The sequence below is a fragment of the Schistocerca gregaria genome, chromosome 8 (genome assembly GCF_023897955.1).
Source record: "Schistocerca gregaria isolate iqSchGreg1 chromosome 8, iqSchGreg1.2, whole genome shotgun sequence".
Classification (NCBI taxonomy): Eukaryota; Metazoa; Arthropoda; class Insecta; order Orthoptera; family Acrididae; genus Schistocerca; species Schistocerca gregaria.
Genome location: NC_064927.1, coordinates 499,789,015 through 499,861,103, shown reverse-complemented (window position 1 = coordinate 499,861,103; position 72,089 = coordinate 499,789,015). Strand labels below are relative to the sequence as shown.

At 39.3% G+C, this 72,089-nt stretch overlaps 1 protein-coding gene across 2 annotated transcripts; it reads left to right on the top strand.

Moving 5' to 3' along the window:
- Positions 1 to 19,863: 19,863 nt before the first annotated feature.
- LOC126284111 (TLC domain-containing protein 3A) lies at positions 19,864 to 44,806 on the top strand. Of its 2 annotated transcripts, none has more exons than XM_049982772.1 (6): positions 19,864 to 20,527; positions 20,625 to 20,887; positions 21,323 to 21,629; positions 36,099 to 36,200; positions 36,288 to 36,416; positions 36,532 to 44,806. In XM_049982772.1, exons 1-6 carry the CDS (start codon positions 20,492 to 20,494, stop codon positions 36,649 to 36,651), a joined length of 957 nt encoding a protein of 318 aa, XP_049838729.1. In that variant the 5' UTR covers positions 19,864 to 20,491; the 3' UTR covers positions 36,652 to 44,806. The 2 variants fall into 2 exon arrangements, with proteins under 2 accessions (XP_049838729.1, XP_049838728.1); XM_049982771.1 differs by having other exon boundaries at positions 19,945 to 20,527; positions 20,622 to 20,887.
- Positions 44,807 to 72,089: the final 27,283 nt, after the last annotated feature.

Below are 72,089 nucleotides of genomic sequence, written 5' to 3'. Positions count from 1 at the left end.
TGTGTTGCTTAAATTCGGACGTAAAACACCGATATTCCCAGAGATTGAAAGGTGTAGCAACAGTTAAATACGTAAACATCATGTACTTGAGAGATGTAGTAACGCCGAACACGTGAAATTGTGTGAAACATACCCTTTCACAGTTAGAATTGAATGGTTCTTCTGCATCGTGAAGTGCAGGAGACGTGAGCAGATAACTTAGATTTCATGGAAAAATGAGCAAGCTGTTGTATTACCAGCATCAGTATTCGTCAGAAATGCGTGTGTAACTCCCAGTTTCCTAGTTGTCGTTACTCTATTCACTGTTTCGATGCAAAATTCTGTGTTATCGGTGTAATATTCGTTTTAAAAACTCGAGACTACACCAGGATGTGGGCTTTCACTTCTTGTGTGAAACAGTATTGACGCTGTAATGTACACGAATCGCTGTTCAACAGCCATTCCCATTTTTCATTAACTGACAATAAATTTCATATGTTTTCTGACTTCTGTCGGGACTGTATCGCTTTACTCGTGATGTTTCGACGTTCGACTTAGAAATCCAATGGAGTAGTCTGACGCCATTATACATATCAAATTGTGGAGTAACGATGCTTTAGCGAGGCGGTTACATGAGACATACATACATACATATACTAATCCCTGTTCCATAGACACAAAGACTTATGATCATGGACTGGTGTAATTCTGTCATGGAAAATGAGTCATTAGGTGTTGCTTTAGATTATTTCTTAGACACCATTACCGCTATCTTTAATGAATATTGCCCCCTCATCATTAAACACAATAAACTAAGTGCAAGGACAAAAACAGAAAAGAAACTGACTGGTCTACACCTTACTTAAATAACTTAAGGATTCTGATAAGAATTTGCCATGATAAATCTTGCTTGAATAATGACACTCATATGCCAATTTAAAAAGGCTGTACAGAAAAGAAATCATTTCTGCAAAGAAAAAAGTTAGTGATAACTATATTTATCAGTCCAACAACAAATATAAAGCAGCATGGAAAATAGTTAAAGCAGAAACAGGGCTAATTGCAGAAAATCTACCTGTTCCACGAAGTGCAGTTGAACTAAATAATAGTTTCATAAATTCTGGAGAATTAGCTATGACAGACGAAAGTTATTTAGATGATAGTGAGGACAGACTTCCCAAATTGCAGGATACAGAGTTGACAGGAGACTCGCCAAAATTTGAATGGGGAACCATTTATCCTAAGGATATACTGGATGTAGTCAGATCACTAAGCAACTCCAGAACTCAGGACATCCATGGTTTTTCTAATTTTACCGTAAAGAAAATAATAGACACTATATACATTCCACTGCCATACTTAATCAATAGGAAGTTTACAGAGGAACATTTGTAGACTGCCATAAACTGACAATTGTATTGCCCATATACAAAAAGGGAGACTGAAATTTACCCCAAAATTACAGACCTATAGCAATAGTACCAATATTATCTAAAATTATTGAAAAATTAATGAAAGACCAATTAAACGATTTTTTTGAGTGTCACAAACTTCTCAATAAGGCTCAGTATGGATTCCGAACTGGGCTATCAACAATAAAAGCAGTTCAGGAAGTTGTCTTATCAATATTACAAGGTTTTGAAAATAGGTAACATACCTATACAACTTTAGTTGATTTAACCAAGGCATTTGACACTGTTTCACATAGCATTTTAATTCAGAAACTAGAAAAATATGTAATAACAGAAACAGAACTATTACTGCTGAAATTATATTTGACAAACAGAAACCAAATGGTCTATATAAATTCAAACAACAAATCTGACCTTCTCAAGGCAAAATATAGAGTCCCACAAGGATCTGTACTGGGACCTTTCTTATTCATTGGGTATGTGAATGACCTGCCCAACACATTACCATATAAATCTGTAATGTATGCTGATGATACAACTTTTATCACGTCACATAATGATGTGAATTTTGTCAAACAAATGAACAAATCCATGATGGAAATGGCAGCTCACTGGTTCCATGAAAATAGGCTGTCATTAAATAAAAATAAAACTGAACACATCCTCTTTTCCCTTAGAGATATTAATGATGGACCTAATGAACTCAGACATTCAGTAAAATTGCTAGGCATTTATCTTGATACCAAATTGTGCTTGAATACCCACACAGGAAACTGAAGAATTGTATCAGTAAGGAGTGTATACATACTCATGTGCATTATGGAATACTTCTTTGGGGAAACTCTACTGGGGCAAAAGATGTTTTCCTCTGGTAGAAGAAAGCCATTTGATGCGAGCAATTTAACTTCTTGCAGACAGTACTTCATTGAGCACAAAATTCTTATAGTTCCCAGCGTATACATACTTAAAGCACTTATGTATGCCAAAGAGAATGCCCACATGTATGAAAGCAGGTGAGATGTGCACTCATATGAAACCAGAAATAGGAACTTATTAGACATTCCTTGGACACATTTGAGTAAAATCCAAAATAATTTTTTACATGCTGGCAAAACATTTTACAACAATATATCACATGGAACGAGGGAATTGCATGAGAATAGATTTAAAATATTGGTAGAGACATGATTGAAAGAGAAAGCATTCTATAGCATACGTGAATTCCTACACAATGAAAAAATATAATTCTCTATTATTATAAATGCGATTGTGATAAAAAACTGTGATTTATGTCACACAACCATACTGACCTTTTGTATAATCATATACCATATGTTAACTTCTGTGTAATCATTTGTACCACAATCTGTATAACTATGTAACTCCTGACCTTATGTATAATCATTTGTATAACCATCTGACGATGCCTATACAACACAACAGTTGTCTACAGACAAATAAATAAAAATAAATAAATGAATACGATATTTCTAAATAATGTGGAACATGTCACTTTAATGTAAGTTTTCTGTACACAAAATATTGAGTAGAAGGTGTTGTCATTCAGATATTGTTTTAATTTGTTTTTAAATGTTGGTTGGCTGTTTTCCAGTCTTTGAATGCTATTTGGCAAATGGCCAAAGATTTTTGTGGTAGCATAATTCATCCCTTTCTGTGTCGAAGTCAGGTTTAACCCAGAATTGTGAAGATCATCCTTTCTTCTAGTAATGTAGCTATGTATTTGTGAACTGGGATGGGTTATTAATAACACATGTCATAAGTGAATATACGCATTGCGAAGGTATTGTGAGTATCGCGAGTTCCTTAAATAAATCTCTGCAAGTTGATCTTGGGTGCAGGCTCCTGTTATTATTCTGATTACACACTTTTGTGCAATGACTGCTTTTTCTCTTAATGATGAATTACCCCCAAATTCACTGCCATATGAAAGCAGTGAATGAAAATAGTCATAGCAGGAAAATTTACTGATATGTTTATCACCAAAATTTGCAATAACCCAAATAGCATAAGTAGCTGAACCTAACCATTTCAGCAGATCGTCGATGTGTTTCTTCCAAATCAATTTCTCATCAGTGCACACGCCCAGAAATTTTGAATAGCAACAGACTTCTGTTCATAGTCTATTTTTATCAATGGTGTTATGCAATTTACTGTACAGAATTGTATATACTGTGTTTTCTCAAAATTTATTGAGAGTCCATTTCCAGAGAACCACTTAATAATTTTCTGAGGCAAGTCAGTATTATATATCAAAAACAGTAAGGGACCCATGACTGAATCCTGTCGGACACCATTCTTCATACCTCCCCACATAGAGGACTCTGTTGATTTTTGTAGACTATCTGTACTGTTCATTGCAATCTTCCATTCTTCCAGTTAAATATGAATTAAACCATTTGTGCACTGTCCCACTCATGCCACAATACTGAAACTTATCTAAAAGAATTTCATGATTCACGCAATCAGAAGCCTTTGAGAGATCACAAAATATCCCAATTGGTGATGATCGCTTATTCAATGCATTTAATATTTGATCAGTGGAAGCATATATAGCATTTTCTGTTGAAAAGCTTTTCTGAAAACCGAATTGACATTTTGTTAGTACTTCACTTTTACAAACATGTGATGCTGCTCTTGAAGACATTATTTTTGTCAATAATTTTGGATAAAGCTGTTAGAAGTGAGATTGGGTGGTAGTTGTTAGCATCAGACATATCCCATTTTTTAACAGAATTGTTTAGCAATAGAATGTTTCAGTCTGTCTCGAAAAATGGCCTGTTTTATCAAGCTACTACATACGTGGCTGAGAATCCTACTTATCTGTTGGGAACAAGCTTTTAGTGAATTTATTTGATTCATAATTTCAGTAGGAGAAGTGACTTGAATTTCAGTTTCATCAAATTGCATAGGTATTGCTTCTTCCATATACTGCCTTCCATTTTCTAATGTGTAGCTGGATCTTATATTCTCTACAACATCTACAAAATGATTATTACAAGTGTTATTTACTTCTAACCGCTTGCTAACAAATTTTCATTAGTTTTGACAGAAATACTGTCTTCCTGTGTTCTTGGTTGCCCTATTTCTCTTTTAACAATACTCCAAATTTTTAAAATGTTACTGTCAGATGTGCTAATCTTAGATATAATGCACATACTTCTGGACTTTTTAATAACTTTTCTTAATACAGTGCAGTAGTTATTATAATGTTTCACTTTTTCTGGATCATTACTCCTACTAGCTCTAAGATACATATCCTTTTTCTGTTTACAAAATATTTCTATCCCTTTAGTAAGCTATAACTTTTTAGATGGTTTCTTACAATTATGTTTCACTGTTTTCTTAGTGAAACTTTTTGCAAATATACTCACATAAGGTATAATGAAACAGGGTAATTTTACATTAGCATCAGGTTTCATGTACATCTCATCCCAGTCTAACTGTTATAAGCTTCCCCTAAAAATTTCAATTGTTAAATCGTTAGTTGAATGCACTATTTTGGAGGGCTGTTTTGCATTACTGTATGGAACAATGTCATATACTGTAATTAACTGTGCATCATAATCAGACAGACCATTCTTAACAGGAAACCTTTTTATTTGAGTAAATTTATCTTGGTGTATAAAAACATTATCTATCAGTGTGTTGCTTTCCTGCACCACCCACATAGGAAAATCAATAACTCATGTCAAATTGAAAACCAAGTAATACTTCAAGATCCAGTTTTTATCGGACTCTTTCAGAAAATCTACATTGAAGCCCCAACAAACAATAATTCGCTTCCCCCTGACTGACACATTGCACAACAAAGAATCCAAATTTTCTTAAAAATAGCTGAAAATTTCCCAGTGAGGACATATACATGGCTAAAATCATAAAAATACGATTATTTAGTTTAATCTCACATGCACATGCTTCCATATGTTGCTCTACCCAAAAAAAATTATTTTCCAAATTTTTCACATTTTAACATATATGGCAACCCCTTCATCTCTATAGCGTCCCTATTTACATACGCCTAGAGCTTATATCCACCTACATTTACCGTTTCCATACCTGTGACTACATGATGTTGAGACAGCCAGCTTCAATTTCTAAATCTTCTAAACAAACAAGAAACTCATCTCCTGTGTTTTTTAATCCCCTGATATTCTGATGCAATATATTAACATTATTTTTCACTGTGCTTTTATGGAAATCTCGTGACATACTAACATTATTTTTCACTATACTGTTATGAGGTATTTTAATGGTTGGTTGATTTGTGGGCGTTGAAGGGACCAGACTACAAAGGCCATCGGTCCCAATATTTTAACATCTCTAGTATCTGCCCATCTGCGTTTCTCATTAAGTTTAATTTCAATCAATGCAGGATGGTTTTACACTGATCTTAGCCTAAAAAGAAGTATTCACATGAGTTTCAGTGCCCTCCCCTCTCCTTAAAGATTTTACTATCATCCCAGCCCATTTACCCTTTCCTGATGAGATGCAGGTCTGACGAATTAGCCACCTGAAGCAGTTGATCTAGCTCCATATTGTCCCTCCTGACAGAACTGAGATGTACATCGTTCTGCTCGTTTTGCTACCTGTCTCAACTGTGGATTCTGTAAAAATTTGTCATTAATGTTTCACGAAATAAAAGTCCCCAAGCTTCTCAATTGCCTTGTAATTGGTGGAATGGAAGTGCTAAATTCTTGCATGGTCATGTCTAAAAAAAGATGAAATTAGGATCTTGCATGCTTTTCAAACCACCCTGAGAATTTCATGTATGTGTCTGCCACATAACATGTGCAATAACGTGCCCTGGCATCAAAAAGAAGTCGCACCTCTCGTCAAACGATTATGATCACAGAAATATTTCGATTTTACAGTGGCTTGGTTTCGTAAAATACAGCTCTTATTGTAAAATAATATGCATGAAGTGTGGATACTATGTTTTGCCTGACAAATTTGAAATGTGTCGACACCAGCAGCAACATTGTGGAACACTGAATCAACGCTGTAATCTATACCGATATGCAAAATTCAATCGGCTGTGTTCAGCTATGAGACAGAACACATAGTTCAGTTAGGGGCTGTCGATACAATACTCACTGTAGCAAGCCTTAGAACAGATCTACAGAGTGAGTTACACTTATTTAGGTGAAAATTACATTGCTTTTGGCACTATATCCGCTATCTGAAACGCAAAATACAGAAATTTTGGTACAACAATCGTTTCAAAAGCGTCTGGGGCGAGTTTACACTTATTTAGGTGCAAATTTTCATTGATTCCGGTACTACATCCAGTGCTATCAGATCATTTTGATGTCTTCCCATCTTATTAGAAGAAAAGGACTGTCGTATGCTGTAAAAGAACCAGCACACAAGGTGCTAGCACAGCCTGCATCTGCAGCTGGTGAGGGTGGGAACAAAGGTGGGGGGGGGGGGGTGAGGTGAGAGCTGTGAGCGGCAAGCGGAACTTTACCCAGTTAAATGTGACATTGTTTTTCAGTATCCAATCTGTGCTTTGCAACATCTTCTCATACAGATTACTGACTACCAAGTATACCTGCTCAAAATCTGCACTGGCAGCATTAAATGCGGCTAAAGCTTCTTTGTTTACAACTTTACTAAACTTACCTGTAATGCCTTTAATCCTAACTGCCGTTATAGGAAATGCAATGTACTCAGAACTCTGCTTAACTCTATCCCTGAAGCTTTCAGAAATAACAGAAATTGCACTACCTGTGTCAATCAAACAATGAGTATGCCTATCACCAACTGTGATTTTGATGTATGGACTACCAAGTAAATCCTACTGTTTGTTAACATTAGTTTCTCTAAGCAAATCATCCTCTCTATATTAAAAAAAATAAATCTTTCTGCAAATTGTTCTCATTATCATTAGGTAGCTGTATCGGGCGAAATGGCGTCTGTGTGCTTGTGTCATGAACAACTTCTAGTACTCGATTGGACTTAGAAAATCTGGCTGATAATGACCAATAAACTGCCCGAACTGAAATATAACTCATGCTTATCAAAATCTCTGAAATGTTGAATGATCATTTATTTACCTCACAATGCTGTGTTCTAATGTCCTGGCATTCACAAAAAATGTCATTAACGTCGACTGCAACAAGTTGACTCTCCTGAGCCTGACCACTGACCCATTCATGATCAATTACTTTAACATATACCATGCCGCCCATCTCTCCTAAAATAAGTGTATCAGCTTGAACCACTAAATCATTAGTGCTGACACCACTCACCCGTGTCACACACTTCCACCATAAGGATAACTAACGGTCCCCCTCCTCATCACAATTAGCCACAAAAGTCTTCTGCTTTAGGGTACATTAAAATACCAATACCAGGATAGTCTCTATCAATGTCTGCATCTTACACTGAACATCCAGTGTTAAACAATTTTACTAAAACTGGTTCACAAGCTTCAAATAATAAGGAGCCACAGCACATTTCTTGACACTGTACATCTGTTTAGTTATAACATTCCAAAAGTAACTTTCAAAATTAGCTGCTTTAACAGGATAATCACATACATTCTCATCATCACACTCTTCTTGATGTGAATTTGTTATTGCCTGGTCATGAAAATGATTTACCTCCTCCACTTGACAGGCAGCAAGTGAAGGTATTGACGGTTTTCCTGCTTCTGGTTACTATGGTTCCATTTTGATTATTGCTTTTACCATTCCTTCATTGTAATTGTTGTTTCTGATGTAATGCGAATTATTAACCCTGATCTCTTCCTCAAAAGCCTTGTCAAGTTTATCAACATGTTTTAAAAAAATTTAATTATCAGGACAACAAACAAGGCCCTAATGAGGTCTCATTGCTAGACGTCTTTTGAAGGGGTCGATGAGATGATCACCAAACCAGGTGAGCAAGGCTACAAAAAAAAATCCTCATATCGAGAGATTATCTGGACTGTACCTACTACTGTTTAAAAACACTGCTTCTATGCACGTTTGTTTACTTTTGGACCAAAATTTATTCAAGAACATCAGTTTGGATCAATTAAATGTTATGTTTGGCTTTATGGTTTGATTAGCCCATGACAACACTTCACCATCAAGTACACATTTGGCAAGTTTAATTTTCGCAAAATCAGGCAAGTTCAATTGGAGATCTGTCTTTACATTGCCTTAGGAGGTCCACTGGTTGTATTTTAAAATCCCCAGGGAAGTATTTAAGAGATAAATTGTTACAAAATGTACAAAATTTTGGCCAGTTTGAGGATATTACATATTTGTTGCAACATCAATTAATCGGATGTTAACCTGTTACAAAATTTCAAAGACTCATTATCATTGTTAACACTTGTAGTATGGTTACGAATTTGATCATTATTTAGTTTTAGTTTCTGTTTGATGAAGTCACTTTATCATTCTGTATATTCTGGCATAATTTTGAATTTAGAATTTCTTCTACCTAACTCAGCATGAATAACTTCTTCAACATTCTCCACACGCAAACATATGTGACAATCTTATCGTTTACTGTTTGAATTTCAAGGGCAGTCGACTCATGTAATTTACTAAGGTTTGAAAGGGAGTTTGCTGCTGAGACTACCTTTCCAAAAAATATGAGATCTGCTCACTTGGAGAAAAATCCTAAGAAATCCTCGAATGACTGTTGCATGTTCAGTGTCGTTGATTGAGAACATTGAGTATATGAAATCCCTCCAGTTGTATCAACATTTTCCGTATTAGCTACATTTGAAGATATTATTGAACACAAAACTTGAAAATAAACCTATCTAACGAGATTATCATCACACACTAATTCTCAATTATAAAAACTCACAAGACAAAAGAAAAAAATGATAGTATGAGGAAAAGTAGTTTTAAAATTTTAAAAACTGTACTCATCTTAAATGTTGTCCAAGAATGATTTGCCACACCATACTTCCTGTTTCATCCCAACTGTTGTCCAATAATCGTTTGCTACACATCAATATTAAACCCTGAAATGTATTGCAAAAATCAGTACACAGATGTACACATGTCCCAGCTCAGCGACACCATATTCAAATGTCACCCTAGAGTGTGTGAGTGGAGTGAAGCATTTTAATCACCGCTCATGCAGAGCGAGAATAAAATATTCAGTTTTTCTAGTCCTTTTTACAGTTGGACAGTGGTGGTAGGAATACTCAATCATACCATCGGAGCAACTTAATAATTTGAGCCTCCACCAATTACAGGTAAGGAGGCAAAAGAAAAGAAGAAAATTTCAATCACGGGTAATAAAAGTAACTTAACTGCTCCATATGATGAGGTACTCAACCTTGATATCCTTGAGGGTTGTCGCTTCAGAAAGTCACAGTGTTCTACGCTGCTGATGTACTAATTTTTAAATAAAATACGGAGTATATCACTTTTCTTGTCTTTATGTGATTGATTTGGATGTACATTGATGATCTATACATTTCTCATCTGACAGGTACTGAAAGGATCTCACACAAACAGCTCTCGAAAGACAATAATGCAGACTCAACTGACTACTGACTTACATGGCTCATGCACCATTCCTTTGATATAAAACTAAACAATTCAATACACTGTTAAATGTAAGATTTACAAAATAGCAATTAAAAGTCATTAGATGATTTCTGTTAGACCAAAAATGGGCCACATATTGCCCTACATGTTCTGATATTGAGTTTAGAAAAGTCTACATAATTTCATATATAATTTCAATGAGTTTTACAGTGCAACAATTTAAATTAAATTTTAATTAATTACAATCAAATCATTTTGAATAAAATATTGGGTAGCTCTCACATAGAGCTATCATGTTGAGTAATCATGGTAAATACACATCACAGTTTTTTCAGAAATAGGGGAGAAGTAAACTTTCAAGAACATTGGTGCAACATGACTGCACAGTTTATATCACGAAATTTCAAAGTTGTATTATTAACAAACAGCTTCCTTCCCTTAGTTGCTAAAATAAATTGGGTAACATGTTAATGTGAAATTTAATCTGAGATAGTAAATTGTTATGTAATAATTTTTTAAAAGGCAGTTTACTGCTGGAACTGGCTGTAGACATAACAATATAAAGCTCAGAAAGTTAAAAACTCGAGCTAAATAGCTTTATCCATCATTAGTTATTTTGCTGCCTAGGTAGCAGAATTCCTTAACTTTGCCTATGTCAAGATCAACAATTCTAATGTTAAGTTTTTCACTGTTCTCATTCCTGATAGTTATCATTACTTTCATCTTCTTCAACTTACTTTCAATCCATATTCTACACTAATTAAATTGTTAATCCTATTCAACACATCCTATAACTCTTCCTTACCTTCACTGACCTCATCATTGTCATCAGGGAGTCTTATCACTGATATCCTTTCATCTTGAATTTTAATCCCACTCTTCGACCTTTCTTTTGTTCCCTCTTGGTTCTTGTATATTACCTATCTTGGATTCGTGGTTTCATGTCAGAGACAGTCCATAGTAACAGATGGAAAGTCATCGAGTAAAACAGAAGTGATTTCTGGCTTTCCATGAAGTAATGTTATAGAACCTCTGCTATTCTTATCCATGTAAACAGTTTAGGAGACAATCTGAGCAGATATCTTAGGTTCTTTGCATATCATGCTGTCGTTTATGGTCTAGTAAACTCATCAGAAGATCGAAACAAATTGCAAAATGATTTAGAAAAGATATCTGAATGGTGCATAAATTGACAATTGGCCCTAAATAATAAAAAGTGTGAGGCCATCCACAAGAGTGCTAAAAGGAATCAGTTAAACTTTGGTTACACGATAGATTAGTCAAATCTAAAGACTGTAAATTCAACTCAGAGCCTAGGAATTAAAATTACAAACTTTTTAAATTGGTTGTCTGTCCTCTTCTGGAGTACGGCTGTGCGGTCTGGGATCCTAACAAATAGGATTAACATAGTACACCGATAAGGAAAGAAGAGCGTCACGTTTCGTACTATCCCGAAATAGGGGAGAGAGTGTCACTGACGTGATACATGATTTAGAGTGGACACCAATAAAACGAAAGTCTATTTCGTAGTGGTGGAACCTTCTCACGAAATTTCAATCACCAACTTTCTCCTCCAAATGTGAAAATATGGAGAAACGGTCATCACGATAAAATAAGGGAAAACAGAGCTCACGTAGAAAGATAAAGGTATTCGTTTTGTCTACGTGCTGTTTGGTATTGCATTTATTGTGAAAGTGCTTGGATAAACCCTCTGCCAGGCGCTTAAGTGTGATTTGCAGAGTATCCATGTAGATGTAGATGTAGCTGTAATTGTTTCTTGGTTGTATGAATTGAACAGTAGGGCTCAAAGACTACATTCCTATCTTACACCCTTTTTAATCCGAGCATTTCGCTCTTGATCTTCAAGTCTTATTGTTCCCTCTTGGTTCTTGTATATTATCCATGTTTCCCTATAGCTTGACCTTATTTTTCTCGTAATTCCGAACATCTTGCAATTTTTGATACTGCCAAATATTGTCGACAAATCTGATGAAAGTTTCTTGACTTTTCTTTAGTCTATATTCCATTATCAAATACGACATCATAACTGTCTCTCTTGTGGCTTTATCTTTCCCATGCCAAAACTGATCGTCATCCAACAGATCCTCATTTTTTTATTCTTCTGCATATTATTCTTGTCAGAAACTTGGATGTGTAATCGGTTAAACTGATTGTGTGATAATTCTCACAGTCATCGTCTCTTTCGATTTTCAGAATTGTGTTGATATTGTTTTTCTGAAAGTCTGATGGTATATCGCCAGTTTCGTAGGTTCTACATACCATCGTGAATAGTCGTTTTGTTGCAGTGGAATGTTATCCATCCCTTCTGCTTATTTGATCTCATGTCTTCCAAAGGTGTTTTAAATTCTGATCCTAAATTTAGATTCCCTCTCTCTTCTATACCGATTAACGTTTCTTCTTCTATGATGTCATCATTCCTTATAGGGGCCTCTTTTCACCTGTCTGTTCTCTCATCTGCATTTAATAATGGAATTCCCATTGCACTCTTAATGTTTGAACCCCTGCTTTTAATTTCACAAAAGGTTGTTTTGACTTTTCTGTATGCTGAATCTCTCCTCCTGGTAATCATATCTTTTTGATTTCTTCACGTTTTTCATGCAGCCATTCCGCCGTAGCTTTAGTGCACTTGCTTTCTGTTTCATTAGGAAGTGACTTGTATTTTTGTGTTCCTGGTACATATTTGTACTTCCATCTTCCGCCGAACAGCTGAAGTATTTCTTCCATTATCCACAGTTTTTTCATAGTTAACTCCCTTGTACCTATGTTTTTATTTTCAACTTCCATGCCTGCCTTTTTTAGAAATGTCTATTCCCTTCAGCTGGACTGCCTGATGAGCTCTTCCTTATCACAGTATCTATAGCTTCAGAAAACTTCAAGTGCCTTTCTCCATTCCTTAGCATTCCCACATCCCATTACTGTGTGCATTGGTTCTTCTTCATTAGTCTCTTAAACTTGAGTCTACTCTTCATCATTACTAAATTTTGTGATCTGAGTCTATATCTTCTCCTAGAAGCATCTTACAATCCAACAATCCAATATCCGATTTCGGAACTTCTCCACAACTATGATGTAATCTAACTGAAATCTTCGCATATCTCCAAGCCTTTCTCAAGTATACCTTCTCCTTTTGTGATTCTCGAACAGATTATTCAGGATTACTACCTGAAAATTATTGCAGAACACAATTAGTCTTTCTCATCTTTCATTCTTACTGCCTAGACCGTATTCCCCTGTAACCCTTTCTTCTGCCCTTTTCCATGTAATCATCTTCCACTCCCCTATGACTATTGGATTTTCATCTTCTTTTACACACTTGAATTACTCATTCAGTTTCTTCATATACCTTATTCCTATCTTCTGCTTACATTGTGGTATGTATACCTGAACTATCATTGTCAGTGTTGGTTTGTTGTCGATTCTGATGAGAACAACCCTGTCATTGATCTGTTCACAGTAATTCACTCTTTGCCCTATCTCCCTATCCATAACGAACCCTACTCATGTTACACCATTTTCTGCTGCTGTTGATACTACCCTATACTCATATGACCAGAAATCCTTTTCCCCTTTTCGGATTTTCTAGCTTCTCTGCCACATTCAGACATCTGACATTCCACGCCCTGACTCGTAGAACGTTATCCTTCTGTTAGTTATTCAGTATCTTCTCATGGTCTCCAAGTCTTTGGCAATCCCTTCCCAGAGATCCAACTTGGAGCTAGTCTGGAATATTTTGGCGATGGGGAGATCATCATGACACTTTTTCTATTGCAGTCCACAAGTCCTGTGGATAAATATTATGTATCTGTAAGACAGTGGTTTCCACTTCCTCCTGAATTCTCATGCCATTGATCACTGCTGATTCTTCCGCCTTTTCAGGGAAGTATCGCCCCAAAGTGTAAGAGGGTGCCCTGAATCTCTGCTGCTCCTTCACCTACTCTGACAAGGTTTTTGGCAGAGTGAAGGTGACTTCTTACACTGGAAGGCTTTGGCTGCCGCCGTTGCTGATGATTTTTATTCAATGTTTAATCAGTGGCAGGGTTTAAAACCAGTTCTGAGGACGTTTCCATTACTAGTCAAAGACGCTACAACAAGACCACAGATGCAGACTACCACAGAATAATTATTTTTTTTGCTGATTGTAACAGCAAAATATCACTTGACAACTGAAAAACACAGACCTTGATGAAGAACATGTCCACAAAGAATAAACGAGTAAACACTAGTCAGTCGATTAGCCAAAGAATAGTTAACTCTCTTCACTCATTGACCGAAACTGATGCTTCCCGCACAGCCCCTGAATGGTAGAGAACAGCTCCCAGAATATGTGGAAACTTGTGCTGTACTCATACACCTGCCCTAACGTAAGTCTCTAGCCTTTCTTGCTTCTTTTGTGCCCTCGTTTATCATGCTAAAGGCGGCGGTGCTCCTCTTTGTTCAATCTACCTGTCAGGAGGAGTTGAATTCGCCAATGTAGCAGTCACATTTTTTTGCTGTTGAATAGGTATCTCTGTAGTGAGCACATATGCTGCTTTCACCCACTTCCATGACACTGTTAGAGACCGGTCGTTGTACGCTATTTGGGCAAATATGCACGCTACATTTTGATATGTGGAAAGGACTTGAGTATAGTGGTTGTAACAGCATGTGTGCAGTGTCTGTCCGCAGCAGCATGTGGGAGCTTGTTTCAATGTCTTTATGTATAAACACTTTCTGAACCCTGTGTTATGATGCTGGCCATGGGTACAGCCTGGCTATCTGGAGCTTCGCCTGTGCTGTATATACAGCAGTTACAGTTCCGTCGAAAATAACTCTGATGCCAGACGCAATTTTTCACTGTAAGACATCTTGGCAAATGCCCTAGTGTCCGGGTTAACTGCTGCACGAAGTCCTAAAGAGACTAATCGTATAGCAGCTGTCGAGCAACTATCATGGCACATAAGTCTAGCATTTAGTGTTTTATGCCATTACTCCACCATTCCATAGCTTGGGTGTGGTGATATTGAAACCACACAATTTAGGTAGCTGATGAAAAAATGTTGACTCAATTGTCTTCCTTGGTCGATGGTAACATGAGTGGTACATCCTAAGTGCAAAATTCCTGTGTTGAGGAATGCCATTGCCATTGTCTCGGCTGATATATCCCCAACAGGAGTTGCTTCTGCACTGCTGGTATATCTGTTCACTGCCACAAACAAACAGCAATATCCCTCCTGTGGTGAGAGTGGGCCTATGACGTCTATAAACACATGGGAGAATCAACGTCTTGTCCTAGGAAAGTCTTCCAGTGGCTGCCAACTATGCACGAATGACAGGCCAAATACACCGTCGCTCACATGCAGCAGCCTTCCTTAATACATGGCTATACAAATTTCCCAATAATCAGCTTGGCAGTGTTGTTCGTGCCAGGATGCGTGAGGTTGTGGATGCTGTGAGAAACTGACTTTTGCTGTAATTGAGTTGCAAATGATATACACTGGGCCTTGGACGCATCACACCAAACTAGGTCTTTCCTGCTTAATAGTCGCAATTGTTCAATCTTAAGAGATGTTGAGCTGTTCGGCAGTAACTTCAGTAGCTGTTCATCTGTGGCTTGTTCTGCTCTCGTAATTTATCGTGGTAGATATTGCGCCAATTCCTGACAAAAATATGCCTCATATCGGTTTTAAATTGCCCGACTCCAGTTGATGGAACTGCCAAGAACACCCTTCTTTCATTCTATGACAAGTTCACACGATCAGCTTATGATCAGTGTAGATCGTAAACGGCCGAACTTCTTCATATGTCCAGAATTGTTGTATGGCTTTATGAATGGCCAGTAATTCCCAATCATATCCACTCCACGTTGACTGTGCTTGTGCTAGTTTTTAGGAGAAAAATCCTAGGACCTTCCAGCTGCCCTTTAAGTTTTGATGGATTGCTGCACCAAGAGCCAATTGGCTGGCATCTACAACAATCATCAATGGTGCTTTACAAACTGGGTTAGATACAGTACTGCTCTTCATAAATTAATTCTTACCTTTTCGAAAGCTTGCTGCAAGATTGGTACCCACAGTATGAGCTGCTTGCTCGTTATATTGGTACTTGCTAGTGCCTCCATCAGTGGTGCCTACATCTCTGCTGCCCCGGTAGATGGCGTCTATAAAAGTTGACGATACCAAGAGATCTTTGTAACTGCTGATAACTGGTCAGACGAGGAATGTTCCGTAAACCTTGCACTTCTCCTTGAGTGGATGGATACAAGCTGCTGAAATCACATGAACAGTAAACGCCACTTGGCTCTGGTGGAGAACATTGCTTCATTCACCATGGGCCTAAAATTCTTCATTCTATCAAATACTGATTCAAGGTGTCCATCATGTGACTCAGCTGTCCGTCAAAATATTAAAATATCATTCAGATGTATGAAGCTGAAATCCAGGTCGCACAACACTCCATCTGCAAATCTTTGCCAGGTCTGGGCAGCTTTATTCAATCAAATGGCATACAGAGATGTTCAAGTAATCTGAAAGATGCTATCACAGCCACCTTGCGAATGTGTTCTTTAGCTGCCACAATCTGGTTGTATGCTTCTTTACAATCTATCACACTGAAGATCATAGCCTCAGCTAAATCATTTGTAGAATCTTACAATTTTGATATGGTATATCAGTCAGGTACTGTTGTGAATTCAGAATGCTGTAATCCCAAAAGGGCCTCCATGTGCCAACTTTCTCCCTAAAAATTGCATTGGCGCTACCCATGGTCTATCCCATCTTCTTACAATACCTGCATGCAACATCTTGCCTCTGTGAACCAGTTGGGCGCTAGTGTTCTCAGTCGTCAGAAGACTGGTTGGCCTCTGGTAGTCGTGATGTGGTGCACCACGGTATGCAATATCTAGTGCCCTGTTTCAGGTAAAGAAACAGTGTTCCTATTGTGCCTTGCCTGTTACTATCTCATTCCTTCACCTAACTTGTACAGCGCTCAGCTGTAACCCTGGCTCATGGTGGTGGATGAAATCTGCACCGAGAATCGGCTCATGCACATCAGCCAGTACAAACCTCTATTTAAAATACTTGCCGAAACCTATGTCCATGCCGGCCGGAGTGGCCGAGCGGTTCTAGGCGCTACAGTCTGGAGATGCGCGACCGCTACAGTCGCAGGTTCGAATCCTGCCTCGGGCATGGATGTGTGTGATGTCCTTAGGTTACTTAGGTTTAAGTAGTTCTAAGTTCTAGGGGACTTATGACCACAGAAGTTAAGTCCCATAGTGCTCAGAGCCATTTGAACCTATGTCCATTGTCGCATCCTGTTCTCTGTAGGTTCTGATGGGCGAGTTGTTAGTGGTAGGAAGGCATAGTGCTGCGCGCACTGCCTCTTTTTAGAGTGCTGCAAGCACTCCCTCTTTCCGTTTCTGATTCAATGACAGTATGCTAACACCCGAGCGCTAGTCGACCAGGTAATTCGATTAGCCTTTCTGTCCGTTCCATACAAGCAGCATGACAACATGAATGGGCATGCTGGTTTAGATGTCTGCATATGCATTGAAGGAGTGTCTCAAATAACCAGGCTGTCTGTGGACATAATGCCCAACTGCTTTGAATCCACTCTAGCACTCTTGTGAAGTTACGTGTCCTGCAGCATCTACTGCGGGGTGCTGGGGACATTTGGGAATGCACAGGGAACTGTGCGCCTTGTGACCTGCACTCCAAAAATTTTGTAGTACCGAGACACGCTACCATCATGTCCCTCCAGCCTTTGCTTCTGTTTGCTGGGTGAATGTTCACACATTGACTCGTTTCTTGAACTCCATCGTTGATTTTTTTTCATTGCATTCAACAGTAGCTTCAGACTGCAGAGCTGCTCGTCGACTGACTTCCTTGGCTCCTGTTGTACAGCAGTGGCTTCTGTTGTGCTGTAGTTGTTGTCTACCTGTGTTATTCCTGAGGCGCTCGCTTGCCCCACTGCCACATGTGGTCTGTCAGCGACAGACAAAACAGAACTAATGTTGTCCTTTCATAAGGGACTTACATCTATTTTCACTAACAGTGGCAGCTGCATGCGCCACATATTCCGACGTGTCTCGTCCGACATTGCTGCTTCCTCCACAGCACTCTGGAGAAGCATCCAGAATCTGGATGGCATGCTGTCGCCAGTAAGTTCTAACTGTAGGTCCTGCTGCATCCAGTGGTTTAAAGATCACCATATCTCTCAAATGTTCAAAGGTTTCAGAATGAGATCCGACAGATTCTCCACTGTTCTAGCGTCTAGACTATTAAGTGCCAGCGCAAATTTTGTATAATCGTTCGTGATGTTTTCGTGTGTAAACGCTGCCTCTAACGTCACAAACCAAAGCAGGGGTTCTCCAGTACGAACTTTGGCACTTGCGTTTTCATCGTCGGCCTGACGGACGTGTTAAATCCGCAGTTCCTTCGTCTGCTATATATACTGCTTGTAGACGCAAGTCTCTCTATCAAAGAGATGCATCTTGCATCTGCAGGTCCTTAACATGTCTCTGTAGCTCCGCTTGCAAGCACGGAAGTTGTTCTTTCGCCCAGTGTTGACCATCGTCGAAACGCGAAGTCATTGCCTCGCTCTGCGCCTTGCTTGAACGGGTCGTTTCTTCGTGTGCTTTTGGGGCCACTATTTTATACACATTACTCATAGTATAATCTGCAAAAGACACACTCACAGAATACCGCACAGTAGCGTTTTATTTAACTGGTTACAACAGCAAATTATCAGTTGACAAAAGATAAACAGAGAACAGACTCGTAGAGAATAAATGAGTAAACAATAATCACTGACTCTCGAAGCGTTCTGAAATCCATTAGTTACAGGAATTGGGACAAAATAACTAGTAAATACACCCTCGACATACTGGATCAATACCACAAAGCTACGAAGACTGGCCAAATTATAGAATTTGTATGGATCAAATCACATTCCAGCATTCTATACAATGACAAAGCAAACCAACTAGCGAGAGATGCGATTAACAGTGGAAGACCTATGGACATTAAAGTCCCATACACAGAATAGCTCCTAAAAATAAAACAACAAACAACAAGCGATTCTCTCATGCCAGGAAGAATGGAATGAAAGCCAAGAAACAAGAGGTAAAAGCTATGCACATATACAGACATGCATACCAAGACAGACATGGTTTGCAAACTTCAAGCATTCAAGGAAAATTATAACGTCCATTTTGAGAATTGCATCTCAGTCCATGATTTTCCTCTGTCCAGTTACATATGGTTCAAATGGCTCTGAGCACTACGGGACTTAACTTCTGAGGTAATCAGTCCCCTTGAACTTAGAACTACTTAAACTTAACTACCCTGAGGACATCACACACATCCATGCCCGAGGCAGGGTTCGAACCTGCGATCGTAGCGGTCGCGCGGTTCCAGACTGAAGCGCCTAGAGCCGCTCGGCCACCCATGCCGGCCTATTTATATAGAATCGGCATATCGTACACACCCTACTGTCAATGTGAAGAGGAAACAATTGGTCACGTAAATCACATCTTATTTCAGTGTAGACGCTATGAGAAAGGCAGAGTCGACTTTTTGAAGGAGCTCTTCAGACTTGCTCACTGCCAGCCGCTTTGCACGATCCCAATTCTCGGAGATACAACCAGGAGTACATACGATGACATATCCCGGTTTCTAGCGAAAGAGGACGTAAAAATCTAAAATGAATTGAACTTAACTAAAGAAATTAATTAAAAAATAAATTTTTAGCAGTCAACTGTGTTTTGTAATCTGATTACAGTAATTTGGATCTAAAAACACATGAATGTGTGCCCTAAACAGTATGTCTGACGAAGGAAAAAATATGTTACCTTTTTATGTGTGTCAGTACATTTATTTGCGATGGCCCAAAACTTGGTATGCTAGAAGACAATAAAAAATGAATAAATTCTGGTTGGTCAAAGAATAATTAAGTCTCTTCACTGCTGTCTGTAATGGTGCTTCCCACTATTAATTATTCCGAATGGTAATAATTTATGATTCATTGCCCTGTGGTCTTGATCAACACGAAATTAAAGAGAGCGACAGAACGTAAGGATTCATTTTTATCTCAAAACACTTCCCTACTATGCTACGTTTTGCATTTTGCATTAAAACTCCTTTTTAGCTCTGGGGGGTGAAGTTATCAGCAGTCGAACGTCACTTTCGATAACTCGATTTACAAGCAGACGAAAATTATCCGTTTATTTGTTCAAAGACTGTAATGGCACAGTCTTTTCTATTTTTATTCCTTAATGAAGTCTCGTGATGTTATTTTCGGAAAAAAGTTTATTGATGGCAAGTAAAGTAGCAGACGGCTAGCATCTCTATCTTGTTTTGACACGGAGTGATGTGTTAAGATTATGTCCTTCATATATAGTTGAAGGGCACAAGAACTCTTTCGTTTCCAATTAACGCTTGCTGGAAATACATGTTTTGTTACGTAAAGAAATGATTGCTTTGCTGAGTTTGCAGTCGAAACTCCTCCACAGAATGGTGATAGTCCGCTCGTGTAGTGTATGCTTTGAAACAAGGCCACAAGTTTGCTGAAGCGGCAAAAATGCAGCGAATTTCGTACGCCGGGAGATACCCGGAGGTAAGATTGATAATAGGACTTGTAAGATGGAAGAAGTATGTGTGCTATGTAAATTTGTTAATCTCAGTATGTAATAATTGTTCATTTGTTTCAGCAGCAGAGTTTGAAGACTCCGCCGGCTTCCTTACTTCTGGTGTCAGTGTTAGGGTCGTTTGTTCTAGCAGCAGGCTCAGTAATTCTTCTGGCACCAGAAGACCGCATTTCTGTTGCCCGTGGGGCCTGGCTTTCAGGGCTTGGGCTTATCTTCTTCGTTTCGCTGTTTGATCTCCTTAATCATGTGGCATTGCAGACGAATGTGGGACATGTGTTCCGAAAAAAATACGAACTGACATTGTATGAAGTCCTCGATATTTCCAACAAGTAAGTGTGATAAGTTGGACGTGTATATGTATAATTTAATGTAGCCATGTAGCAAAATTATACTGGTCTGCATCACGTTTGAAGCAGAAACACGATTTTAGCATCCTCAACCTTCCCTTATGTTATGAAGACTTGGCAGATTAATAAAACGTTGAATCAGATTATTAAAACGCAGAGCATTTGAAACAACGGAATCTCATTTCGTTAATAAGCGGCCTTGTTTTCTAAGATTAGCGAAAAGTGTTTCTGTGAAGCATTCTTGGTTTACTTGGTGCTGTTACACATTTAAGTTGCATATACTAGTATGTGATTAGAACAGTTTACTTGCTAGGCCTTCTTAGGTCTCTGAAAATGTCAGTGTGTTTCAGGGTAGATCCAATACTTTTAACTGATGTAGGAATATATTTATTTACATATTGTGCCTGTGTGTTGCAGAACTGTGTCAGCAGTTCAGGCAGTATTATCGTGTATCACGGGATCCATTGTATGTATGTGGTCATGCACACGTGACTTCCTGCGATCTTCACATTTCATGTCAGAAGCATATGCATGGTTTGGTGCTTCGTACTTCTTCTATGATATATGGTCAATGTACAAAGTCCATACATCTGGCAAAAGTGATGTGGAGCGACAACAGCACAGTGGTCACTGCCTTGCGCAATGGAGCGATTACATTTGCAAACAGCCAATGATAGTACTTCATCATTTGTTTATTGGCTCATTTGGATTCCTCGTCATTGTTGTAAGTTTTGTAAATTATGTGTAAAATTGTTTGTCTTTAAATCTCAAGAGTAGACTATTTAGCAGCATATAACACTATACAGTTGAATTTGCATTAGCACATACTTTTGAGCAAGAAAATGTTAGTCTAAATACTGTAAACTTGTTAGTTTGCATCATAGTGAGGTTTATTTTTCTTTTCTGGTTTATTGCATGTTGCAGTGCAGGTATTAGCAGATAAAGGCATATGAAAATTTCCTCTGCTTCCCGTGATCAGATTTTAGTCATGTCTCAACTCACTGATTCGCACACCATGTTTTATTTTGTAAGTTCAGTCGCAGAGCTGGCAATTATTGTCATTAAGTGTCATGAGGTAAATGAAATATAATGAAATGATTGTATGGCACTATTGGGATTCACCACATGGAGTTGTTCAGTCACCTAGTGTACATAGTTTTTTTTTTTTTCCCCCTCCCTTACCAAATTGATGATACCTTGATGCCTCGGGATGTCGTGTCAACCAACCTCTTCTTTCAGTCATGTTAATCCAATTAGATTCACTATCTCATTAGCCATTCGAGCTACTAATCTATTACTCAGCATTCTCCTGCAAGACCATTTTCAAGAAGCTTCTGTTCTCTTCTTGTCTAAACGCTTATCATACACATTTCACTTCTGTACAAGGCTACATCCAGACAAATACCTTTAGGAAATACTTCCCAACACTCAAATTTATATTCAATATTAACAAATTCTTCTTTTTAGAAGTGCCTTCCTTGCTATAACTAGTTTTCATTTTATGTTCTCTCTGCATCATTCATCATCAGTTATTTTTGCTGCCCAAATAACAAATATCATCAGCTTTTACTGTCTCATTTCCCAATCTTTAGCATCATCTGATTTGATTCATCTACACTGTTACACTTGTTTTACTTTTGTTCTACATCGAAAGCCATATGCTGCAAACTACCTTGAGGTGTGTGGCAGAGGGTACTTCTAATACCACTATCTAATCTCCCTTACTGTTCCATTTGTTAATGGTGAGGGCAATAGAAGAGTTGTTGGTAAACCTCCATATTAGTTGTAATTTCTCCGATTTTCATTTTGTTATACACATCTGGGAGTAAATTATATACTACCTAATTCCTGCAACATACTTCCTGAATTTCAATAGTAAAACACTTGGTGGTCGTGTGTACGTAAGATGTGCTTTCTTGTGTACATGAATGGTGTGTTTCTCTTTTACTGATGAAGGCCGTGGCCAAAAGCTTCATGTAAGTATCTTTTGTGTGTCTTCTTTGCGGTAAGTAGCAATCTCTCTCTCTACCATTGTTAATGGTAAAACTCACCATAATGCAAAACACAATATTGTTGTGTTTGCTATAAGAGTTTGTTGATCATCTTTGTAATGCATTCTTGTGCACCATATGATCCTGTGACAAAATGTGGTGCTCTTCATTCAATCGTGTCTACCTCTTCTTTGGCTCCAACTTGCTAAGGATCATAGACTGGTTAACAGAACTCAAGAAGTTAGTGAACAAAGGTTTGTAAGCTGGATGCTTACTCGTAGGTATTTTATGGTGGTTACTGTTTCCAACGATTTGTCTCTAGTAAAGCAAATAATCGTCGTAATAATGTTTCCAAGACACTATCCTTTCTGTTCGTCTGCTCAAAGTCCTTTCCCATCTGTGACTGAACTACTGCGTCATTGGCAAGCTTTGCAGTTTTTATTCCTTTTTCTTGAACTTCAGTTCCCTCTCCAGGTTTCTCCATGAATTCCTTTACTCATAGCTAAATAACATTGAGGCTATGCTACAGTCTTGTCTCACTGCTTTTTAAACTATGGCTTCCCGTTTGTCTCCTACAACTCTTAAGACTGCAGTCTTGTTTTTGTACAGGTTGTAAATAACCTTTGCTACGTGTATTTTATCCCTGCTACTTACACAATTTTGAAGAATGTAGTTCAATAAACATTGTAGAAACTTTTCTCTGGTTATACAAATGCCATAAATTAGGTCAAATTTGAAATTCAGGCAGACTGTAACAAAGGAAAATAAATTGTCAAAGCCTCCCAGTTCATCTTATAAACTTGCTTTGTGAGACTGTTGTGGAATATAAAAATAAAGTCAAAGAAGTTATTTGTTGATAAAATCTGTTATTGGAAAGAATTTGATGTCATATGTTGGAACATGAGATGGAAAATCTTAATGTAAGTTGTTATAAATGAGATGCAAATTCATATAGGTCCAAAATGGGTAAAAGAGGAACATTCACAAAAAAATATAAATAAAAGATGTAAATTCTGTGTAGATCAGGATGTAGAAGCATGTGCTTGTGAGATAAGAGGGGTCAATGGAAGCATCAGATTCCACCCATCTGCTGTGACCCGATGACGTAAGTGTGTTGTGTGTGATGTCATTATGGTGCGGCATTTGAGTTGATTGTGTTTGTAGATGTCGTCTTGTTGTTTGATATCTCTCTCTCTCTCTCTCTCTCTCTCTCTCTCTCTCTTGGTTTTTGTGGGTCTATTTTTCTCAAGCTGAAATGTTTTGTGTATTGAATGTGTTTTAATTTATGTAGGGATGTTTGACTTTCTGAGATGTTGTCATTTTGGTTTCCATAGTTGTAAGGGTTGGATTTTTTGCATCTATAGTTATGGTTGACCTATATAGCTCAAGGGAAATGACCGATTCCAACTCGTAGTTTTATATGTAGGTATTGGTATTTTGGTATTGTCAGCTGTGCTCAATGGCAATGTCTGATTCTAAACTACATGTACAGTTCAGAAAGAAAACAGTGAGGCTGATTAACAGCAAAACTACCGAAGTTTTTAAAAAATGTTGTCTGGTAATAATATGATAGGCTCTCACTCACAAACAGGTATGGTTGTCTTCTTCGAAACTCAGTTCTGTGGGATCTTAAGTGACAGGTGCCAATACTGGACTTGTTAATTTTTTCCACCTTGTTGACACAGGTTTGCTCTGGTGGGGACTGGCTGTGTAGTGTTACTTATCTTCAGGAGTCCCCATTGTTTCCGAGCATTATGCTTGTCAGTTTCTGTTTTCCATCTCAGTTGGTCAAAGTGCTGAATTCCTTCCCAAACATTGTGACTCCATACTGGACAATTAAGTGCAGCACTTTTCCAGTGACCAGTTTCTATTTGAGATGTTTTCATGTTGCCCTTTAATAAATCTTTGTATTGTTTCTGTGGTCTTTCTAGTTTTCTTTGACAATCCTGACTATGTGGCCTGTCCAACGGAGTTGATAGTTAATGGTCATGGCTTCAATGATAGTGGAATTTGTGTCTTCCAGAACACTGATGTTAGTGCACTGATTCGCCATTTACCCATAGCATCCGTCTCAGGTAGTGCCAATGATAGTTTTTCAGACATCTGTGCCTTCTGCAAGTAGTCTGTGCCTCACACTCGTATGAGAGATGGTATAACTGTAGCTTGGCGTATGTAGAACTTGGTCTAAATGTTGATATTATGGTTATCAAAGCCCCTTAACCCAAAGGTGAACCATCGGCCATAATACCTTACCTGAAGACGACCAGAAGCCTTATTGGCAAGTCTGAGGCAGTGTTGTATTTAAGTATTAGTATTTCCATTTGCTGAAGGATGGCTGCCAAAGTATGGGAAATGCTCTATGTTCTGCAGCAATTTGCCTTGGGCTGTGATTCTTGGGGCGTATGGTGATAAGAGTTGGGTGCAGGTTGATGTAGGTTCTGCGTACTCTGGATGTTAAAGCTTACTCGAGTGCAAATGTTGAGAAAAATATAAGAGCACTCAAAAAATCTTGCTTGACGCCCATTGTGATTTCCAGGCCTATTGTTGACAAGAACCATGCCAGTCATGATATCATGCAGCAGTCTAACAATGTTAATGTACTTCACAGGGCAGCCTATTTTAGCTAAGGTCTTCACACAAGGCACCTCTCTTGACTGAGTCAAAGGCTTTTACAAGATCTGTGAATGCCATGTACAGAAGTGTTGTAGTTTCTTTTGGATTTCTCCTGCATTTGTTTGGCACAGAAAATCATATCTGTGGTAGTGTGATTAGGTTGAAATCCACATTGTTTTTCAGCAAGAGATCTTAGGCACACATTTTTTCAATGACAGATAGAACGGATATTCTCAGTAGTTACCACAGTCGGTTCTGTTGCCTATTTTGAAAACAGAAACTATCAGTGCACCTCTGAAATCAGGAGGAATTGTTCCAGTGCGCCATACTTTGATAATGAGAATTAGTATATGTTCAGCGAGGATAGATCCATCTTCCTTGAAAAATTCAACATGGATTCCTTCTGATCTGGTGGATTTGTTGTTTTCGAGTTCCTTAATAGCTCTGTCAGCTTCTTGTAGAGAAGGGACTTGACCAAGCTGAGGTTTTGTGGATTCTTTCGGAATTGTGGAAGGCATTGTTTCATTGGATCTCTTGGACTTTTTGATAGTTTGTGGAAATGATCCATCATTTGTTAATGGAATTGCTGTCCTTCAGGAGGACAAAGCCATCCTTAGGTTTAAATGGATTTAAATTTTGAGTTACTGGACAGTATATAATTTTCGTAATGCTGAAGAGAGCTTGAGTGCTGTTAGTTTCTGCTAGAGGTTGCAATTATCGAGGTATCATTGTCCCCCATTTGTTTCAGAGAAAGAGTTTTTATCTGCATTTCCACCCTCCCGTTCTGATCTTCTCTTTTCTTGGTGAATGACTTAGGATTGCTCTGCCAGGCCTGGTGTCTCTTCTCTTTTTGTTTAGTATTGCCTGAATTTCTTAGTCATTTTCATCAAACCAGTGTTAGTGTTCAATCTTGCAGTATCTAACTAATTCTTCAGCAGCTGATATATTGGAGCCTTCCGTGTTGACCAGTATTCTTCAGTGCTTTCAGAATATTCATACGGTAGCCTATCATCTGAGAGTTCTGGAATTTTCCTTTATTGTAACTATCCTTAAGATGGTCTATGTTCATTTTAGATCTTTCAAGTTCTTGTTTCTTAAATTAGAAGTGAACATGAACCATCATCACAGTCGGTGGTCTCACCAGCACTTGTCAATTCTTTCATGATCATGATGTCTCTTTGGTCTCAGGTATGCACAATTAAATAATCAATCATGTGCCAGTGTTTTAATCCTGGATGTTGCCATGAGGTTTTAATATTATCCTCCTGCCTGAGGATAGTATTAGTGATAACTAAGGAACTGCTCTTCCCTACCCACTCTGTTCCAATCACTTTGGGTCATAGTGTTGAGTCTCTCTTGACTCAAGCATTGAAGTCTACCAAGAGAATGATTTTTGCCAAAGTGGAGTATTCTTGGTAGAAGTATTTAAACATTTCAGGTTGGGAGTAGAAGGTTTTCTTTTCATTGTCTTCACAAGTGAGGGTCAGGGTATATGCACATATAACTGTAACTTGTTTGTTAGTAGTAAGTTTGAGGTGTAGGTGCAAGAGTCTTTGGGTTTTGCCAGAAGGTAGTTCATTAAGGTGAGGAGCAACTTTCTTTGTGATAGCAGAGCCAACACCATGAATGCAGAGTTCATGGATTTCTTTTCCTTTCTAAAAGAAAGTGTAGCCACCTCCAAGTTCTTTGATTTGTTCTTCGCCTGGTCCTCTAATTGTACCTACTGCTGCAGTACTGATTTAGAATCTTTAAAGTTCATGAGAAACGATAGTTGTTCGGCTTTCTGTTCAATTTACCATAACCTTATCCATTAGAGTTTTGGTGTTCTCAGTAGCAGAGTTCATCTTTACTTTCTGTTGACTACATATGGTGTATCCTAATGTAAAAAATAAATAAATAAAAAGGAACCAAGAGGTTCATCCTTATGAAATCCCCAAACCACCTTTCCTACCCTCTGGCTCCTACCCTTGTAACCACCCCTAGTGCAAAACCTGTCCTATGCACCCTCCCACCACCACCACCTACTCCAGTGCTGTAACCCAGAAGGTGGAAACGATTAAAGGCAGAGCCACGTGTGAAAGTACCCATGTGATTTACCAACTGACCTGCCTACACTGTGAAGCCTTCTATGTGGGAATGCCTAGCAACAAACTGTCCATTCGCATGAACGGACACAGGCAGACAGTGTTTGTTGGTAATGAGGATCAGCCTGTGGCTAAACATGCCTTGGTGCACGGCCAGCACATCTTGGCACAGTGTTACACCGTCCAGGTTATCTGGATACTTCCCACTGACACCAACCTATCAGAACTCCGGAGATGGTAACTTGCCCTTCAGTATATCCTCTCTTCCCATTACCCACCAGGTCTCAATCTCCGCTAATTTCAAGTACATCTCTTGTCACTCAACAACACCTTTGCCTCTGTACTTCCGCCTCGACTGACATCTCTGCCCAACCTCTTTGCCTTTACATATGTCTGCCGGTGTCTGTGTGTGTGTGTGTGTGTGTGTGTGTGTGTGTGTGTGTGTGTGTGAGCGCGCGCGCGTGCGTATACCTGTCCTTTTTTCCTCCTAAGGTAAGTCTTTCCGCTTCTGGGATTGGAATGACTGCTTACCCTCTCCCTTATAACCCACATCCTTCCCTCTTTCCCTCTCCTTCCCTCTTTCCCTCTCCTTCCCTCTTTCCCTCTCCTTCCCTCTTTCCCTCTCCTTCCCTCTTTCCCTCTCCTTCCCTCTTTCCCTCTCCTTCCCTCTTTCCCTCTCCTTCCCTCTTTCCCTCTCCTTCCCTCTTTCCCTCTCCTTCCCTCTTTCCCTCTCCTTCCCTCTTTCCCTCTCCTTCCCCCTTTCCCTCTCCTTCCCCCTTTCCCTCTCCTTCCCCCTTTCCCTCTCCTTCCCCCTTTCCCTCTCCTTCCCCCTTTCCCTCTCCTTCCCCCTTTCCCTCTCCTTCCCCCTTTCCCTCTCCTTCCCCCTTTCCCTCTCCTTCCCCCTTTCCCTCTCCTTCCCCCTTTCCCTCTCCTTCCCCCTCCTTCCCTCTCCTTCCCTCTCCTTCCCTCTCCTTCCCTCTCCTTCCCTCTCCTTCCCTCTCCTTCCCTCTCCTTCCCTCTCCTTCCCTCTCCTTCCCTCTCCTTCCCTCTCCTTCCCTCTCCTTCCCTCTCCTTCCCTCTCCTTCCCTCTCCTTCCCTCTCCTTCCCCCTCCTTCCCCCTCCTTCCCCCTCCTTCCCCCTCCTTCCCCCTCCTTCCCCCTCCTTCCCCCTCCTTCCCCCTCCTTTCCCTCTCCCTCCTTCCCCTCTCCCTCCTTCCCCTCTCCCTCCTTCCCCTCTCCCTCCTTCCCCTCTCCCTCCTTCCCCTCTCCCTCCTTCCCCTCTCCCTCCTTCCCCTCTCCCTCCTTCCCCTCTCCCTCCTTCCCCTCTCCCTCCTTCCCCTCTCCCTCCTTCCCCTCTCCCTCCTTCCCCTCTCCCTCCTTCCCCTCTCCCTCCTTCCCCTCTCCCTCCTTCCCCTCTCCCTCCTTCCCCTCTCCCTCCTTCCCCTCTCCCTCCTTCCCCTCTCCCTCCTTCCCCTCTCCCTCCTTCCCCTCTCCCTCCTTCCCCTCTCCCTCCTTCCCCTCTCCCTCCTTCCCCTCTCCCTCCTTCCCCTCTCCCTCCTTCCCCTCTCCCTCCTTCCCCTCTCCCTCCTTCCCCTCTCCCTCCTTCCCCTCTCCCTCCTTCCCCTCTCCCTCCTTCCCCTCTCCCTCCTTCCCCTCTCCCTCCTTCCCCTCTCCCTCCTTCCCCTCTCCCTCCTTCCCCCCTCCCTCCTTCCCCCCTCCCTCCTTCCCCCCTCTCTCCTTCCCCCCTCTCCCCTTCCCCCCTCTCTCCTTCCCCCCTCTCTCCTTCCCCCCTCTCTCCTTCCCCCCTCTCTCCTTCCCCCCTCTCTCCTTCCCCCCTCTCTCCTTCCCCCCTCTCTCCTTCCCCCCTCTCTCCTTCCCCCCTCTCTCTCCTTCCCCCCTCTCTCCTTCCCCCCTCTCTCTCCTTCCCCCCTCTCTCCTTCCCCCCTCTCTCCCCTTCCCCCCTCTCTCCCCTTCCCCCCTCTCTCCCCTTCCCCCCTCTCTCCCCTTCCCCCCTCTCTCCCCTTCCCCCCTCTCTCCCCTTCCCCCCTCTCTCCCCTTCCCCCCTCTCTCCCCTTCCCCCCTCTCTCCCCTTCCCCCCTCTCTCCCCTTCCCCCCTCTCTCCCCTTCCCCCCTCTCTCCCCTTCCCCCCTCTCTCCCCTTCCCCCCTCTCTCCCCTTCCCCCCTCTCTCCCCTTCCCCCCTCTCTCTCCTTCCCCCCTCTCTCTCCTTCCCCCCTCTCTCTCCTTCCCCCCTCTCTCTCCTTCCCCCCTCTCTCTCCTTCCCCCCTCTCTCTCCTTCCCCCCTCTCTCTCCTTCCCCCCTCTCTCTCCTTCCCCCCTCTCTCTCCTTCCCCCCTCTCTCCCCTTCCCCCCTCTCTCCCCTTCCCCCCTCTCTCTTTCCTGATGAAGCAACCGTGGGTTGTGAAAGCTTGGTGCGTGCGTGTGTTTTATTGTGTCTATCTACCAGTGCTTTCCCGTTTGGTAAGTCACAGCACCTGTTGGCTTCCCTCTTCAAGAAATTGTACACCGTTTTCTTCTTCTCTTCCGAGAGTTTTCAACTGAAAACAATTAATAGCATCTTTTTGCAACTAGTTTTAATAAAGTAAATGGAAAACACATTATTTTAATGTTACACTCTGTGTTCTAGTGCAGTTTTTTCTTAAAGTTGGTGTGTAGTCCAGATTAACAACTTCAGTGACACCTGGCTGATCTAAATTGGAAGATTTCAGCGATATTGCATCTGTTGTAGTTCCAGAATGATTTCTGGGAGCAAACACAATGTTGGCAGGTGAAGTGAATAATTTAGTTTCTTGTCAAGAAAAAAGGAAAGTTGTTGTTTTTTCATTCTCATCTGGCCATATAGCTCTTTGGAGCATTTTAGAACATGTTGAGACATTTCAGTGTTTGCAATCTTCTTAGCTGTGAACTTCCTTGTTATGTGTACTCACACTTGCTTTCTTTATTTTTATCCCATGATTGTCATCAGATTCTCATGGCTCATATCTCCAGAATAAGATTTTTGAAAGTTTTTCACATTATCTTCACCAACATATGTGAAGCTGGTTTGCTGTGTAGTGCCAGTATTGTGCAGTTGCATTGGTAATGTCACTGTCCAGTTTATTTTCTGACAATGATGCAGCATCAGGCAACACTTTTCTCCCTACACAATTTCATATTTAGGAGTGGTCATTCCATGCATCTCTTAATTGCACCATGTTCAACTGTTACCAGACTATCTTCGTCACAGACTTGACTCGTCATTAGTCACATCCTTCAACATGATTTGAAAAAGTCCACGAGTTGCAGACTATTAAATGTGGCAGTAGCCCTGTGATTCTTGGACTGCTGTACGAAAGTAGTATTAGGAGACTTAAACTTAATATTTTCATTTAACTTCATGTTGGAAGGTAAATGGCAAGAAACAGTATTGAGGATGAGAATTTTGAGAAGATTATTCTCCCCTTTATGTCATCCAGTTCTTGTCCCTGTACGTCCATGGTTGTGTGACCTCGCCTGTTTGTTATAAATGTCAAATCAAAAACATGTTCAGCCATCTGTATTTCCAATTTTATCATATTTTTGTTACCAGTTTCAGCAATACAGTAAGCTATCTTGAGGCCACCTAACTGACATGTAGGAAAAACCCCACCTCTTGTACAATCAAAATAGGGGCCAACATACAGTCACTGGTATCTGTAGACTTCCTTTTAACAATGCAATCCCTTTGCTCATCGCTTGCAGTCCCATCAGGTGGTTAAATTCTACGAGCTTGCTCACCTTGGCCAGTGCCCTGCCTACTGTGACGTCCCTGATGGTAGCTGTGTCGACTTGGTGTTTGATGTGCCCATTTTAACTTTACGCTTGCTGTATCCCGCACTGTGCTGAGCTGCCATCTCTGTTAAGGATGTTATCAATGATTTTTGTTGCAATGGCTTCTTTAATTACAGCCACAGTAGTTGGTAGTGCAAGCCAGGACATAAGTTTCATCAAATTTGATCCAGTGATTGTTTTCTAATGCATTCTCAACTTAAGTGGGTTTCTAGGGGTAGCTTTGATGATAAAACCCCTCGTGCTCCTTCTTGCGTTGTTCTACAGTGCATACTGTTTGTCCAATTTAAGACTGGCTACATTTGCAAGGTGTTTTATAGACCTCAGGAGTTCTGAGACCTGCTGCACCTTTAACGGGTGTCAGTAATTGCCAAATTGTTGTTGAAGGTGCAAAGACATTTTTGGTCTTGTCATATCAGCAGGTGGCTTATATTGCTGGATACAGAGCTACAGAATGGCAGAGAAACAAGTTTCTTTCTGTGCTCCTCGTCAGTGATCTTACTGTGATTCTTTCTTGAGATTTCATTTATTTGGTGAAAGTTGCACTAGTATCTCAGCTCATGGGGGCAGGTTATTGGGGTCTGATATTATTCTATTACAATGTGCCCTAACACAGTGTGCTTCTGTGGCAGATGGTGATGGCTGATGTGAGTGCAAGTATATACTGGCAAGAGTAGGTTTCTGGTAGACACTGTGGCCAAGGCATCCATTTTGTTTGCAATGGACAAGGATGTTAAGAAAGGACAAACAATTACCCTTTTCTGCCTCCACATTGAATTGGAGTTTGCTGTTAGTGCTGTTGAGGTTTTCCAATATCTCGTCCAAGTTTCTCACATCAGTGGGGCCTTGACCAGTCTTTCATCAACATATCGGAAGAAACTACTAGGCTTTAATGGTGCCATGGGTAAGGTAGTATCCTCAAATTCTCCGCGAGGAGATTTGTAACAACATTATGAAGAGGACAGTTGCTACTCACCATATAGTAGAGATGCTGAGTCGCAGATAGGCACAAAAAAAGACTGTCACAAAGTGAGTTTTGGGCCAACTAGGCGTTTGTCAGAAATAGATATAAAAAACACCACAAAAACACACTTTTGTAACTCACTCACACATGACCACAGTCTCAGGCTGCAGAAGCCAGACTGTGAGCAGGAGCACATGATTGGAAAAGCAACCTGTTGGTGTGAGTGTGGAGGAGGCTGGGACAGGGAGAGGGAGAGATAGCAGGTTAGGGGTGGGGGACAGTAAAGTGCTGCTTGTGGGAATGTACAAGGACTAGGTGAAGAGAGGGTGGGGCAGCTAGGTGCAGTTAGGAGGTTAGATGGTGGGCAGGCAGGGGAGGGTAGTGGAAAAGGAGAGGAGTGGTGCGATGGTGTAGTGCTGGAATGGGAACACGGAAGGGGCTAGAGGGTAAGGACTGTGACTGACGAAGTTTGCAATTAGGAGGGTTATGGGAATGTAGGATATACTGAACAGTGTGTTCACACCTGCACAGTTCTGAATAGCTTGTGTTGGTGAGTATGATCCATATGGCACAGGCTGTGAAGCAGTGATTGAAATGATTAACATTGTGGTGGGCAGTGTGTTCAGCAATGGGATGGTCCTGCTGTTTCTTGGCCACAGTTTGTCAGTGGCCATTCATGCGGACAGACAGCTTGTTGCTTGTCACACCAACGTAAAATGAAGCAAAGTGGTTGCAGCTTAGTTAATAAATCACATGTCTGGTTTCAAAGGTAGCCCTGCCTCTGGTAGGATAGGTGATGTTTGTGAACGGACTGGAGTAAGTGGTGGTGGGAGGATGTGTGGGAAAGGTCCTGCACCTAGGTCTATTGCAGGCATATATGAACCATGAGGTAAGGGGTTGGGGAGAGCAGGGATTGTATAGAAGTGGACAGAGATAGTGTAGGTTCGGTGAGCAGTGGAATACCATTAGTGGGGGGAGAGGGGCAGGGGGAGAAGGACAGTGGGTAGAACATTCCACATTTCAGGGTACAACTACAGGTAGCCAAAATCCTGATGGAGAATGTGATTCAGTTGTTCCTCTCATGTGGTACTGAGTCACGAGGGGAATGCTCCTCTGTGGCCGGATGTTTGTGCTGTGGGAGGTGGTGGGTTATTGGAGAGATAAGGCACGGGAGATCTGGGTTTTCCGTGAGGGGATTTGCAACAGGCTTCCCATTGCAATGCCATCTGCCTGGTCATAATACTGGCCATTGTATAGAAAATCAGACGTAAGAATATGCCCACATAGCTTGAACCACACTACTAACTGGGATACTAGGACCAAAGATTCTTTGGTATTTACATGTGTAAATGATCATAAGGTCATTCTCACCAAGTGGAAGACAGTTTGGCTGATGAAATTGCCTGATTTTTTTAATATGATGTTGACAGTGTCCCACGTGTGGAGCAAGGATTTGGCCAAGTACTTACCAATGTTTGTGTTGGTGAGACTATGTTAGATACAGTGTGGTGGAATGGCATCCCATCTTTTTGGATCTTCAGTAAACTGTAAGCAGTAGATGGTCTGGGTGCGTGAGGGAGAAGTTTCTAGTCCACACTATTTTCCACAAAAGAGTGCTTAAGAAGCTAATATGCCTTTCTTATTATTCTGTGTCAGATCATGTGAGCGATTGCAGTAACTATCTTATAAATCTTTGTGTCATAGATCACATATTCCGTAATTGTGACTACATTGCCCTTGTCGGTACAGGAAGAATCCCGATGCTTTCATCATCGCGTAGTGCACAGAAGCCATTGCGCTCAGCCCTGGTCATGTTGGGTGCCTGTAGCTCCTCTTTCATGAGCATACAGCTCTTTTTATGTCATTTCCCTATCGCTCTATTTGCGATTGGAACAGGAAAGGAAATGACAAGAAGTGGTACAGGGTACCTACCACCACGCACCCTATGGTGGCTTGGGGAGTATCTGTGTAGATATAGATGATATACACCATGTATTATTTCACAGACAGCATCCTGCGGTGAAGGTATGAAACCCTTTCTCATGTGGTAACATTGCACCCATGTCTGTGTTTCTTGCCGTTAAGTTGATGATGGTGCTTGCTGAGGATCTGCAGTCCACTCTGTTTTGTTGTTCTTAAAGGCAGATGAACGTTTATTTCTGCCTCTCTTTAGCTTTTTTCTGTGATGATGATTGTTGGGAAACTGTAGTCATCGACTCAATCTTTGGCAGTTGCAGATGTAAGACCATAGGAACATATCATGTAAACATCAAAAACTGTGACAAGCTAGAGATTTCATAATGGATTTAAAACTATGACCATGCACATAGTAGCTTCATTTGATAATGGAAATAAACAATAAATCCACTGACGATGGTACAAAATGTTCTTAATCATGACTAGGGTATTTTGCATCAGTTGGAATGCCCCTCCAGTTGTTATTAGCAAGCATGGAAATAAGAATAAATGCAGCATATACAGGATGATTAATGTGCTTATCTTTGTCACAATGACCTCAGAACCTTTAACATCTATTCTGACAACCAAGATTACATGCAGAAAAAAAATAAAGTGCTTCAGGAACTTCAAATAAATTAGCTGGTTGCTCATAGCAAAATCAACAGAACTGACTATTGTCTTTGGCAATAGTCAGTAAATGTCTGATGAGGGCCTTGTAAGCTGAAAACAGGTTAATAAGATAAATTAATACTGTAGAACAAAAGCAATGTAGCACTTTTCACTGATTATGATGTCGCTCTACCAGAAACCAACAGAAGATTCGTTAACATGATTTTATAAAAGTGGTTACTTCATTGCTGAACTGCCTGGGACGATTATATAGGTGTTTTGGGCATGATACTCTGGGTATGCAGTCTCCATGGTGACATGGCACTCAGAGAAACTTTTTTGATCGGTTTGATTAAAATAATTTTACTCCTTCCCCCAATATCATATCGTCTAACATCACTGCACAGCAGGATCACATTAAATATCTGAGTTTAGTAATGAGATTAGCACTCCCCCCCCCCCCCCCCCCCCCCCCCAATCCTATACACATGCGCACACATAGCCACAGCCTACTGAGGGGTGAATGCTAGACTGTGAATGCTAGACTGTGAAAAAACTGTGGTCCAACCAGCATGTAGTCCTACGACGTTTTGGTTTCGAGGAATGTGCTGAACCACCAGACCCAACTCAGATTCTGCTGAAGATTCACTGATGCCTGGAGTTGGATTCTGCTCCTCAGTGGCTGTACTACTAAGTGGCAGTGCCCTCATTTTCTGTGGGCCAATTCATCTTAGTTCAGCTGATTTCCATGAAATATTTATAAATTATATGCACTACCGTGCCTTGTGAAATGTTGTATCTATTGGGCAAAACTGGATCAAAATCCCACACTGGTTGCTGATGTTAGCCTGTACATACATACACACAGACAGAAGGAAGTGGGGAACTTCGTTTTATTTATGTAGAGATACTGGCACCTGTGTGACAGGGTTAACCTCTCCTAAATCAGTGAGGGGGGGGGGGGGGGGGGATATTTGAAGGGCACATATGTGACTTTGAGGGACTAGTTATTTACTGCTAGGAGGATTTTTGTTGATTTGTATAAATATCAAATCCAGTAGAAACTTATTAACTAGATAATATTTAGTGCATTAATACTCTTTTAGATTTCATAATCATTCAGTTTTTTCCCTGGTGCTTTAATTTCAGCATCTGAGAGGTGACTTAGGGGACTGTATATTTGGGGTTGTGTACCTTATGGAACTCAGTACACCTTTTGTCTCTTTTAGAGGCATCCTCAGTAAGTTAAAGGTTGGTAAACTGATTCTTTTTATGTGCGTCATTACTGGTTCACCCTCAGAAAATTGAATAGAGAACAATTATTTTCTATTGTTACAGATGAAGTCATCACAGCTTTATGTGGTCAATGGTCTAGTCATGCTAGTCACGTTTTTTCTCTGCCGTGTAATTACGCTCCCGTATGTCTGCTATAAGTACAGTGACTATGTAGGCTTGTCATTTTGGGAGGTAGGTACCTGGCTGTTTTGAACTTTGGTTGCAACGTTATTCTCCCAAAGTTTTGTGTTAAAGGATGACACTTGTAACTATGTTTGTGTAATGATATTTTTTTTTTCTTTTCCAGGCTTTCATATCACTACCTACTGGTTGTAAAATTAGCATAGCCATATTGATGTTTCCTCAGATATATTGGTTTATTCTGATGGTAAAGGGTGCATTTTCAGTTTTTTTTCCAGTGAAGTAAAACAGCATCGCCAGTTAAAAAATATAACTATTGTGCAGTAAATACCCATTAATTTAGTTGTGAATGTTTCACCTTATGCCAGCGGGAAGAGAGCATTCACAATTTTCTGTCCTTGTAATACAGTTGTGCATAGCTATTCCTGCCTGTGGTATTTAAAGATCTGACATTCTCTTTCCTTCATAACGTGCAGGATAAAGCTAAACTGAAATTTCATGTGTGTGATAGATTGGTTTGTGGGGATTAAGAAATGCTGTGTTAGGATTTTCAGATACAGATTAAATGTTGTGTGCTGTTTTTTTATGAAATGCATAAAGTATTGGCGACAATAGTTCCTATATGTGCGTAGATGTGTGTATATGTGTCTATATGCATGGCTGTCATGCTGCCAAAAAATGTGCATTTAATATGATTGTAGTTCAGTATTGACCAACATTACCAGAGTCAAATGCCTCAACCAGATTCGCGCACACCTGCAGAAAACCTAAACATTTTATGGAGAAGAAATAATTAACTAATAAATATGTGTGTAGAAAGGGTGTTAACAGCTTTTATAAAAACGATCAATAACATTCCACAGCTCCTTGTTAATTTCTGTGTTATACTGTGGAACATGGCTGCTGTAATCATTTCAACACTCTTATTTCCGCATATCTACCAGAAATTATTTTTTAATATTGACAACTTCTGAGATTAATGTGTTTAGCATTTATTATTACATGGGAGATGCTTAGAGTTGCTCTGTCAGTTTGCTTGTTACTGCAACAAGCAATAAACTGGAGAACATCTGTCCTTATAGGTGTGTGACACTACCTGTTAGGAACACAAGATTGATGTAGTTTTCTTTCTGCATAGGAGGGAGTTTTGTTTTGGCTTCAAATTTATGATAATTGGCGTAAAAGAATGAAAATTAACCAGTATATTATATTGCTGTTTCATTAAAAGACTGAATAAAATGTAACAGAATTTTCCACACTCTCTGGAGAGAAAAACACCTGTACTTTTATTATGCAGATTTAACAATATTATTTGATAAAAATTTTAGGTGAATGTATGAAATAAGATTCACCATTCAAATAACACATTAGAAGACTGAAGATGGAAATTTGAAATTAACATGTCTGTGGACAGAGGTAGTTACGAAGCAGTTGCCACAAAAAGTGCAGACATAGAAAAAGATCTGATATTTGAAGAAAAACTGTTTACTGCCAGGACTAATATAATGGAAAGAAATAGTAAAATGAGTAGTCACTTCATACTGAACTCTCACTTTGTCAGTGGGAGAGATACCCCTATCATTGCTTCAAGATTTTCGTTACTATACTCAAGTCTTGTGAAATTGACATCAGGTCTTTTGTCAAAGTTCACTCCCAGGGCTATAATATTATGTCATCATACCTTGTAACTTTTTCAGTAAGCAGAAAGTTCCTGTCGTAGGGATGTATACTCTCCTCGTTTGCTTGTTTGTGTACTCATATATTGTTCTATTTGTCATTCACTGATATTTTCTCTTTTCCTTTCCCATCTCAATTTAGAAAATACGGCAAACTTCCTTGTATGGTATCTTTAATTTGATACATCAAAATCACTTATTGTTCTGTTTATAATTATCAAAAAGTGTGAATTTGTAAGTTGTGCATTTTATTTTTGTCAAATTATCAAAATTGAATTTGATGCCACAGTGCAGTATTAATGTGTTTAGAAGTGAAAATCAACTCATTACACATCCAGGAAATGTTAGATTTTTATGAGCAAAACCAAAAATTATGTTGCAGTAATTTAATTACTCTGGTTTGTGCTAGAGAACTTGCTTTCTTACTGTTAAAGTATACCCATTAATATTTTTTGTAGCTTTTCATCTTGTGGGGCAATTTAATGATTCTGAAAACATTTTGATGTTGCATCCTAAATAAAAGTTTGCCAACACTAATTTCTGTTTGTACGAGAGTTGCCCAGAAAGTAATGCACCACATTTTTTCTTCAACAATTCTTTACTGAACATAATGAGAATTAAACACACAAAAGAATGGTGTTTTATCTACACACCCAAGTTTTCCACATAATCTCCATCCCATTCTATGGCCTTCATCCAGCGAGAAACAAGGGCGTGTATTCCTTGACGGTACCAATCCTTGTCCTGGTGGAATTGCATCCACACTTCCTTTGCTGATTGACAGATGCAGCGCCAACTGCCGACTTAAAATTCGTCTGTCCTCGTGAATTGCAACATAATATCGGTGCAACATGTCAGGTGTGACAGCTGTGGGTGGTCTGACCAACCACTGCAAATCGTGGCACTCCTGCGAACTGCCTTCTGATGACCTCAACCTCCATGTCCAGTGACTAACTGTATTTCTGTCGACAGCAGATGCCCCATACACTTTGCACAAGCGTTTGTGAATATTACCCACTGTTTCTTTCCTGCAGTGAGAGATTCAATGATGGCATGTTGCTTGTAATGTACGTCACCTACAGACGCCATTTTGAAACTGTCCTGCAGCTATGCTGTTTGTCGGACGTTACGAAAACTTGGTGTGCACTCTCAGGAGACTTCAAATTATACATACGTAACTTTTGTATTCGTAGCGTTGTTTCTGGCTAAGAAAAAAAAAAGGCAATGCCTTACTTCCTGGGCAACCATCGTTATATATGGTAGGATTATGACTTCTTTATAACCCCATGTTCTTGTGCCGTAAGTCGATGAACTTCTGTTAGTGGGTAGCGAAAAATGTGCTCATTTATGTCCATTTCCTACTCTGGTTTGTTCTGGGAATTTGATAGTCTCGATGTTTCTTGAGTCCAAAAACTTTTTCATGAACAAGTTGCTGCATAGCTTCTGGTAATAAAGTGCTGTATCCTGCACTCAGTAAACCAAACATCTACCAATCTGTAAAAGATGAAGATTAAATAGCAGAAGAGCTAGTATTATTTAGGAGTTCCATCTTGCATTAGTTAAGTTAGATATTGTCCAAAACATCACTTCAGGAAAGTGAGAGTTAAGTGAATTACAAATTTCATAGCATCACACCATCCTTCTGTTTCAATAATCTCTTCTAGATCATTCTGAAAATTCATCTTGAGCTGCTCATAGTTCATACCAAGTGCCAGGGATAAATGAGTACTTGATATTGGGTAATGCGTTGTTTCCTCCAAGTTCACCATCTGCTATAATGTGAAGCACACAATCATGAATGAAGTGTTGACAGCCAATAAATCGTGGTTCTTCCAGTGTTTATAACTGAACTGCAGTGCCATTTTTCCCTTCCAGTGTTCACATTTGTAGTGTCAGTGGCAATCCTCTTTATAGTCGTCCATAAAGTTTATTCATTGAGAACAATTGTTATTCCTTTGACCTCAGTATCTGCTTTCCCATTTGGTAAGTCTAGTGCTTCCAACTTGACTTCATCCATTTTTCAACACTAATATCTGACATTCTTGGTTATCAAAATGCTTGCCATCAAAATGCAGCAACCAGCTTTCTAGGTGTTCTGTTTTCTTCATTCCTCTTTTGCATGTGACAGCTTCTTATATGGTAGATCTGTAAATACCTGGTTGTGAAGGGGTTTCATTGTCAGTCTCACCTTCAGAAAACTGTCTGCAAATGGTTGGCCACTTAGCTGATTGATAATTTTGACCTTGTTCATAATTGGGTTGCAGTTTTTGTGTTGATGTACTTGTTCCTTATATTTGGGGACGGTCCACCTGAACTGTGGGGCTCCTGATAGTCATTGTCAGACAGTTATGTTGATTTACTTGAAATTGAAGTAGTAATGTTGCTGTTGCTGCTGCTGCTGCTGAAGTATGCTGTAAAGATATTTTTCTTCTTTTGAATAGATGGATAATCCTAGAACTCAGTCTTCCCAACTGTGTAACTAACATGTTCTTTGCTTTTAGTCTTAGCATGATACAACCTTTTGTCCTCACTGCACACACATTGTTTTCTTTTGTAATGTGAAAAACTTCACTCAGTTAATCATATTTTCCTCATTTTACACATTGAAAATAGGTTTTTAGAACCGTATTGAAGCATGTACTACTGGAATTGATCAGATTGAGCCATTTAATTCCTTTTGCCATAAAATCAATAGTTCCTTCGCAATTTACTGCACACATTCTTCCCTGTCTGTCATGGACTCTCCAAGGAATATATAACAGCCAACAATTTGTATTTTGTGCAGTATCCTGTTCAAGTTTTAAAGTGTTTGTGGTTATAGTGGAACAGTTCTTATTTTTCTATTTGATGCTTGAAATTGTACTAGATTCTTTGTCCATATCTTCTTGTTTATTTCAGTGGTAGAAGCACTTACTTTAAAATTCATTATGATTACAAATTGTACATCAGCAGAATGATGGCTACGCACTCGGTTAATTATTTACTGCATCATCGCAAGATGACGGTAAAGTCAGCTGCACTCACAAAGCAGCACAGCACAAAATACACAAACCTTCAGGTTTTTATGTTCCTTTATTCCTGAAAGGGGAATTTATTTTCAAATGTTCTGTTGCTGACCGGCTTGCCCACCTGTTAGCACGAGAGAATAGAGAATTATGAAACATAAGTGTTTCTAGAAATTCAGTACTAATTGCAAAATTCATTTACTACTACTAATACTGTTTTACAAATTTTGTGTTTGGGGGTAATCTTGAACTAAACACAATTAAGTCCTGTATCGTTCATTTTGAATGAGGTTCATTGGTTTACGACACAGGAAATTAAAAATGTTGCAAAAAAATCATAATGTACACTGTATGATTTTTACCTTTGAGCTGTATTGACCAATTACGAAACAATGTCATTTGAAAGATAGTCTTCCTGCCTACACACACAATCATTTTGATACTGTCTTCCTGCATCAGTGTTCTTGCTTAAGACCATAGAATTTCTACTCTCAGAGACAAAAGGGGAGAAATAATAGGCTTATGTTACAAGCAGTCAAATTGTTTTGATGTTTTTAGCTTTACAGAACACTAAATGGATCTTGTCACTTCAGTGGTAGTGTGATCCATCGTGCTGCTTTATGTCTATTACTTCATGGTGAGGTTTAACAGAATCTATACAACATTTACATTTTTATACTATGCTGATAGCATTTTATTGTCATCACAACCTCATCCTCCTCAGTACCACATGCTAAACTAATAGTTACTTGCATATTTACTTTTATGTTTTACGTATGAATTTGCAGTCATTTCCTATTGTTTACTTCTAATATTTGTAGCCGTCTATAACCAGGGTGTGTGATTTTAGGTTTAAAGTTTTGTGCAGCATATGTGGTTTGAATATCACTACACGATCAGCTACATACCTGTTGCTTCCAGAGAATCTCTATTTGGAACATGTTTTATAGAAGCAAAATAATCCAGTGGTTCAGTACCAGTTGCTTATAAATGTCTGCTTAATACACTATGTATGTGCTGAATATTGTTCTCATTAGAACAGTTACTGCCAGGTGATAGGTGTTAGTAGGATCTGAATAATATATTGAGCCAAGAGGTTGTAGGAAACAGTTATTGGTGGCTGTGGAATTGATATTTTAGTAAATGGATTTTTCTGTTAATTTTGTTGGAATAAATTCTAGATGATGTACTGGAAGTAGATTGAGAATTTATTGCATGATAACTATGTGTTTTGTACATATTGTACAGTTGTAAAATATGCCATTAAATGTTGTGTACATGTAGTCCATAATCATGATCTAAATGTGTGTGTATACCATACTTCTTAAACCATCTGTGATATTGCTAAACTGTAGCAGGTGTAAAATATCTTGGGCTTGAGATTTCAATCAGTAATATATCATTGTAATTTGTTTGGACTGGATGGAAAAACGTATATTAATATAAGTTTAATTTACAGTAAGTGGATTCATCTGCCTCTGAATATTTGCAATTACTGTCAGAGGACAGACACATCTGGAATGGTTAAGCATTGCTCACCCAAGTTCTGTATTTCATTCTTGAAAATGTGCCCATTGAAGTTACATCCAGACTTTAATCTGTAAATTGGGTTGGAGAAAATTAACTACATACTTGCAGTATTGGTTCAAATTGTAATAATTGAACTGTTGCAAGTATGTGTAAAGTACGTTAGACAAGGAGCAATTGTGTTGTTGAGTTGCGAAAAAAGGGCAAGAATGTGTCAATCATGGTCATGGCTATTCAGAAAATTAAAATAGTGTTCATCAAGCAACAATCTTTATATTTTGTAATTTTCGTGCTTGCTGATTACTTGAAAAATATAACTGAAGAGAGAGAGCGGATTCAAATATGTCAAAAATGAAACAACAGTATTTTCATTTGTCATGTTAATGTGACATAGTAAATGAACTTTGATGAAGTGATTGGGAAGAAGAGGTGTAGAAGGGGGGGGGGGGGGGAGATAGGAGGAGGGGTGAATTACTAATTTTGAAATGATCACTTAGTTCCAGATGTAGTGGAGAAACTATCTCAAAACAGAATCTCTGATATAGTTGTGATGATCCTTTCTCATTGCCAGATGCTCTTCATGCTGAGCTCTGCTCTGTGGGGTCCCCCATACTGATACTTCGAAGCGTTCTGTATTCTCAGGGATTCGTGTTTAACTTCTGAGCTTCAATTGCCCCATTGTTAATATTTGAGGAACAATTTGGTATTGCCTTCTGTTGTGCACTTTTCCTGTCAGTGTTGTAATTTATCATCATTTTCCTTGTCATATCCCTCATCTGCAAACTACCTAACTACGACTCTTCACTAGATAATTGGCCAGCTGCTTGCATTGTTTGCTTTGCAGGTCTTGAACTATTCCTATCTATCTTGTTTTCATGGATAGTTCTGTGCTTCTAAAGCTAACACACACACTATAATTCTTGATTCAAAATATGTATTTGACATATTATTGAGGACTGAATTTTATACTATATGACATCCAATTTGATCTTCCCAAATTTAGAGTTTCCTGTTGCTAAGGTATGAAGTACATATGCTACAACTTACCTATTCTTTTCAGCAAGAACAATTAACATATTAATTTAATGTGACTCTTGAATGATGACAAGAGTGTGAAAATTGAATGTATGGCATGTAATATAACAGAGGTATTTTCAAAAAATTCTTCATACTTGTTTAAGTAATTTCATTTTTCTTGTTTATCATTGTGTAAACCTATTAAAGTGAAGATCATTGGACAACAAGGAAGAAGCAGAACTTCACGGATTAGTTATAGACCAGTGCTGCTAAAGATACTGCTTGCCAAGTTTTTGTTAAAAATTGTAGCCTTCCATAAGACTAAAAGATTGTAATCTTTTGTTCTTCCTGTTAGAAAAATTTGCAGTTAAAAATATACCTGTTCTGCAGGTAATGTCAAAGGCAAATGATTATAGCATAGATGGAAATTTCAATGTAAATTTTTGTTCAGTACGTAACATTTGTGAATGGGACTTGAATCTTAATACCAAAGATCCACTAAGCAGCTTGCAATATTATGAATCTCATTTAAAGATTTTTTTTTTCCTCGGACAAGCTGGATTATTTTACTGTCAGTGAATCTCACACCACTTGTTAACTGAGCATATAAATATATTTACCTTTGTATTTTCTGGATATTTTAGTGACATATTCTTGGGGATATGTTAGAGGTAGAAGAAAACTGTGCAGCGATTTTTAGAAATAAATTGCAAATTATTTTGTGTAATTTTGTGGTGGTAATATTTGGTAAGAACTCTTTTGGAGCATTGTGGGTAAATTTTTATATAACAATGATATGATGATTATCATTATATCTGTGTAGAGTTGGAAAAGGTCTAAGTCTGTTTCTGTTCATTTGTCTAATACAAAACCTACAAATACTTCCATTCGGCTTTATTTGTTGTTTTTTCTGGACAATCATGTATCATTGAATGTTGTGTGCATAGTTTAGCAGTTAGTAGAATTAATGTACACCTAGTTAGTTGATCCATGGAAAGCCTGTGTAATATTAAGCAGAAACAGTTTTATTTATATTATACTGCAGAAGGGACTCAATATAACTTAATTGTACAAATATATTATACAAATGAGCTATGATGTAGGTGAATTTCACCTAAAATTTTGTAATATAGCACAACTTTAGCTGGCATTGATGTGGACTGATTGTAAATGGTAGCTGTTATATCGCTGTTGCATTAGATTCTGTGACCAAATGTTCAACTAAAAAGAAAAAAAGAAAAAAAAATGTTTAAGTGTTTGTATTGTTGTACTATAGATCGTGAAATGTGAAAAGTACAAAGACTGCAAAATGATAATAAATATGTTGTCAGAAACCTTTTAGTTATTCTTTTTCCACAACAGCCACTGAGAATCACATTAAGTTGCTGTTTCAGTGTACATTTTAGTTCAAAAATTAACAACAGTCACATAGATATATTTTAGTAAGCAAATAAGTGTGTACAACATTAGTAATACATGAAAATATAAGAAATTGGATACATAAAAAAATCTACTCACCAAATGGTGGCAGGAGAACACACTTATAAAAATGTATTACAATTTGCTAGTTTTCATAGCCAATGGCTCCTTCTGTCAGAAGGGTTCAAGGGAAATGACGAGGGATGAATGGAAAGGAGTGGTGAGCTTTAGGAAAAGGGGTAGAGTTTGGGAAAGTTGCCCAGAACCATGGATCAAGGAGACTTACCGGACAGGATGCGAAGGGATGAGTGATTGTTTAAGACAGCACTGGACGAGATTTGATAACCTGGGAGTTTAAAGGTGGGAGATAGGTTATATGCAAGACAGAGATAACTGCTAAAATATCATACATGAGTTAATAAGAGCAAAAACCTAAGGGCATTGTATGTGATTAAAGAGGTGAGGGGAAAGCAAAAAAGATATTTCCGAAAATGAAAGAGGTAGAAAACTCAGAAGGGAGTGCAGAAAGGAATAATTGTTGTGAAGAAATGCCGAGACCAAAGAAATTAGTGTAGATTAAGGCCAGGTGGGCAACTGGTGGTGGTTATTATTATTATTATTATTATTATTATTATTATTATTATTATTATTATTATTATTGTTATTATTATTTCTTTCCTTTCTCAGACATTATGTCTGGTTAAAAATGGTAAGTGACGTTGATCAAGCGTGACTTCCTTTTAACTGTACGGTACATGTTACATTGCATTTAGGAACTTTCGGGTAATTGAACATGTATCAATAATTAGACTTCTGTAGTTGTGTCCGCAGCTCGTGGTCGTGCGGTAGCATTCTTGCTTCCCACGCCCAGATTCCCGGGTTCGATTCCCGGCGGGGTCAGGGATTTTCTCCTCCTCGTGATGACTGCGTGTTGTGTGATGTCCTTAGGTTAGTTAGGTTTAAGTAGTTCTAAGGGACTGATGACCATAGATGTTAAGTCCCATAGTGCTCAGAGCCATTTGAACCATTTTTCTGTAGTTGTATATATATGATTGGATGTAGCTGCATTGCGTTGATATACTGGTGGATATTGTATGGTGTGACTCCTGTAGTTGATAGTGTAATTGGTATAATGTCAACTTTATCCTGATGCCACATGTCCTTGACTTCCTCAGCCAGTTGGATGAATTTTTCAATTTTTTCTCCTGTTTTCTTCTGTATATTTGTTGTATTGGGTATGGATATTTCGATTAGTTGTGTTAATTTCTTCTTTTTATTGGTGAGTATGATGTCAGGTTTGTTAAATGGTGGTGTTTTATCTGCTATAATGGTTCTGTTCCAGTATAATTTGTATTCATCGTTCTCCAGTACATTTTGTGGTGCATACTTGTATGTGGGAACGTGTTGTTTTATTAGTTTATGTTGTATGGCAAGTTGTTGATGTATTATTTTTGCTACATTGCCATGTCTTCTGGGGTATTCTGTATTTGCTAGTATTGTACATTCGCTTGTGATGTGGTCTACTGTTTCTATTTTTTGTTTGCAAAGTCTGCATTTATCTGTTGTGGTATTGGGATCTTTAATAATATGCTTGCTGTAATATCTGGTGTTTGTTTGATCCTGTATTGCAATCATGAATCCTTCCGTCTCACTGTATATATTGCCTTTCCTTAGCAATGTGTTGGATGCGTCTTGTTCGATGTGTGGCTGTGTTAGATGATATGGGTGCTTGCCATGTAGTGTTTTCTTTTTCCAATTTATTTTCTCCGTATCTGTTGATATGTGATCTAAAGGGTTGTAGAATTTCAATTGTGTAGCCGATGTATTTATATGAGTGATTGCTTTGTGTATTTTGCTAGTTTCTGCTCGTTCTATAAAGAATTTTCTTAAATTGTCTACCTGTCCACAATGTAGGTTTTTTATGTCGATAAATCCCCTTCCTCCTTCCTGTCTGCTTAATGTGAATCTTTCTGTTGCTGAATGTATGTGCTGTATTCTATATTTGTGGCATTGTGATCGTGTAAGTGTATTGAGTGCTTCTAGGTCTGTGTTACTCCATTTCACTATTCCAAATGAGTAGGTCAATATTGGTATAGCATAAGTATTTATAGCTTTTGTCTTGTTTCTTGCTGTCAATCCTGTTTTCAGTATTTTTGTTAGTCTTTGTCTATATCTTTCTTTTAGTTTTTCTTTAATATTTGTATTATCTATTCCTTTTTTGTCTGCATCCTAGATATTTATAGGCATCTGTTCTTTCCATCGCTTCTGTGCAGTCGCTGTGGTTATCCAATAAGTTATCTTCCTGTTAAATGTTTTTTCCCTTGACTATGCTATTTGTCTTACATTTGTCTGTTCCAAAAGCCATATTTATATCATTGCTGAATACTTCTGTTATCGTTAGTAATTGGTTGAGTTGTTGATTTGTTACTGCCAGTAGTTTGTTATTATTATTATTATTATTATTATTATTATTATTATTATTATTATTATTTGAGGTGAGGGGTGCTTAACATCATGCTCATCAGCACCCTGACAAAAAGTCAGCATGCCAGTCACACGGGTGGGGACAAAGGCTGTCCCACCAATTTAGGGATGAGGCCTGACAGTTCACAAAATTTCAGCACTCTTGTAACACTACAATTAGTATTGGTGAGGATGATGGGCAGATATCGATTGAGACTGAGGACACACATTGCCAAAATAGGCTGAATTGAAAGTGGCACATACCAAACTTCACAGAGTGGTGAATCCTCCCACCGGAGGAGTAAGCCACATGTTAAAGGGCTATGTCGAGAGTGCAGTCTGGTAAGCAGAACATCCTTCCAGCGGTGTGGCTGACATGAAGTCTGAAATGCGTGTGTGGTGGATTTGAGCGACTGTGGATTGTTTTGTCACCTGCATCCATTCAGTCTTCCACTGATACATGATGCATCTGTCAGAAAATGAGGTGATGGCGTGCAATGGGATGGGATATTGACAAAGAGCACCATCCTGACATGCTTCCAGGGCAGCTTTGTCGGCCTTGTCATTGCCCTGTATCCTGATGTGGCAAGGTACCCAGCAAAAGATCACATCCTTGCCATGGTGTTGGAGCCTATGTAAGGAGTCGTGGATGAGCTGAATCAGTAGCTCTTCTGGCTACATTTGGTGGAGTAGTTCACTAAGCAAGTCGGAACAGACAGGCAACCTTGTACGGTGATGCTTGTGAATCCTCTCCAAAGCCTTCAGAATGCCACATAATTCCGCATCATAATTTGTAAATTATTCCAGGAGATACTCTTTCAAAACCCTATCAGACACCAGAATAACCAAGGACATTCTCTTGCTGGGATTCATCCATATAAACAATGGTAAAACTGTGGTACATATTTAAAATAGAGGAAAACAAAGTTGTAAAAACATAATCTGGAATAAAAGTTTTCTTCTACTGTGTCAAGCATGAAAACACTTTAGGTCTGAAGATACCAAGGTGGCAATGTGTTTCATCCTTGGCTGTGTATTAGGAATTCTAATAGATCTGGATCCTTGAGACAGTCAGTAGCACATATCTCAAATGACATGGTCAAATAGGACTGACTCCTGAACAGATGTTCAAAGGTGGTTTGGACCACTGCACTAAATACCAATGAGTGAGGTGACATTGAGATTTTCAGTGCCAAGCCAAAAGGATATGTCACTGAATCCAGAGTGGTGTTCACCAGCGTCTGCACACAGAACTGGGCTGGTCCGAAAGGCTCGAGTCTATATCTGAATGCCCTCATGGTAGACAGTGTCTGACATCTTGAGCTGGGAAATGGGCTGACCCATAGACCATGCCACTGTAATCTAGACATGATCGGACAAATGTCCCTTGTAAAACTGCAGGAGATGGGACCTGTCTGCTCCCCATGTTTTTCCACTAAGGCATTTGAAAATAATCAATGACTGGAAGCCTTTTGTTGGTAAGTCTTTGAGGTGCAGCAGCCAAGTTAATTTTGAGTCAAATAATAAGCCAAAAAAGTGCACAGTTTCTTGAAAATGTAAAATATTGTCTCCCACTGTTGGCACTGGTCGGTTAAAACTTCGACTTGCGCAGTTAGCATTGACGCATGCAGTCTCTTCAGGTGAGAACTGAAAACCAGTTGTCCTGGCCCAGCTTTCCAGCCTCCTAATGGTCAGCTGTTGCTGCCTCGTCATTGTTGTAAATTCAGAGAGAGAAGTAGAAGAGTGCAAAGTTGTCCACAAATAGTATTCGACAGGGTTCCTGACTGCAGAGGAAATGCCATTGATAGCAATGGCAAACAACGTGACACTGAGGACGCTGCATTGGGGGACCCCATTCTCTTGTACACAGCAGTCAGACAAGGCATCGCCAATGCGATATGGAAAACACTGGTCCTCGAGAAATGATTTGTTAAGAAGTGGCAGACGTCCACGTAGTCCCCATTCATGAAGTTGGCAAAGGATGTTGTACCTCCAAGTTGTGTCATATGCTTTTTTGCTGTAAAAATACACGCAAACTAAATGGTTTCAGCTTAAGATGACTCCTGTATTGCCGTCTCCAGTAGAATTAAGTCATCAAGGGTGAAACGGTAGCGCCTGAAGCCACACTGGGAGCAGCTCAGGTGACCTCGGGATTCGAGCAGTCAGACAAGTTGGCAATTGACCGTGCATTCAATAGTCTTACCCATACAACTGGCACAGGCTACACTCTAGAAACTGTTGGGGGTGCTATGGTCCTTTCATGATTTCCAGAGTGGAATTAATAATGCCTCCTTCCAAGTTGTGGGATACTGCTCATCAAACCAGATCTGACTGAAACAAGAGAGGAGATCTGTCCTTTCACTTCAGAGCACAGATGATTAATCTCAACAGGTCTAGGAGTAGTGTGTCTGGCCACGGACAAGGCTGATTCCAGTTCCCACTTGGAGAACGGAAGGTTGTAGACTTCCTGATTATGCGAGAAGAAATGAAGCTTACTCATCTCTGCAGTCCTATGGAACACCTGAAAATCCAGAGTTTGTCTGGATGACAGTAAAAAAATGTTCAGGTAAAACCGGAGCCATGTCTTCTGTCGTGCCCACCAAGACCCCATTACTGGACAAGGCCGTAAGGGCACATGTATTGCCCTTTTCCAGAATCCACCTTACTGAGTCCCAAACTTTTGAAGTGGAAGTGGACCAATTATTGGAAGCTGTGAATTCCTTCCAGGAAGCCCTCTACCCTTCTTTTATCACTCGCTTTGGATATGCTCTCGCAGATCTGAAGGTTTTCTGCAGTTGTGTGGTGTTTAAAGTTCTGCAGAGCTGTTCATCTGGCCCTGAACGGCATTCGGCAGTCATCGTTCCACCAAGGTACAGGCTGTCGTCTAATGTGGTTCCTAGATTGGGGGATGGACTCTGTGGTAGCCCGTTCGATCTCACAAGTAATATGGGCCACTGTCTCCTGTGCACAGTCCTTTTGTTCAGAAAGAGCCCATTGACTGTACTGCAACCAATTTGCCCTTTGTACAAGGGTTGAATGAAAAGTAATGCTTCCACCTTCGTTAATTGGGTTTGGATGAGAATATTGTAATAAATCAAACACAGAAATAATCCTTAGAATGTAATCTTTAATGACCAATATTCACTTTTCCACATAATCACCAGCCAATTGGATACATTTCTGCCAACGATGAACATGTTTTCGGAAGCAGTCATGGAAGAAGTCAACACTGTTTCCGCAACCACAGCCTCACAGTTCTCTCAATGTCTCCATCAGAAGCACGGTGATGATCCGGAGATCATCTTTCATTATCAAGAACAGATGGAAGTCGGGCATCACCTTAATTCTCGTAATGTGAGAGGAGTTCCTGGCAAATTTCCAGTCTGTGCGCTTTCATTTCAGAAGTCAGAATCTGGGGTACCCATCGTGCACAGATCTGCTAACCAAGCAAAACAATAATTTGACCCACACATTCTTGTTAAAAGCCGATTGTGCTTACAATTTCTCTCTGAGTGATGCAACGATTGCCCTGAATCAATCTGTCAACATTTTACTTTTGAAACTTGGTGGTTGCTGTCAGAGGATGTCCAACTCTTTTTTTTCTGCCACACAGGTCAGATGTTCCCACCCCAACATCTTTAAAAACTCATGCCCTATGACGCACAGTACTCACATCAACACATTCACCATGAACTGATTTCATTCTCTGATGAATCTCCTTTGCGGTGACACCTTTTGCTGTCAAGAATTCAATGACTGCATGTTGCTTAAATCGCATTGACAGGCCATCTGCGCAGTGTAACATTTCTCTAACTACTCGTAATAATGGAGTTGTAGTTACTGGTTATAGCTACTCCTTGTTTGCTGCAGTCATGGTCCTGAGTTCATTTACGGTTACTGTAAAACGACGACTGGAGAGTTGATTTAGTTTTATCTTGCATTAAGTTTCATAGTTTTTTATTATACATTCAAAACAAAATTAAAGTATTATTACAAGACAAACAATACTTAACAATACTAAAAGAAGCTACATGCTCACTGCTCAAAACCAAAACCAGACTAACTCCCTATGCCAACATGGCAATCACTATTTATAATTTCTTAACAATCCCGAACAATCCTCAGCATTGTTTAAAATTATTATTTCATTACTTAACAATTAGAACTCACCCTAAAACAAATTACACATCTCGTTGATTACCTAGATTCTTTTATAACAAATACATGAGTGAATTCTAATCTTTATATAAGTTGAAGCAAGTATAAATGCTTAGGTATCAAATGTTAACAATACACTTGTTATATTTACTAATTACAGGAGATTGATCCCCCCATGAACCATGGACCTTGCCGTTGGTGGGGAGGCTTGCGTGCCTCAGCGATACAGATGGCCGTACCGTAGGTGCAACCACAACGGAGGGGTATCTGTTGAGAGGCCAGACAAACGTGTGGTTCCTGAAGAGGGGCAGCAGCCTTTTCAGTAGTTGCAGGGGCAACAGTCTGGATGATTGACTGATCTGGCCTTGCAACATTAACCAAAACGGCCTTGCAACATTAACCAAAACGGCCTTGCTGTGCTGGTACTGCGAACGGCTGAAAGCAAGGGGAAACTACAGCCGTAATTTTTCCCGAGGACATGCAGCTTTACTGTATGATAATATGATGATGGCATCCTCTTGGGTAAAATATTCCGGAGGTAAAATAGTCCCCCATTCGGATCTCCGGGCGGGGACTACTCAGGAGGATGTCGTTATCAGGAGAAAGAAAACTGGCGTTCTATGGATCGGAGCGTGGAATGTCAGATCCCTTAATCGGGCAGGTAGGTTAGAAAATTTAAAAAGGGAAATGGATAGGTTAAAGTTAGATATAGTGGGAATTAGTGAAGTTCGGTGGCAGGAGGAACAAGACTTCTGGTCAGGTGACTACAGGGTTATAAACACAAAATCAAATAGGGGTAATGCAGGAGTAGGTTTAATAATGAATAGGAAAATAGGAATGCGGGTAAGCTACTACAAACAGCATAGTGAACGCATTATTGTGGCCAAGATAGATACGAAGCCCATACCTACTACAGTAGTACAAGTTTATATGCCAACTAGCTCTGCAGATGATGAAGAAATTGAAGAAATGTACGATGAAATAAAAGAAATTATTCAGATAGTGAAGGGAGACGAAAATTTAATAGTAATGGGTGACTGGAATTCGAGTGTAGGAAAAGGGAGAGAAGGAAACATAGTAGGTGAATATGGATTGGGGCTAAGAAATTAAAGAGGAAGCCGCCTAGTAGAATTTTGCACAGAGCACAACTTAATCATAGCTAACACTTGGTTTAAGAATCATGAAAGAAGGTTGTATACGTGGAAGAACCCTGGAGATACTAAAAGGTATCAGATAGATTATATAATGGTAAGACAGAGATTTAGGAACCAGGTTTTAAGTTGTAAGACATTTCCAGGGGCAGATGTGGACTCTGACCACAATCTGTTGGTTATGACCTGTAGATTAAAACTGAAGAAACTGCAAAAAGGTGAGAATTTAAGGAGATGGGACCTGGATAAACTAAAAGAACCAGAGGTTGTACGGAGTTTCAAGGAGAGCATAAGGGAGCAATTGACAGGAATGGGGGAAAGAAATACAGTAGAAGAAGAATGGGTAGCTCTGAGGGATGTAGTAGTGAAGGCAGCAGAGGATGAAGTAGGTACAAAGACGAGGGCTGCTAGAAATCCTTGGGTAACAGAAGAAATATTGAATTTAATTGATGAAAGGAGATAATATAATAATGCAGTAAATGAAGCAGGCAAAAAGGAATACAAACGTCTCAAAAATGAGATCGACAGGAAGTACAAAATGGCTAAACAGGGATGGCTAGAAGACAAATGTAAGGATGTAGAAGCTTATCTCACTAGGGGTAAGACAGATACTGCCTACAGGAAAATTAAAGAGACCTTTGGAGAGAAGAGAACCACGTGTATGAATATCAAGAGCTCAGATGGCAGCCCAGTTCTAAGCAAAGACGGGAAGGCAGAAAGGTGGAAGGAGTATATAGAAGGTTTATACAAGGGCGATGTACTTGAGGACAATATTATGGAAATAGAAGAGGATGTAGATGAAGACGAAATGGGAGATACGATACTGCGTGAAGAGTTTGCAGAGCACTGAAAGACCTGAGTCGAAACAAGGCCCCCGGAGTAGACAACATTCTATTAGAACTACTGACGGCCTTGGGAGAGCCAGTCATGACAAAACTCTACCAGCTGGTGAGCAAGATGTATGAGACAGGCGAAATACCCTCAGACTTCAAGAAGAATATAATAATTCCAATCCCAAAGAAAGCAGGTGCTGACAGATGTGAAAATTACCGAACTATCAGTTTAATAAGCCACGGCTGCAAAATACTAACACGAATTCTTTACAGACGAATGGAAAAACTGGTAGATGCAGACCTCGGGGAGGATCAGTTTGGATTCCGTCGAAATGTTGGAACACGTGAGGCAATACTGACCCTACGACTTATCTTAGAAGAAAGATTAAGAAAAGGCAAATCTATGTTTCCAGCATTTGTAGACTTAGAGAAAGCTTTTGACAATGTTGACTGGAATACTCTTTTTCAAATTCTAAAGGTGGCAGGGGTAAAATACAGGGAGCGAAAGGCTATTTATAATTTGTACAGAAACCAGATGGCAGTAATAAGAGTCGAGGGGCATGAAAGGGAAGCAGTGGTTGGGAAAGGAGTGAGACAGGGTTGTAGCCTCTCCCCGATGTTATTCAATCTGTATATTGAGCAAGCAGTAAAGGAAACAAAAGAAAAATTTGGAGTAGGTATTAAAATTCATGGAGACGAAGTAAAAACTTTGAGGTTCGCCAATGACATTGTAATTCTGTCAGAGACGGCAAAGGACTTGGAAGAGCAGTTGAACGGAATGGACAGTGTCTTGAAAGGAGGATATAAGGTGAACATTAACAAAAGCAAAACGAGGATAATGGAATGTAGTCAAATTAAATCGGGTGATGCTGAGGGAATTAGATTAGGAAATGAGACACTTAAAGTAGTAAAGGAGTTTTGCTATTTAGGAAGTAAAATAACTGATGATGGTCGAAGTAGAGAGGATATAAAATGTAGACTGGCAATGGCAAGGAAAGCGTTTCTGAAGAAGAGAAATTTGTTAACATCGAATATAGATTTATGTATCAGGAAGTCGTTTCTGAAAGTATTTGTTTGGAGTGTAGCCATGTATGGAAGTGAAACATGGACAATAACTAGTTTGGACAAGAAGAGAATAGAAGCTTTTGAAATGTGGTGCTACAGAAGAATACTGAAGATAAGGTGGATAGATCACGTAACTAATGAGGAGGTATTGAATAGGATTGGGGAGAAGAGAAGTTTGTGGCACAACTTGACTAGAAGAAGGGATCGGTTGGTAGGACATGTTTTGAGGCATCAAGGGATCACAAATTTAGCATTGGAGGGTAAAAATAGTAGAGGGAGACCGAGAGATGAGTACACTAAGCAGATTCAGAAGGATGTACGTTGCAGTAGGTACTGGGAGATGAAGCAGCTTGCACAGGATAGAGTAGCATGGAGAGCTGCATCAAACCAGTCTCAGGACTGAAGACAACAACAACAACAACAGGAGATTGATATTATATAAAATGTTCCTACCAATTAACAGACTTGTACACATTAGTGTAATTAAGATTCCGTAATCATTTGTTACACCTCTGTCAGAAACTACTGTTTATGGTTAAAATTTATGCATTTTTATTAGTTTGAATTGGACTGTTACATTTCAACCACCCCCAAAAGGATTTGTGCAACTGAAAGTTGAACAAAACCTTTTCTGACAGATCCATGTAACAGTCCTCATTTTACAATTAACTGGAGGAACAAGCATTTTATTTATGGTATGAGATAAATCTTATGTTTGATTAAAAATGTAAATTAATTCTGAAGCATTATGCAATAATTATTACTCAATAGTACAAGGGAAGAACAAGTTATTTCTTAACTGTATGAGCTAACATGCAACTTTTGAGTTTCAAACTAGTACAAAATTCCTAAGTGTAAATGCACTAATCTCTCTACTTTACATAAATGTAAATAGTGTTGAGATAAATAGCATTATATATATCAACTCAGACAGGTAACTCCTCTACCCAGGACTGCCACTGTTCCAGTACTTCACTGTGACGCCGAAAGAAGAAGTGTGTTCAGCATTTGCTGCAGAAAGGACTTGCCACAGCTTCACCTTCCCAGTCCCTGAAAATTAACCCCAACACTCCCTATTGATTGACCAATGAAGGGTGAACAAATAGCATTCTGCTGGACAGAGTAAAAGAAAAATACAATGCTGTATTGGTTAACCAAGTAATAAATGCTAGATCCTACCAGGTGACTTATAAGCAGTCCCTCTACTATCTGGGTTTGATGAAATATAATCAATTACATAAACATATAATGTTGAAACCTGTGACGTATCTGAGACATATACATGAAAATTACTAAAGTGAGGTACAGAATTACTGTGTTCCTCTGATATCTGTTGCTGCTCAAACATAAATTATTATATAAATATAACAATATAGAAATAAGGTAGGCAAATGCATTGAATTACAGTATATCTCATATCAAAAAAATAAACAAAGTTAACAGCCTCATTGGCAGATCATCCACATGTTACAATGTTCACATTATGTGAAGTACTTTCATATGCATCAACATATCTGCTAAACATCAGAGTCGAGTCTGACAATGACAAAAGAAATTTTTGTTACATTTTCAAAATTAAGCAAGGGGTAGGTCTGAGGTATAAAATTAAGTTACTGGAATCTCAGCCAAGTGATATAGAAGTTCCTTTTCCAAATGTCATGGCATTTATAAGTCTTACATTAAGTTCAAGGACATATTTCATGTGTTTATAATGTTACAAAATTTTATATAAGGCAAAGACTAGTTTACCACAAATACAATAAATAACTACAGAGAATTGGGTTGCATGTGACAGCACGTTATAGTAATTGTCAGTACATCAGTAGTTCTATTTTTGTGCCTGTAAGTTGTAGATTAATTATAGTAAGTGCATTTCTTTTGGAAAGAAAATAGCATTGATAATAAGTGATTGCTGAGAACAGTATGTCATTGTATTAAATATAGGCAGAAAATATTACAAGTAGCAGTGCATATGAATAGACACTCAAAGTTTGAAATTACATTGACAATAGATGACTATAAAGGAATATATTGCATGTAACAGTATATCATTGTATTGAGTCTAGACAGACCGGATTAAACAGATGATTACAGTATGCATCGTGTCATGTATAGGTAGTTGTGAAGCAATTTACAAGAAACAGTAATTGTTAGCCTTTCAGACATATTTTCATGTAAAAATTGTCAGTTTTCAACTGTTGAAATGTACATAGACATAATGACTGTACCACGTGTAGGACTAAAAGTTCTCATTTCTTTACGAGTTAAACTCCAACTTTAGAACAACTGAACCGACATGAACATTTCAGGTCAGGAAACCACAAGGACGGATAAAGGGATTTGTCCGCAATAACTGTCAAAGGCACCTGGTTCTCATAGCTTGAAAGTCTTCATTCTAATTTTGTTTCCAGTATCTTCTTGTTGAGACTGAGAGCCACAATAGTCACATGCCACTGTAGAATCAGGTTTACATTGGCAAATTAAGTATCAGTAGGTTACTTCCAGAATACATACTGTTCAACAACTAGTTGACAGATTTCTCATTGGTCATCACCACATTAGACATGATGTAGCAACATAAGATCAGACAGTAATTAAAACTGTGCACTGATAAGGTAAATTCCAACACAGGTTAAGGCACAGGGTGAAGTACTAGTGTTTAAATATGAATGGGTTAATACTAGGAGTAAAATGGTTAGTTCAGCCACTCTAAAGGTATGATAAGTATATATTCCCTTATCAGTTACATATGAATGAATCAACTAGTCTTCAATTGAAAGTAGGTGGCTGCAAGACCTACAACTATATCATGAATCCAAATCCTCAATCTTTAGTTTTTCCTTTGCTACTCATTATACATGAATCGTTAGTGCTCATCAGAATATTTTCAATAAGATATTGGAGAAATTTAACCAGTTTTCATTAAGAATCATTATAAGCTAACATTTGTGTGTATTGATAAGCATTGAGTTGCTGTAACATACAGCAGTATTGAACAGTTCAGATTTGTGTAGACACTGTAACAAAGAACACCTCATATCTATACCAAGGAGAAAGCATGACTTGTACAGATACCAGATATGTTGTAAAATCATCCATATCTTATAGTATTAAGATGGCAAAAGAATAATTAAATAAGACTATCAATGGTTTGGTCATTGTAGTGGTAGAAAATTACATGAAAATAATACTGTGTGACTCTTAAATCCTGGGAATCAGAACACTTCTTCCCCAATAACTATCTCCAACATAAAATTCCATTTTCTTTATGCTCCACAGATGAATTACAGAAGTAATACAAACATAATAAATTTCTTTCTGATAAATGTTCCTTTTCCAATTACATATTAGATCTAACACATGTTAAGGACAAGATCATGACAAAAGTATTTTCATAGTTGATAGTAAATCAACATCTATCCAGTGACTTTCACATAATAGGTATAGTAGCAGGACCAACCAAATGAGAACACCAATATAAGGCTACAAACAGTCTGACCTAATTGTAATCACATCTCAGTTGTAAAGTAATAGTATATTGCTATAACAGCACAGATATCTTAAGCAAACTTCACACCAGTTCTAAACATTTCCTCAACTTGTCACAAAATCATCAGCAAAATGAGATTATAACTTTATCAGCATTAATGAGAATAACTGTAAGGTCATCATGAGTAAATATTACACCAACTCTCCTCAAAATCCATACTCTGATTGTATTATTAAACCACACATTACTAAATCTACCCCCAAAGTTTGTACTCATATCCAGATAACCAGAAAAAGGCATCTTGCTTAGCATAAAATACGTGCACCAGTTCCTTATGGCATCCAGTCTCTAACTTCTCGTCCGAATCGGAAAGTGGAAGAGGGTGAGTTCGTACAGATAAGTAAGAGAGGATGTGACTTGAAAAGGAAAGAGTCACACCAGCTTGGAGCCTTGGGTTCGCCACCCCCAAATTGCAAAAAGAGCTTGCAACCTCCTGAGCAATATTTCGTTAGAATGATTAGAGGCTGTCATCATTTGAAATAGCATCTGTTCTTACTGTCCTCATACAATTGTTATGCTTGTCACTAAATGTTTCATCAGAATTCATGTTAGGCGGGTGGTGGAGCCCCTTAGGGAAATAGCGGAAAGGTCGGGGAAGAAGGCCAGTGTTCACTCTGTCTGCTTGCCAGGGGGTCTCATCCGAGATGTGGAGGAGGCCCTACCGGCGGCGATAGAGAGCACTGGGTGCACCAGACTGCAAACTGTTGCTCATGTCGGCACCAATGACTCCTGCCGTCTGGGTTCAGAGGTCATCCTCAGTTCGTACAGGCGGTTGGCGGAGTTGGTGAAGGCGGAAAGCCTCGCTTGCGGGGTGGAATCAGAGCTAACTATTTGTAGTATCGTTCCCAGAACCGATCGCGGTCCTCTGGTTTGGAGCCGAGTGGAAGGCTTAAACGAGAGGCTCAGACAATTCTGCGGAGAGCTGGGGTGCAAATTTCTCGACCTCCGCTATCGGGTGGAGAAATGTAGGGTCCCCCTGAATAGGTCAGGCGTGCACTACACGCCGGAAGCAGCTACGAGGGTAGCGGAGTACGTGTGGAGTGCACATGGGGTTTTTTTAGGTTAGAGAATTCCCTCCCTAGGCCCGACAAGACGCCTCCTGAGACACGGCAAGGCAGGAGTAGGCAAAATGCAACAAGGAATAACAATATTAATGTGCTTATAGTAAACTGCAGGAGCGTCTATAGAAAGGTCCCAGAACTGCTTTCATTAATAAACGGTCACAACGCCCATATAGTACTAGGAACAGAAAGTTGGCTGAAACCAGACGTAAACAGTAATGAAATCCTAAACTCAGATTGGAATGTATACCGCAGAGATAGGCTGGACAGTGAAGGGGGAGGCGTGTTTATAGCAATAAGAAGTGCAATAGTATCGAAGGAAATTGACGGAGATTCGAATTGTGAAATGACTTGGGTGAAGGTCATGGTTAAAGCAGGCTCAGACATGGTAATTGGATGTCTCTATAGGCCCCCGGGCTCAGCAGCTGTTGTGGCTCAGTACCTGAAGAATAATTTGGAAAATATTTCGAGTAGATTTCCCCACCATGTTATAGTTCTGGGTGGAGATTTTAATTTGCCAGATATAGACTGGGAGACTCAAACGTTCATAACGGGTGGCAGGGACAAAGAATCCAGTGAAATATTTTTAAGTGCTTTATCTGAAAACTACCTTGAACAGTTAAACAGAAAACCGACTTGTGGCGATAACCTTCTGGTGACAAACAGTGACAGCGATCATAAAGCGGTTACTGCATCGATGATTTCAGCCGTAAATAGAAATATTAAAAAAGGTAGGAAGATTTTTCTGTTTAGCAAAAGTGACAAAAAGCAGATTTCAGAGTACTTGGTGGCTCAACACAAAAGTTTTGTCTCAAGTACAGACAGTGTTGAGGATCAGTGGACAAAGTTCAAAACCATGGTACAATATGCGTTAGATGAGTATGTGCCAAGCAAGATTGTAAGAGATGGGAAAGAGCCACCGTGGTACAACAACCGAGTTAGAAAACTGCTGCGGAAGCAAAGGGAACTTCACAGCAAACATAAACATAGCCAAAGCCTTGCAGACAAACAAAAATTACGCGAAGCGAAATGCAGTGTGAGGAGGGCTATGCGAGAGGCTTTCAATGAATTCGAAAGTAAAGTTCTATGTACTGACTTGGCAGAAAATGCTAAGAAATTTTGGTCCTTTGTCAAAGCGGTAGGTGGATCAAAACAAAATGTCCAGACACTCTGTGACCAAAATGGTACTGAAACAGAGGATGACAGACTAAAGGCCGAATTACTAAATGTCTTCTTCCAAAGCTGTTTCACAGAGGAAGACTGCACTGTGCTTCCTTCTCTAGATTGTCGCACAGTTGACAAAATGGTAGATATCGAAGTAGACGACAGAGGGATAGAGAAACAATTAAAATCGCTCAAAAGAGGAGAGGCCGCTGGTCCTGATGGAATAGCAGTTCGATTTTACACAGAGTACGCGAAGGAACTTGCCCCCCTTCTTGCAGCGGTGTACCGTAGGTCTCTAGAAGAGCGAAGCGTTCCAAAGGATTAGAAAAGGGCACAAGTCATCCCCGTTTTCAAGAAGGGACGTCGAACAGATGTGCAGAACTATAGACCTATATCTCTAACGTCGATCAGTTGTAGAATTTTGGAACACGTATTATGTTCGAGTATAATGTCTTTTCTGGAGACTAGAAATCTACTCTGTAGGAATCAGCATGGGTTTCGAAAAAGACAGTCGTGTGAAACCCAGCTCGCGCTATTCGTCCACGAGACTCAGAGGGCCTTAGACACGGGTTCACAGGTAGATGCCGTGTTTCTTGACTTCCGCAAGGCGTTTGACACAGTTCCCCACAGTTGTTTAATGAACAAAGTAAGAGCATACGGACTATCAGATCAATTGTGTGATTGGATTGAGGAGTTCCTAGATAACAGAACGCAGCACGTCATTCTCAATGGAGAGAAGTCTTCCGAAGTAAGAGTGATTTCAGGTGTGCCGCAGGGGAGTGTCATAGGACCGTTGCTATTCACAATATACATAAATGACCTGGTGGATGACATCGGAAGTTCACTGAGGCTTTTTGCAGATGATGCTGTGGTGTATCGAGAGGTTGCAACAATGGAAAATTGTACTGAAATGCAGGAGGATCTGCAGCGAATTGACGCATAGTGGACGGAATGGCAATTGAATCTCAATGTAGACAAGTGTAATGTGATGCGAATACATAGAAAGATAGGTCCCTTATCATTTAGCTACAAAATAGCAGGTCAGCAACTGGAAGCAGTTAATTCCATAATTTATCTGGGAGTACTCATTAGGAGCGATTTAAAATGGAATGATCATATAAAGTTGATCGTCGGTAAAGCAGATGCCAGACTGAGATTCATTGGAAGAATCCTAAGGAAATGCAATCCGACAACAAAGGAAGTAGGTTACAGTAAGCTTGTTCGCCCAATGCTTGAATACTGCTCAGCAGTGTGGGATCCGCACCAGGTAGGGTTGATAGAAGAGATAGAGAAGATCCAACGGAAAGCAGCGCGCTTCGTTACAGGATCATTTAGTAATTGCGAAAGCGTTACGGAGATGATAGATAAACTCCAGTGGAAGACTCTGCAGGAGAGACGCTCAGTAGCTTGGTACGGGCTTTTGTTAAAGTTTTGAGAACATACCTTCACCGAAGAGTCAAGCAGTATATTGCTCCCTCCTACGTATATCTCGCGAAAAGACCATGAGGATAAAATCAGAGAGATTAGAGCCCACACAGAAGCATACCGACAATCCTTCTTTCCACGTACAATACGAGACTGGAATAGAAGGGAGAACCGATAGAGGTACTCAGGGTACCCTCCGCCACACACCGTCAGGTGGCTTGCGGAGTATGGATGTAGATGTAGATGTAGGCATATACTTAGATATGAAATTAACCTGGCAGAGTCACATAGACAACATATCTCAAAAGCTTTCGCGAGTTATCTATCCACTATCGCCCAATCTCTCTTCTGACAGCTCTATCAAAAATTTTTGAGAAAGTAATGTATTCAAGAGTAGCCTCCCATATATGTAAAAATAAAGTACTAACAAAATGTCAGTTTGGTTTTCAGAAAGGCTTTACAACAGAAGATGCTATATATGCTTTCACTGATCAAATATTAAATGCTCTGAATAACCGGACATCACCCACTGGTATTTTTTGTGATCTCTCAAAGGCCTTTGACTGTGTAAATAATGGAATTCTTTTAGATAAGCTAAATCATTATGGTTTGAGGGAGGCAGTGCACAAATGGTTTAATTCATACTTAACTGGAAGAATGCAGAAAGTTGAAATAAGTGGTTCATGTAATGTTAGTACAACAGCTGATTCCTCAAACTGGGGGGCTATCAAGCACGGGGTCCCACAGGGTTTGGTCTTAGGTCCTTTACTGTTCTTGATATACATTAATGACTTACCATTCCATATTGATGAAGATGCAAAGTTAGTTCTTTTTGCTGATGATACAAGTATAGTAATAACATCCAAAAACCACGAACTAAGTGATGTAATTGTAAGTGATGTTTTTCACAAAATTATTAAGTGGTTCTCAGCAAACGGACTCTCTTTAAATTTTGATAAAACACAGTATATACAGTTCCGTACAGTAAATGGCACAACTCCAGTAATAAATATAGACTTTGAACAGAAGTCTGTAGCTAAGGTAGAATTTTCAAAATTTTTAGGTGTGTCCATTGATGAGAGGTTAAACTGGAAGCAACACATTGATGGTCTGCTGAAACGTCTGAGTTCGGCTACGTATGCTATTAGGGTTATTGCAAATTTTGGTGATAAGAATCTCAGTAAATTAGCTTACTATGCCTACTTTCATTCACTGCTTTCGTATGGTATCATATTCCGGGGGAATTCATCGTTGAGTAGAAAAGTATTCATTGCTCAAAAACGTGTAATCAGAATAATTGCTGGAGCCCACCCACCGTCATCTTGCAGACATCAATTTAAGGATCTAGGGATCCTCACAGTAACCTCACAATATATATATTCACTTATGAAATTTCTTGTTAATAATCCAGCCCAGTTCAAAAGTAATAGCAGTGTGCATAGCTATAACACCAGGAGAAAGGATGATCTTCACTATGCAGGATTAAATCTGACTTTGGCACAGAAGGGGGTAAATTATGCCGCCACAAAAATCTTTGGTCACCTACCAAACAGCATCAAAAGCCTGACAGATAGTCAACCAACATTTAAAAATAAATTAAAAGAATTTCTAGATGACAACTTCTTCTACTCATTGGCTGAATTTTTTGATATAAATTAGGGGAGGGAAAAAACTAACTTAAGCATTAGTATCATGCAAAATTTTGTGTAATGTAATATCTTGTACAGACATCTTTCATTAACCTGACACATTCCACATCATTACGAAGTGTCGTATTCATGATCTTTGGAACAAGTATTAATCTAATCTACTGAAAAAATTACACACCTGTGTTTCTGAAAGCCTGCTGATTAATTCCTATTATGCATTCTTTCATTGCCATATTAGCTATGGTATTCTGCTGTGGGGTAATTCTCCGTGGTCCAGGAAAGTTTTTATTTGGCAGACGAAAGCCATCAGGAGCATCTCTGGGATTACCAAAAATAACATATAGTGTAGGTCATACTAGAAAGAATTACAGATAATGACAGTCTCTTCTCTTTTTATATACAGCTGCCTCGTGTACATAAAAGAAACCTTTAAACCGTTACAACCTTAGGCAGTCCGTTCATAATCATAACACTCGTCAAACATTTAAGATAGACATACCAACAACTCAACTCAAGAAAACACAAGACAGTTATGAATACATGGGAATAAGGCTTTTCAACACATTACCTGTGTAGGCTCATTGTGTCTCTCTTAATATATTTAAAAGTAAGACTAAAAAATGGCTGAAAGACAATGCTTTTTATAGTGTTAAGGCATTTGAAAACTCTTCAAAAATAGACCTGACTTATGAAACAATTTGAAACTCTGTTTGTACCTCTTCCTAAGCTTTTTTTGTCTCTGTAGTTCCACACTTAACTGTTAAACATGTGTAGAAATACTTATGTATGAAATGTATTCTTTTATTATGCACATTCTTTAAAATGCACACTTTAGTTATGTGTGATATCTTTATGTATCAAATGTATTCCTTTATGATGTATGTTCTTTTAAAATGTATACTTTAGCTTCGTGTGATATCTCACAATAGTTACATTTCTTATTATGTAAATTGTACATTACTCATGAACACATCGATTGCATGTAAATGCTCAAAGATGGATAAATAAATAAAAAATAAATAAATTGTCTGTGTGGCATAGAGTATACATTCTTCAACACAAGCTTACTATTTGCTGGTTGTTTATTCGCTTTTGTGGTACTTTCATTAACTAGTTAATTGTTTTTACAAAGCTCCCTCAAATCTGTCTGCAAGCTACTGATTTCAACACACACATTTTCCTTTCTAACTGCAAATTTTGACAAATTTCATTTATCGTTTCAAACTTATGCCCACTATGGTTACATCTGTAACCATAGTTACTATTTTCACCACTTTATCACAATCACTACCTTTTATTACAGATTCTTCACATTTACTAATCATATTACTGCCAGGAGTGACTGTTCCATATTTTTCAGGGAAATTTTATCATCTGAGTACACACACTGACAAATTTCACTTAAGACCTTACACTTTTGATCACCATACTGACATTTGCTACTATAGTCATTGACTACACTTAGTACTCTATCACTAATTAGATCTTCCTTTCCATTTTCACAAACACATTCAGACACAACATCACTGACATCAACTGGTAACATTAATCTATCAGGCACTGATCTACTGGTTTCTAACTCATTACTCGAACACTCACCAGAAATTCCAGAATCATTCAGCATCAAATCATTAACTTTAACTTCTATACATACCATCCCATCTAATTCTGCAAGTAACATATTATCATCAACATCATTATCATCATCATCATCTGAATCATTCTCATTAGAAACATTATCATCACATTTAATATTATTTTCAACACCAAACTTATTTCTCTCTTCACACACTTCTTCAACAACCTCAGCATTGTGACTACTCTGTTCTACCACATTCTCACTTTTCTGTTTATTATCTACCGTAATTTCACCTGGAATTGCTCTGTCATTCTCACTTCCATTGCCTAGCACATGAATATCAGCTTGCACACATACAGCACCAGTGTCAGCATTTTCACTCATTTCACAGTCACTCAACATTCTCACTAAACCATACTCATCAGAACTTTTCTCATCACTATCAACAACTACTACTGCATCACTACTGTTAAAGAAATTTGTCAAAGTGTTTTCTTCTCATTCAAATTCAGATTTTTTGCTTTTTTGTTCATCTTTGTTTTCAGATAAAAAAATTCCCAAAATTCCCTATCAAACTTCATTCTACTCACTTCAGGTTGTATTCTGGGTACAAAATTTTGATATGCTCTATTTGTTCTGCCCCTTCCCCTTTTGAAATTACTACAATGTGCCTGATTGTAATTCCCATGTCTATTTGCCCCATTTCGTCAGGCTCCAAAAGAGGCAGGTCTTAGTTCCTATCCTCAGGTTTCTGCCAATCATTCCTCTCCTCATTTCTTCTGTCATCACTTCTAAATCTACTAGTGAAATGATCATTGAAAGCTCTGTTATTGTTATTCCTGCTATCACAGGTCTGTCACTATAGCTGTCATTTCTCTCCCATGCTAAATCCAATTTATCTATATATCTAAGAAATTGTTCAATTGTATCATCACGTCCGTAGACAAGACTCTACTGTACCCAATTCGGTAACCTATGTTTTAGGGCGTCTATTTGGATCATTTCATCGAGTGGTTTATCGAGATGCCCTAAAGTTCTTAACTGTTTTTCACAAAAAGTTTTCACGCATCCACTACTCGGTTTGAAATTTGGCCCATTCAAAAATTCTGACTTAATTCTAGCCTGTTTAGTTTCTGACCAGAATTTGTTCATGAAAGCTCGTTCTACTTCATTAAATGACATTTTGAGTTTGATTGCTTGGTTCGCCCATGGCCTCCCCATCTAAGAACTTTTAAAAAAATTTAATTTTCAAATTATCGCTTATTTTATCAGTCAAATGTCTTTAATCTGGCACATGAAATCAATTGGATGTATATTGCCCTCCCCTGAAAATGTTTGTATGTTAACAGTACTCCACAATGGACTGTAACTACAAAAAGATTTTACAGCAAAGAATCTTCGATTTCTTGAAATTTAGATTTGAAGTTCGAAATTTTGCCTAAACAAGTGCCTACACCTTCTTTTAACTCTGCGAAATTATCATTTGCAATTTTAGTGAAATTTTGTATATTTTGTTAAGTTTCTTCAAATGTAACAATTCTGCAGTAGCAACTTTTTCAAAATTTTCCGCAGAATCTAGCCTCTCTTTGAATTTTTGGTTTTCCTGTTTTAAGGTAACAATTTCACCTTCTATAGCTGACACATTTTTGGTATTCTCATTTACTTTCTCCCAACATCATTAACTGAACTAACCTATTCAAGGCTGATACATTACATTCAGATCCAGAAAGGGTGAACATTCACTACTCTGATCACTATCCTCTCCAATCTCACTGTCCCGATTAACTACATTATTAGCAGTAATATGAATGCTGTTTTCCAAGTTTCCATTAACCTCCACATTGTCATCAACTTGCATATTGTTGTTAACCTCTCTATTATCCTCCATAATGACAAAGCAGACTAAAACCAGTTTCCAAAAGTAAAATTCAAATAACTTTTGTACTTACAAATAGTTGGTTCTCCAAGTTGCGTTTTCGCTTAAGTATACTTTTTAGTGTTACTCTTGCTCTTCTTTGTCCTGTCCTTGTAAAAATGGAATATTATTTCAACAAGTGGGTTAACTCTAAAACAAAATACAAGATTAGTTTACAGATTTATACCTTATCCCAGCTCCTCCACCAACTAGGACATTTCTCTAACTACTCATAATAATGGAGTTGATCATAGTTACTCTTTGTTTGCTGCAGTCATGGTCCTGAGTGCATTTAAGGTTACTGGAAAACAGCTACTGGATAGTTGATTTAGTTTTATCTTGCATTAAGTTTCATAGTTTTTTATTATACTTTCAAAACAAAATTAAAGTATTATTACAAGACAAACAATACTTACAATACTAAAGGAGCAGCTACATGCTCACTGCTCAAAAACCAAAACCAGACTTACTCCCTATGCCAACATGGCAATCACTATTTATAATTTCTTAACAATCCCAAACAATCCTCAGCATTGTTTAAAATTATTATTTCATTAGTTAACAATTAGAACTCACCCTAAAACAAATCACACATCTCATTGATTACCTAGATTCTTATATAACAAATACATGAGTGAATTCTAATCTTTATATAAGTTGAAGCAAGTATAAATGCTTAGGTAGCAAATGTTAACAATACACTTGTTATATTTACTAATTACAGGAGATTGATATTATATAAAATGTTCCTACCAATTAACAGACTTCTACACATTAGTGTAATTAATATTCCATAACTATTTCCTACACCTCTATGTCAGAAACTACTGTTTATGGTTAAAATTTATGCATTTTTATTAGTTTTAATTGGACTGTTACATTTCAGCAGGGTTCCATCCTTTACACTGTAATGACACAACCTTGCAGTGCTAAGGCTTCTGGAGAAATGGAGCTGTAGAGAACCGGCTACCGAACAAGCCAGTGCCTGCTGCATACCAATGCTGCCAACTGTTGAGAGATATGAAGATGGAGGCATTACTTTTCAGTCAACCCTCATTCCATCCATCTTCGTAGCCTCCTGTCAGCCACCACCATAGTCGGTAGATGTATCCACACTGGGTAGTGGTCACTAGAACGTAAATCTGTAGCCACTTCCCACTGAACTGAGTCTCTAATAGCTGGGGAACAAAAACAATGATCAATAGCTGAAAAAGACCCTGTAGCTGTAGAAAAGTGTGTCATCTGATCCACATTTAGGAGACAGATATTCTCAGAATGGACGAGTCGCTCGATCATCCGACCCCTGAAGCAAGTGGTAGCCAAGCCCCACAGCACACTGTGTGCATTGACGTCCCCCTACAAGAAGGAATGGATTTGGGAGTGCCTGGAAGAGTTCTTTCAGTGCATCTGCATGCAAAACATCGTTCGATGTTACAAAAAACACACTTTGAAGTTATAGGGTGCTCGAACTCTCACGGCAATTGCTTGTAACGTCATGGTAAGAGGGTCAGGAGAGGAGTGGCATCTGTCATCAATGAAAACAGCCACTCCGGCCCCAGTAGTATTGTCCTTTCTTTAAGAGTGGTACTCTCTTAATGCAGGTGTGTTGGTGACTTTAAGATGAGTTTCTTGCAAGCAGATGCAGAACAGTTTCTCTTGGATCACGAACTGTAATTTTTCCAAATGTGAGCGATATCCATTTAAGTTCCACTGAAACATAGAAGTCCCTGTGGGTGTCATTGTTTAGAAATGTTTGGTCTTTTCTCTCTCCCTTGGAGAGGAACGTTAGCCAGTTCCTGGCTCTCCAGTTCCTCTGAATAAGTCCATATCCTCAAGAGCACAGTACCCTTCAGAGGGGGAGAGAGCTCGTCAATCCGAAGGTTTAACTACCTTTTTCTCCTACTTGGAACTACCTTTCAAAGGACTTTTTCCTTACTGATGTGAGGAGTTCGTTGCCTGGATTGAGGGGATGGCTTAGTTGGGCTCTGATGGTGTGTGTTGGTAAGCTCATTGCCGATGGCTTCCGAATTACTTCTGTTTCAAGTGTAGGTTTTCCCCCACAGGTACACCAACAATTGGATATGCTGATACATGAATTTGTGGCCTTAGTGGGGAGGCACTGCACTTTTCGATTGATGTCTTAAGGGCTGATGCAAAAGAATCTGTGGCCTGAGTTTATGCGATTGGTGTCTTAAGGGCTTATGCAAAAGAAGTACTGAAAACTGGAGGTTGCATAGCTTTGAAAGCTTATTTTGTTTCACCATAGGGTATGCATCTCTTGACTTTCAACTCCTGAATTTTCCTTTCCTCGCTGTCAACCTCACACTTTCTGCTCCACACTGGGGTGATCCCCAGAGCAGTTTACACATTTTGGAGGAAGTGTACAAGAATTTTGTGAATCATGAGCTGAGCCTCCACAATTGCCACATTTAGTCCTCCCATTACATCCCATAGTGGTATAGCCAACTCTTTGATATTTGAAGCATTGCATTGGGTCAGGAACAAATGAGTGAATCTGAAGATGGATATAGCCTGCAAGGATATGTTAGGTAATTCTGGAGTACTAAACATTAGAATAAATGTTGCCAATTTTTCCAATTTGCCATTGACTCTCCTCATGTAGTCCTGCACTTCCATGTCACCCATATTTTTCTGTTCTTCATGTAACTCTGCAGGGCCCACCTCTGTTACATCGGAGCAAGTAACTATGTCCTTACTGAAGTTAAGGGTGGTACGCAACTCAGCCTCGATTGAGTAGTCACCTAAGGCCGTACATCCCTAAAGCTTAGATCCTTGGTTTGAGTTGGCAGTTTCAACTTAAGGTGTTCCATTATGAAGTGTTATGCCACACTAATGCCTTGTTACTATGATCCTGAGACTTCTTTATGGAAGGACTGACCAACTGAGCTCTTTTTGATGAATGGGTGTAGGTACTACCTGACGGGATACCCATTCCATCAGGAGTAGTAGTTTGATGAGACCGTTCCATAAGGTCATGAGACAGTAGTGAAACAACTGTCAACCCAGGCAGACCCTGCATGACTGAGCAAGCCTTATACAACTAGGGGATGGCAGGTGCCCCAGAGGCGGGAAAGCGCCGGCAGACAGGCACATGAACAAAACACACAAACACACACACAGAATTACTAGCTTTCGCAACCGATGGTTGCTTCTTCAGGAAGGAGAGGAAAAGATGAAAGGATGTGGGTTTTAAGGGAGAGGGTAAGGAGTCATTCCAATCCCGGGAGCGGAAAGACTTCCCTTAGGGGAAAAAAAGGACAGGTGTACACTCGCGCGCACACACACACACACACACACACACACACATATCCATCCGCACATACACAGACACAAGCAGACATATTTAAAGGCAAAGAGTAAGGGCAGAGATGTCAGTGCACTGTGACGCTTTCTATGTGGGAATGACCAGCAACAAACTGTCCATTCGCATGAATGGACACAGGCAGACAGTGTTTGTTGGTAATGAGGATCACCCTGTGGCTAAACATGCCTTCATGCACGGCCAGCACATCTTGGCACAGTGTTACACTGTCCGAGTTATCTGGATACTTCCCACCAACACCAACCTATCCAAACTCCGGAGATGGGAACTCGCCCTTCAGTATATCCTCTCTTCTCGATATCCGCCAGGCCTCAACCTCCACTAATTTCAAGTTGCCGCCGCTCATACCTCACCTGTCTTTCAACAACTTCTTTGCCTCTGTACTTCCGCCTCGACTGACATCTCTGCCCTTACTCTTTGCCTTTAAATATGTCTGCTTGTGTCTGTGTATGTGCGGATGGATATGTGTGTGTGTGTGTGTGTGTGTGCCCGAGTGTACACCTGTCCTTTTTTTCCCCTAAGGGAAGTCTTTCCGCTCCCGGGATTGGAATGACTCCTTACCCTCTCCCTTAAAACCCACATCCTTTCATTTTTCCCTCTCCTTCCCTCCTTCCTGACGAAGCAACTGCCAGTTGCGAAAGCTCGTAATTCTGTGTGTGTGTTTGTGTGTTTTGTTCATGTGCCTGTCTGCCGGCGCTTTCCCGCTTGGTAAGTCTTGGAATCTTTGTTTTTAATATATTTTTCCCATGTGGAAGTTTCTTTCTGTTTTTTATATATATATATATATATATATATATATATATATATATATATATATATATAGTCCAGGAAGTGAAGCAAATGCCCCCATTCTCCAAAACACAAAGTTCCACCCCTGTGGTACATGGTGGTTGCTGAAGCATGCCCAACAGAGGACTGATGGCAGTTACCAGTACCCAGCTCATGAACCCGGCTTTGCCAAGCCCGTACCCAGCAATCAAATGCTGAGACCCCAAGGGGAGGTGGGTGGCGAGACTCGAGGACATGTTGTAGCATCGGGTGCGAACATGCTGTAGTCATGCAATGACATCCATTTGTAAATCCCAAAGCAATGACGGTGTGTAATTTAAAAACATCACCATGAGTAAGCCAGGTCGTAGACCTGCTGAAAGAATTTTAGACCAGAAATCTTAAGAATCTACATCAAAGTAAATTTTAAAATTATATATAGATAACAAGGGAATAAAGTTCGAATTACAGATCAAGGATGCTATATTACATCGCTAACTGGCACCCCATGCCATATGTAGAAGGACAGTCCTTCGTAATTGGCAATAATTCAAGAATAAAATCCAAGAAGATTGTACCCAAGCAAAAAAATATAGAACCATAAAAATAACAGGCCATTGATGTTAAAATTTAGAAGACTGGTAATCTGCCTTATACAGCTAACTGGCAACATACCATAAGTAAAAGACAAATCAAATATGAGAATCAAATGATAAAAACCATAAAAGTACAGTTTAGTCCCAAAAATATAAGTAACATACTGTAATGTAGCAGGATGCTGGTGATAATGGCCCATTGCACGAGTAAAAGTTGCATCAAAAGCTCATTATTTGCAAATGTATAGCAAGTATCATAGTGGGAACAGTATATGCAATGGTTCCAAACATTGTTAGTATTACCATAGCTGTAAATGTACAAACCAACAGTTCGTAGTAATTTTATAAATAAAGCTATGT

Bases quoted from the DNA above. Each gene is read 5' to 3' on its own strand.
- LOC126284111 (XM_049982771.1), top strand. From the start codon at position 20,492: ATGCAGCGAATTTCGTACGCCGGGAGATACCCGGAG. The intron at 20,528-20,621 runs GTAAGATTGATA...CATTTGTTTCAG, and splicing joins ACGCCGGGAGATACCCGGAG to CAGCAGAGTTTGAAGACTCC. The intron at 21,630-36,098 runs GTAAGTTTTGTA...CTTTAATTTCAG, and splicing joins TTGGATTCCTCGTCATTGTT to CATCTGAGAGGTGACTTAGG.